Source organism: Bidens hawaiensis, unplaced genomic scaffold, assembly GCF_021521415.1.
Source record: "Bidens hawaiensis isolate Kalapana, Puna unplaced genomic scaffold, B.hawaiensis_p1.1 tig00011868_1, whole genome shotgun sequence".
Lineage (NCBI taxonomy): Eukaryota > Viridiplantae > Streptophyta > Magnoliopsida > Asterales > Asteraceae > Bidens > Bidens hawaiensis.
This window is the reverse complement of record NW_027491949.1, coordinates 119,113-191,201: the sequence shown is the minus strand read 5'-3', so window position 1 is coordinate 191,201 and position 72,089 is coordinate 119,113. Positions and strand designations below refer to the sequence as shown.

Sequence of the window (72,089 nt, the reverse complement as noted above, 5' to 3'; positions counted from 1 at the left end):
ATAGAAGGAAAATCCAGTAATTTTTCTATATATTTGAAAGTTTATGTTCACTCGCTATAATAATCCTAATAGTTTTTGAAATTGGTTGTGAGTATACAGTCCCAAAATTTTTTATTTTTAATAAAAGTAAACCATGTAGGCGAAATGACACCTGACACATTTCAGCTTAGTTTACAAATTTTATTTTTGAAATTGGCACTAACGCCATGGTTATATCGACACCATGTAACTTAGCATTTCTAAACTTAAACAACACCAATATCCCATGTGTGTTCGCTCTTCCGAGACTTGATCTTGATTTAGCACCCATGCCAAACCATCCAACCTAAAAGTATACGCACATTATATTAGCAATAGCTAAGTGAGATTACATCTTAAATATCTAAGTAAAATATTCACAATAAAAAACTTTCGTTCTGAAAACTCAGTTCATCGTATTTTCTGTGGGCACCATATTTTACGATGCGCCTACAATTTGGTTTGCAAACAAGATTGGTCTCATAATCGGTTTTGGTTCCGGTTAAAAGCTGGTTCCGGTTCACAAACCAGTTTGTATGTTCACCTCTAATTAGAGAAAAAATATTTGTTGTTATAAAAACTAAGTTCAAGACTTTAAAAAGTTAAAGAGAGTTGGATTCGGATTTCTGAGTTAAACATTGATGTTGGATTTGGATCATTAAGATACGAGTTTTGGTCGATTGTTATCAACTGTTAATGACTGCCAATACTCAGTCTACTTTCAACAATTGTAGAAAGGGTTCAATCGGCCATTACCATCTTAAGGAGATTTTAGAGACTGTGGTGGTTATAGATGGGAGGTATAGTAACAATTTGTCGTTATATCAAATGTCAAAGCAGTTTGAGAGATTAGGTGGTTAAAAAAAGGGTATAACAGTATGTTGTTATGTAGGGGTGTGCAAATGACGGTTTTGCTCGGTTTTTACCATTAACCATAACCGTATATATAGGAACACAAACACACATGTATATTCATCTCAACTTAAGCATACTTTAATTCTTTTTTGTTCGGTTCGGTTAATGTACGGTTATGAGATGCTGTTAACCATAACTGATTAATCGGTTAATCGAATAACCTTAACCATAACCATCGATTAATCTCGGTTATTGGTTAATTCAGTTATATGGCGATTCAGTTATTAGTTAACCTTTAAGGTTTGCTCATCCCTGTTGTATGGAAAACCAATTTGGTTTATATGGTTAGGCGGTATCATATGAAGAATACTCTTTGCAACAAATGGATATAAAATTGGTCAACACAAATTTCCTTGTGCCGGCATTTCATTCCTTTTTACTTCGAATGCCACATTAGATTCAAAGCAAATTTCCTAGCATTGATGACCGCGTTTAATTCTTAACTTTACAATTTAACATATGCACTCACTGTCACTGACATGCAGGGAGATATTCAAATAAGAACTAAAAAAATATTGAGAATTGCGAGTATCATGTAATACATTGTAGTTGGTATTTTGATTGAGATACATAAGATGGTTATGATACCGCGTTCTCTCTTCCACCATCTTGATTATTTCTAATGCACTATGTACAAGTACATTTATGAGGATTTCACAGTTATCAATATTTTTTGTTTTGAAAATAATGCATTCATATATCACGAACAATTGGTGACTGGTACCAAAGGTCTAACCGGTTCATCAGTTTGTAACCAGTTTTTTATCCGTCTTATATTGGGCTACACTTGCCTGCTTTGGGCTTGACCAGTTTTGGACTTTTGGTTTTCAGCTGTGGCCTGCAAATTGCCTTCCTACCTATTATAAACATGTTATGATATTTTTTTTATGATATGATAAGTGATGGTTTACATAGTTTTAATTATACTCAAACAAAAACTATCATTTTTAGCAATAAATCAGTGTGGATAAATGACGTTTCAGCCTTGACTCACTGAAGAACACCATCAATGAGACACATTCCCATCATTGTGGGAAAACCCTTTGAGTCTGATTTCAAACCGGAGACCATAAAATCCTAAGTCTTAACCATCATCCTATATCACTGGACCAGAAGGTCAACTGCAACTGTAATAGGAAGTGATTTGGACATCTTTTGTCGACTACTCTTAACATGTAAGGTAGGGCATTGACGTAGGCTGTCGCGCTCTACTCAAACAATTAATTTTAAGACTTAAATACCTATAATAAGTACGGGTAAGTAAGGTCGTCTTCTCAGGGACTCAAGGAAAGTGCAAGTTTATTTAATTTATAACTAATTATTTAACCTAAGCGGACAGACGATGTCAAGCGGTTTTTAGGAAAAGATTTAATTAAAACTAATGATTACTTAAAACGATTTGTAAACAATATTAATTAAAAGTATTCATTCTAGGTTCGGGTTATGTGTTCCATACGTTAATCACATATTCTTTAGTCTTTGGTATTATAATAATTGCTAGTCCTATGGTTTGATTTATGATGACAAACGATACCCTAACCGAATTGTTGAAACAAATGCACCCGGCCACCACAATTACCAATTCTATGTCTAAGATGATTAACTCAATGATAAGGTTTGATGATTCTAGTCCAATGACACAAGAGCTTAACCCTAAGTGTTGATGAACAACCAAACAAACGTTACACAAATCAATAATCGCAAACTCAAGCTTTAAGCAACCAAATACTAATTAAGCAAGACAAATCATATAAAATTAATCAAGCTATATTCATGAAGCACAAGAATCTGATCATAACAGTATATTACACAAAACCTTAGCCTAGAACGAACACACACGACTAGCCGGACATCGACATAATCGTTAAAGCACTTATCTTGATGAACATACGATCATAGGATAAACCGGAAGCTTCGGGATGGCTGAAAGTCGCCCTAGAACACCTCTTCTGCCTCTGGAAGTCGTTCTTTCCGAAATAGGGTCGAAAAATCGTTTATATAGTGAAAACCCTAACTTTTGCCGACATTGAGCATCTTCGCGTATCGCGAAGTTGCATGTCCTGTATCTTCGCTATACGCGAAGATGCAACTGACTTCAAATTCAGGTTCCTCTCATTGAGAAACATGAAATTCATATAGTATGGATTCCGTAACTCATTTTCTACGCCGAGATATGCCCGTTTTACTAAAAGACACTTTCCTGGTAACCCATCTTGTTCAGTTTTCACTTCGGCTTCATGTTTCTCATACAATCCTCTCCCGAATCCTTCCTAACCCTCAATACATGTTTCCCCATGCTTCCATCTTCTCGAGGCTTGCTTAATCTTCATCTGGATGGCTCTGAATTAGCTCGTTTAAGCTCCTTAACTTCCAATATCCTGAAAACACATAGCAATGCTTGAAGTACCAATGTTCATTCATTTATTTACCTAAATATAACTAATTAATATATAATAATAACTAAATTTTACTCAACCATCACATCCCCACACTTATCCTTTTTCGTCCCGAAAAAGATTTTTGCAATGGAATCAGAATCAGAGATCATTCTCAAAATATTTCATATATTATCTTAATTAAGCACAAAGAACACAAAAACCGCGATTGCGACCCACGCCTTAATACTTACCGGGAAAAATAAGGTGTGATAGTTTTATTAGTTCATATGATTAAAATGGAACCCACACCTCAAAGCCCTGAAGCCGCCTTACCATGCTTCATTATAGTTTTACCGAACCAGACCACCCCAACCTGACTTAAACCTTAAGATTAGATGATCAAAATTTTGCATATTTGTACAATTTTTCAAGCCCATATGTAATAGCTAAGAAAATCTTGGATATTTTTATCGAAACAAAACCCAAACTTAAGTATTAAAGTCTACCAAAATAGCCACTAGATACGATTAAAGTGCAATTAGGTAACCAACTAGTAAATAGCCCCCACTACATGGCATACCCCCGTTATCAAGCAATACCCCGAAGTCCATCACCATACGTGAGTAGGCACGAATTCATCTGTAGGGCTTACATATGACGTGTCCCGTGTGGTCCGTTTCTTACCGGCAATGAGATGCGAGTGCGTGGACCCCATATGACTAACAGCGTGAATGATCAAGTCAGTAGTGAATTTGAACTTTTAAAGCACTTTTTGTGATCATGTTTAATGACTTATGAATTGGCAGATAAACTGCATGTTTGCTCTTTTTAAGCTTATTCCGTAACTCATTTTCTACGCCGAGATATGCCCGTTTTACTAAAAGACATTTTCCTGGTAACCCATCTTGTTCAGTTTTCACTTCCGCTTCATGTTTCTCATACAATCCTCTCCCGAATCCTTCCTAACCCTCAATACATGTTTCCCCATGCTTCCATCTTCTCGAGGCTTGCTTAATCTTCATCTGGATGGCTCTGAATTAGCTCGTTTAAGCTCCTTAACTTCCAATATCCTGAATACACATAGCAATGCTTGAAGTACCAATGTTCATTCACTTATTTACCTAAATATAACTAATTAATATATAATAGTAACTAAATTTTACCTAACCATCAGGCATTTAATTTTATGTTAACTTTGGTAATGAATTGGTTTAGTTGATTGTAAGAGCATTCCCAGCCCATTCCTTAAAATTGTCAAACCCATATAATTTAGGATAAATTTTGAGAAAACCATCAAAATCAACTCTCCAATCCATTCCCTATTATATGGATGAGTTATATGACAACTAAAGTAAAAACCTAAATATAGGGACTCACTTTTGATCTATACCATATAATATATCAACTATCTCCCTATCACCATCTAACCTCTCTATAATAAAGGAAACCAATATCACCTTAATAATTACCCAGAAATTTATTTTCCCGCTCAAACTTATTAAGGGTTTACACGGGTGATTAATATATATTTACCTAACATTCCTATGCTCCAGCGAAGCTTTTTCACAATTAGGGTTCATCGACTCTGTTCATGTTCATAATTTGATGCGATAACACTTTCTATTCTATTACACGTTATGAATAACGTCCTGTTACCCTCATCTTTATCAGTTCATCGAACATTCAATGCCTGATCTGTTTAAATCCAGCCTATGCCTTCCATCTTTAAGTGTGGTAGCGATTCGATTCCGCTGTTATGATCTCTCAAAGGTTAGTATTTTTCTCTATGGTCACACGATTGTTAACGAATCGCACTACTGGATCGTTGTTAATGATTTTGTTTGTTCATTGTTACTAGAAGTAGTTTATTTAAGTACTATATGAGATGATACAAAAGCATTTTCTAGGCTTTTGTTCGTATGGCAAAAAATAAACGGAAATGATAATTGACGATGTATATATGGTCGTGATGTTGATTGAACAGCCTACATCTTTAATTTTTTGTGTTGCAGCCTCCTAATCATAGTTAATTGCCTCAATCAATTGTTTTGTTAAGGTTTAAGATTTTATTTTATTTTATTTAAACAATTCTGACATTGAATTTAGGAGGTGTTTGGGATTCCTTATTTTGACCTTCTTATGGTAACTTTTTGATAAGTTAAATAATGTTTGGGAGTCCTTATGGTGTGAGCGGAGAAGTTGGATAAGTTACAACTTTGTAACTTATGAATTTTTCATAAGTCATAAGGAGGCTAAAATAAGGAATCCCCAACACCCACTTACAATCTAATTAGTAATTACTAATCATACTACTTTTTCCATATACAGTTTGCAATTGGAAATTGTTAGGTTTGACATTGAACGTGAAGGTGTATCTAGGTGAAGTAATCGCAGACTTAGGAATATTACTTTTTGTATATTTATTTGATGTTATGGTAAATTAGTAACCAACTTATCACTTGAACTCCAATTTTAAATTGGTGCTTATACTTTTGTAGACTTTGGTTGTGGGAAATTAATTAATTTTTTTTTGGGGGGATATTAGTGATAATATGTTTATTGAGTTATAAGAACAAGATAACCAGCTGTTGTGAAACATGTGTGTAGGGGATGGGCTTTGTGTTTGGATTGTAACAATCATTTTTTATCGTGAATAGTGCTTAATGATTTTTGGTTATTTTATGACAGTAGTAGTAGTTAGCTCATCTATAAATCTAAGGCTTAGTAGTCTAAATCATGTTTTATTGTTTTTGTTCTAATGAACTTCTTGAACCATAGATGGGTTGTTGGTCTGCATCAAATTTCATCAAATGGTTCTACCGATATAACAGATATGTGGGAACCATTATAAGAATGCCTCCTCTTGTAAAAACGAAACAAAAATCTCTGGTATGATGTGAATCTTCGTTATCAATTTCATCTAATTTATTAATGCCTGAAAAGTAACTTCTGTTGCTTTTAAGCGGGTTGGGTCAATCGAGTATTAATATTGATCTGATAGTGTCACCTTAAAAATGGTCACTATCATTCGGGTCGTAACGGGTTTTAGTAGGATTGAATACACGTCAAAACGGGTCATTTTAAAAAGCAATTCTTTTTTAAAATTAACAATTTGTTTGATTAGATATTCTGTTCGGTTAAAGCTTAATGAACAAATATAAGCACTCCCATTTTCGTGTTTGGTTGTGTGTGTTTACGTTCCTTTATGCTCCTTTGTTTACGTTCATTTAGATTTTTTAACGAACAAGCATGTTCATTTTCGTGTTCATTTACGTATGTCCACTATTATCCCAACATGGCACCATACTTATTTTCAATTCAATGTTTATTAAAATTGTTAATGTACTTCCACAGTATAAAATATGGATAAATTTTACTAAACTGCAATCAACTTTCACACCTTTGTATTTCAACAAGCTGTTTTTTGGACCTTCAAAATATCAATCAAACTTAAGGAAGAATAAGTACTTCAAATTTCGTGAAATTTAAAATCTTGATTTTGAATCAGTTCTGAGGTCAGCGATATCTCTTTAGTTGTCAGTTTAGATTGGTGATGATTTGACTTTCATTTCATATGGCGATTTATTCTTCTTCGCTTCATTTCGCCGAAGTTGACAGTAAGTATTGTTTCTCTGACCATTTTTATCAAATATGCATGTCTTTGCTTAATAATGTTATAACACAAGGTTGAATTGTGCTTTAGTGTAACTCTCATGATATAAGCACTCATTTACTAAGGGAATTTAGGCTGTATTTTAATGATTAGGGGGGTGATTAAATTGTACAGTTTTTTCGTTCGATATAATGGACTTTAAGTCATTAGCATGTTTGAGGTTTGCGCTTTTCGGGAAATTTTATTGAATTTTAAGAATTTTGCTGTGATGGGTGGTGAACATAGAAGACAATTTATTTCTTTTTGTGGTGTATATTATTCTATTAATTTAACTTCATCTTCATATTTGTAATAGGTTTTAAAATTAGAAGTAAGGGCAACTGCATATTTGGTAATATAGTGTAATACTAATAAAGTTATAGGCATTTTATCACAATTTTTTTTAGTTTCAAACATGTCATCTTACTAAACTTTTAATTTTAGACGCTCTTGACACATTTTATTCAACTCCACCATAAAAGAAACTAAACAATTATAGTGAATTTTATATTTGTGTGTAAAAGTAAAAACAAAAAAGTTGTAAAGAAAACATGTTCCGAACAAAAAAAGTAATATTTTTCTTAAAATAGCCAGTTTAGACCCAAACTTGTACCGACCAAACCATTCTTATGCGTTGCGCCGATTGACACGACTTGTCCGTTTTACCAGTTATAAGAGAACACAAGTAGCAAATTTAACCCATTTACTTAAAGGGTCCAATACAAGCTGAACTTGCCGAAATGTTCCAAGTCATACTAAAAGTGGGTCTGTTTCAAGTGGAACTTGATGTGACCCATTATGTAAATTAGAGTAAAAAACTGTTGGAAATGTTTTATTTACAACAAATAAGTATTTCACTGAAAACCAAACCATCATTCCTCCCAAATATCAACGGCAAAGAAGAATAGGGAATAGAATATGGAAGATTTTTGAAGAATGATAGATAAATTTATGGAATAATGTTTTTTAGCTAAATTATAGGGAAAAATATATAGAATGGGCTGGGGATGCTCTAAGTGTGTAAGGTTGAATTTGATTAGTTTGGGATCATTTATTTTTAAATTTTCTGCTGTGCAAACCCAACATAAGTTACGAATTAGCCCGGTTATTACACTTGGAATCAACCTTCAAAATTGAAAAATTAATAATAATAGAAAAATAATAAAAAGAAGAAGGAAGAAGCTTAATACATACAGTGAGTTGAAAACTGCTTAACTTTAAAAGTAAACTAGTTAGTTTATAAACTTGACAGTTGAATGGCATCAACATACAAAAGAACATGTAGGTCCCAACGTGGGTGGATCTAACAATAATCTTGGATCAACCGAGCTTAGTGCTAGCGGAAATCACACTAAGCCACCTAAGCGGTCTCGGAACTTGAGATGTTATTTTCCGGTGGTTTGAGAGAAAGAGAGAAGGCCGAGAGAATGAGAATTAGCAAAAGGTTTTCTATTGATCAACTATTAACTCCTATCTCTCATGGCATGCTTCCTATTTATAGGGAAGCATGCATGAGAAGTAAGTCACATCAAGTACCCAATAGGCTTTACAACATTATTTCTTTTGGGCCTATTACATATTAAATAACCAAAACGGCCCATTACATAAAAACCAATACAAAAAACTAATATAAACAAAATGAGACCTAACAATCTCCCTCTAGTCTTTAGTATTGGAACCCGTCGGTGTCGTAGACCAAACATTCGTCATCGGTTAGTGGAAGTTCAACAAGCCTACACACAAACTTGTTGAAGGCTTCAACTATCCGGTCTGTATTCTGACGTCCCAAGTCCTCGACGGTTCCCAGTGGCTTGTTGTAGAGCTTCTTCACATCCTCAATGTGTAGACCCATAAGCTCATGCTCGTCAAACACTCGAATCTCGTGCATATCACGGCAGTGGATGACGGCCTCACCAGTTTCATTATCAAACTCCCAATCAATGAAATCTCGGAGAGTGTTGGGAAGATAAGGCTCTTCGTGATAAATCTCGTGACAGTCTTTCGGTGCCCTGTATCTCCACATGGTGCGAGGCTCTCTGGTAGCTGGGTCTATCTCCTTTGGGTTCTTGTACTTGCGACCCTTATTTGGCTCGAAATCTTTGTAGTCAACCCTCGATTGACAATGAAGATAATCGGGGACCCAACTTTCTAGCATACTTCCGAGTCCACCATGACCTAGAGCTTTTCGGAGATAATTGATGTCAAGCTCTGGTAGCGACTTTAGCTCATGGTGGTTGAGATAATAAGGTCTCCGCTATATCTTCTGATGGCCCAAACACTGTTCCTCTTATCATACTTCGCATAAACGATTAGCGAATCGTCATGATAAGGGTAATTGAGCAAGCGGGCACATGCACGACTTGACACAATGTGTGTCTTTCTCTTCTTCTTTGGTGGTGCTTGTGTTAAGTCGGCTGCTTGAGTTGAGAAGGGATCTGTTGCAGGTGCATCTGAAGCTTGAGCAGGAGGAGTATCTGGATTTGGCGAGTAGTTAATATCGTCATCTGGTTCATTCACTGCCTCCTCCGTTCTTGTTATAAAATCTTCAAAACCCATACCCGCCTCAATAAAAGCATCCACCATCCCTGTAACATTACCTGCAGAAAAAACATCTTTATATAAATCGTCAATCTGTGAGTCGTGCTCCCTGACTTTGCTGGTAGAGTCTGGATTAGCAGGGTCCTGAATATCATGTTGAGAATGTGGAGGTGATTGAGTATTATCTCCACCTCCACCTCCTGCTGCCCTGCCCCCTCCATCTCCTCATTCCCGCCATCATCATCACCGTCGTCATCCTCATCAAAACTATCATGAACGTCATCATCGTCATCATCTTCTTCATCGTCATCATCTTCTTCATCATCACCATCATCATCATCATCATCATCACCATCATCATCACCATCATCACCAACATCTTCTTTAGCACCTTCATCACTACCACCAACACCGCTAGACTGGCCGCCCTGTTGTACTAACCGAAACAGTCGCCTCTCCTTCAGACGCCTCAAACCTAACTCCTCGCAAGGCCACACTTGGACCTGCGGTAGGTTGCGAACCACCAGCCTGAGAAGTCTCACCAGACCTTCTCCAACTTCTGAAAACTGTATCAAGTAGATCTCCAGACCATGAAAGTCATCCTCATGAATACCCATAAGGTCTGAGGCCACTTGGTATTTGCTCACCATTTCTTCATTTGTTTTGAGTTGAAGCTCGTTTAGACGGTCCTGTTTCTTGATCTTCTCCTGAACAGCTTCCATCTCGGCTCTGAGTGAATCGAGGGAAGTGGATGAAGCGAGCTGATTCTCTAAGATTGTAACTCTTGAATTTGTGGCCTCACTCTCAACATCCCACTTCCGAGTGGCATCCTCGATCTTCTTGTTGAGACTAGTCCTGAGAGCACTTGCAGACGGCAGGTTTCTTTCTAGAGTGGCCAATCTGTCTCCAAGTCTTGAATTATCTGTTCTCAGGTTTGCGTTTTTCGAGGCCTCTCGGTTCATCAGTACTTGAAGATTCTGGGTTCGGGTGTGGAAAGTGTTGGTCAATAATCTTTGATTTTCAGCAAGTGCGTCACTTGCTTCCTTCTGTTCTTCCAACACCCTTATCCTCTCCCTTAGAGCCGCCTTCTCTTCCTCATCCTCCACTGCCTTCTGCTTCATTTATTTAATAAACTTGAGGAGCACAACTTCTCGCTCCGCCCTTTTAGCGTTTGATTCCTCCAGTGCGACGATCCTATCGAGGATAGGATCGGCGTACACTGGAGGTGTCGAATACATTCCTCGGGCAATGGGTTTGGGTGAGATAATGGTGGATGGTGGGGTGGTGGACATTATGGGTGGTGAGGTTGTTTGCAAAGGTAAGGTGATGGGTTGGGTAAGGATTGGTGAAGTTGTAGTGGTGGGTGGTGTTGGTTGTGTCATAGGTGGAGTTATGGTTTGGATTGGGGAAGTTATAACGATCTGGCTCCATAAGCTTGTTGTTTGGATTGGTGAGCTAAAGACGGATGAAGTGAATATGGAGGTGGTTGTAGGTTCGGTGATAGGTTGAGTGGATGGTGTGGTGGGTTGGTCTTGAGGTGGTGAGGGTAGTATTTGGGGTAGGAAGGTAGAAATTGGTTGGTCTATTGGAGTGGCTTCGGATGAGGTTTCAGATGAGTCGTGGAGAAAGGTTTTGGTTTTCTTGGATTTGGATTTCTTTCTTGTCTTTGGCTTCTTGTGGGTAGGGATTTTGATTTTTGTTACATCTAATGCTTTGAGGGCTTGGGCAAGGGATTCTTTGGAGATTTTGGATTGGTCAGATGGTTTGTCTTGTGAAGGAATCTTAACAAGAATCTTGGATGACTTTTGGGAGTCCCCAAGTTTCCTCAGACGCTTCAAGGGCGGCTGGTTTTCCTCTTCCTCCTCAAGCTCAATGATCTTGCCCTTCTCAACCTTCTTCCTCTTTAAATTGTGCTTGGCCTTTGTGCGGTCCTCAAGAGGCTCATCAAATGAATCTTGTTCTGGCTCGACCTCTGGCTCATCCTCCTCTTCACTTTCAACAGATACCTTATCCCCAGCAGGCTCTGTTTCCTCAAACAATCCAAATTTAGGACCCGGCCTTGGTCCTATATAATGGTGTCCCCTTCCTTTGGTGCTAAGCAACACACCAAAGATTGACGTCTTTATCTCATTCACATGATATGGCTCGGGAAATGACTTCTTGTCCTTAGCTTTCTTTGATCCTGGCCTAGGGACATCTGGAATTAGATCATTAAGAAGTATCTGTACAAATCTTGGGTACATAAGCCATGTCGCCCCACTCCTAATATTCCCCAACATGCTTAGGAATATCCTTCGAGAGTAATTGAACTTCTCTCGAGTCGTCAATGCAAACATAATGCGGACCTAGTCAGTACTCATGCTATCAACTCCTCCACGAATATCAGCAAAGCAATGAGTGACTACGTGGAATAGAAACCTCCAGTATGGTGGAAGATGTTTCTTCTCGAGGCTCTTCCACTCAGTGTCGTATCCCATCTGAGTAACAAAATCAACAAGCTTCTTTCTGTCTCCCTTCTCATATGTATAATCTGGCTGGTCAGCAATCTTCAACACCCGTCTAATATCTGCTTCAGTAATCGTTAACTCCTGTCTTGCAACCTTTGTTGTGAACGATAGGGAATCATCAGCAACCATTGCAAAAGCCCAGAAATCCAGAACCCATTTGTAATAAACAGCTGGGTTGGCTGTGATAGCATGTGCCAGGGGTGATTGCCTGAGCCCCTTGACCATAGATGTGAAAACTTTGTCGTCCTTTGCCTTTGGCAACCCAAGAGCACAAAAGTTATTATGACCCATGGGAGCGTGATCTGGATTCAGCGGCATGATGGATAATGAGTAGGCCGAATCTTGAAGAAGAAAGGGTTTAGGGTTTGAAGGATGAAAGGATGAAAGAGAAGAGAGAGAGTGAAAAGTAAAAGTGTTGGTGAATAGTGAAAGATATTTTAGGTTTCCCACTTATATAGGGTCAGCCTATCTCGTGATAAGGTCAAAACATCGCGAGTATTCACCGAAAATACACTCTCAGTCCTCGGTCTTTAAAAATATTTGCATTTTCAAACCCGAAAAACATTTACCCACCGAAACCAAGCACTTGTTTAATTTTTATAATTTTCTTTTGTCGGTCCGTTACTATTAAACTTTGCACTAACGATCTCTCAAGCATAAGCATAAAAATAAAAATTAAAAATAAAAATAAAAATAAAATTAAAATAAAATTAAAAATAAAACTGAAAATATTAAACTATACAGGTACTTAATATTTTAGAAAACAAAAACAAAACAAAATAAACTAAAAGAAAAGAAAATTTAAAACCTTTTGAAGTTAAAAATAATATTGAATTAATTTACATAGCATTGGTTTAGTTAATTTACAATGAACGATCGCGACATGGAATCATATTGATTTGCAAGGCCCTAGATCGCGTCTCCATTTTGAAGTTATTGAGACACAAAATCATCATTGACTGTAGATATTGTCCACCTTTTTAACTTGACAAGTGTTTTGATGTCAAAGTGATACATCAGAAGTTCAATTAGGCACGGTGCTTATGTGGTCCCCACTTAATCAGACATGTTACTGATTCCATCATATCTCGGGTTTATTTTGTGTTAACATATCACCTCAACTTGACTTAAACCTTTCTTAGTTGATCACAGTACTCTTATTAACACGCTTGACTTATTGTACACCGTACACATGACACTCTGTGCTTTGCACACTTGACTCGATCTAGAAAGATTAAAATAAAGCAGAAGTTCAAGCCATAACAATCAGGTCGTATAATACCATATTATCACACAGAGAAAGTCCAATGCTTGAACAAAAGAAAGAAAATAAAACAAAGCAGAAGACTCAGGGCCTTAAAAATCAGAGAAAGTCCAAGGCTTGAGTCGAAAATAAATGAAGAAATAAAGCAGAAGTTAAAATTCCTAGGACTGACTATTTTTCTGATTTTTTTTTCTAACTCTTTTGTTTTTCTTTTTCTTGCTTTTCTTGATATTTTACTTGACTCTTTTCTTGACTCAATGAAAATTAAAATTGTCACTGACTTTCATAAGACCACTGTGATCAGGTAAAGAGAGACTTGGGTATGACATGTGTAATTTCATTTCATCCTTCATCAATATGACTTAAATGGAATCATGCAACCGCTTCTTAAACGTGTAGTCACTAGCAACGGCAGAAATTTAAATTTATATCGCCCAACACTTACTTGTTTGTCAAGCCTATCTACACATCAATGAATGACTTTGTAGCCTTTTGTTCTATTCTTTTGACTTGCTAGGATCAATACATACCAATGTACTATCACTTTCCACATGGTCAGATCAAGTTCTTAATTGAAAATTTTAAATGTCCGACTCCCTCTATGAAGGAGCTCCCTTTAAGCGGGACAACACTTTTTAGAGTTTTCTTAAGATTTTCTTAAATAGGAGTAAGGATGAAATTAATATTATAAAAAATTAAAATCTTTTTGTTAAGTCAAATGACTTGATTTTTGTTTTACTAAAAGTAAATTTAAAATCTTTTTGGTGAGTTAAGGTTAACTCATTTTCTCCCTCTAAAATTGTGACATATTTGAAAAATATTTACTATTTTAAAACCAAAAAAAAATTACTCAAAAGAGATCATGCCCACTGACTCCACGAGAAACAAAAATCGGGCACGACTAAAGGCTTTAGTAAAGAGATCTGCAAAGTTATAGTCAGTATGGACCCTTTTTATGTTGGCAAGCTTACGATCATAACAATCACGAATAAAGTGTATTCGGATGTCAATGTGCTTAGTCTTCGAGTGCTGGACCGGGTTTTTAACAATAGCAACGGCCGCCTCATTATCATATTTGATCGTGGATCCATAGAAATTCAAACCGTAATCCAGCAGCTGATGCTGGATCCATATCACTTGAGAGCAGCAGCTGGATGCGGCGATGTACTAGGCTTCTGCTATGGAGGTGGACACGGTGACTTGTTTCTCGCACTGCCACGAGATCAACCGATCTCCCAGGAATTGACATCCACCGGATGTTGACTTTCTGTCCAAGTTGCATCCTCCATAATCACTGTCAATGTAAGCATGAAGTTCCAAGGGTGACTCCTTTGGATACCAAAGACCCAAACGTGGTCTACCCTTCAAGTATCTGAAAATACGCTTAACAGCCGTCATGTGGGATTCTCTCGGGTCAGACTGATATCTGGCACACTAACAAACAGGGAACATGATGTCCGGTCTGCTTGCAGTGAGATACATCAGGGAACCAATCATTGACCTGTAAAGGTGTTGATCGACTGGTTTTCCCAATGGATCAGGAGCGAGAATAGGTCGCGTAGCGATTGGAGTCATGGAAGATGTTGAGTCCTTGAAACCAAATTTCTGAACAATGTCGTGAACGTATTTCTCCTGATGTATTAAAGTCCCGTCCTTCTTTTGCTCAACTTGTAAGCCCAGGAAGAAAGTCATCTCCCCTGAGGAACTCATTTCAAATCGCTGTTGCATAACCTCAGAGAACTCCTTGCACAGATTCTCATTCGTGGACCCAAAAATGATGTCATCAACATAAACTTGTACCAGAATCAGATCACCCTTGACCTTCTTGACAAAGAGAGTTTGATCGAAAATTCCTCTCTTGTATCCATTCTTCACTAAATGATTGGTCAGTGTGGCATACCATGCACGAGGTGCTTGGTGAAGACCATAAAGTGCTTTGTCAAGGCGGTAAACGTGATCAGGATGACTTGGATCTTCGAAACCTGGCGGTTGACTGACGTAGATCTCTTCCCTTACTTTCCAGTACAAGAAAGCAGTCTTCACACCCATTTGATACACTTTGAAGTTCATGTACGAGGCGTATACCAGAAAGATGCTAATTGCTTCTAGTCTGGCTACCGGTGCATAGACTTCATCGTAATCAAGACCTTCACGTTGCCAAAAACCTTGCACAACAAGCCGGGCTTTGTTTCTGATGATCACCCCCTTGTGATATTTCTTATTTCGGAACACCCATTTCGTTCCGATCCGCTTCTTATTCTCTGGTTTCTTCACTAGCCTCCAAACATTTAGCTTCTTGAACTGCAACAGCTCTTCTTGCATGGCTTCAACCCAGGAGTTCTCTTTCAATGCAACCTTGTAGTCCTTGGGTTCTACCTGTGAAATAAAACAAGCAAAAAGACATCTATTAATGTTACCGGAAGTACTGCTTGTTTGGATGCCAGCGGACGGATCTCCAATGATGTTCTCAGTCGGATGTCGACGATGAATTGGTAGCTGTGGATTTTGGTCGACGTGCTCGACTGGTGTGGCCTAAAGCTGGATAGTCAGGCTCTCTATGGGATGAGAAACAGCGGTCGCAGGGACAGAAGCACTTGGTTGAGGATCAATTGCACCTTCTTGCGGTTCAACCAAGTGTTCTGGAGCAATGGGACCTTCCCATAGGTTGTCATAGAATGACACAATTACGGCTGGAATAGAGGTAGTGTTGGTGTTATCAGAAGCATCATTCGGACTTGGTTCAACCTGCGCTTTGATGCATTGACCTCCATTGAGGTCCTTGATTGTCTTCTTCTGAGGGAGGTGTGGGGACAGATTCCACCACACTTGGTTCTACAGGAGGTGGCTCTGCTTGATCGACTTGAACATTTTGATTGTTGTCGACTGACACATATGAATCAGAATCTGAATCAGTCATGTCTTCAACAATTGGCATTTCAGTGGTGTTGGCAGAGGGCTGCTCATCATCAACTGGGGTGATTGATTCGCCACAAGTTGTATATTAAGTATGGGTGCAGCAGCAGCTATGTCAACATGTCCAAGATCTTTCAAAACAGCATGCATCAGGATATACTGATCATCAGCAGGTTGAACCGGTGGAGAAACAACGGGGGAAACCATTGGTACAGCGGGTGACATGTACATTCCACAAAACTGCTTAAACAAACTTTCATAATCAAACATCCAGTCAGGACCATTGTGTGCATCAGTAGGGTTTAATTCTTGCCAATCAATGTTGAACGATTCCAAGATTACCCTAGTTTTCTTGTTGTAGACCCAATAAACACATTTGTCAGCAGCATAACCAACAAAATAGCACTCATCCGCCTTTTCAGCAAACTTGGAGGTTGTTCCAGCATTTGTTTGGAGTATGGTACATGGACATCCAAACGTTCTGAAGAAATTTACCCTAGGATTTGTTCCATAGAAGACTTCATATGGAGTCTTGTTCAGTCTTTTGTTCAGAAGCACACGATTCTGGGTAAAGCAAGCAGCGTTGATGGCTTCACCCTAGAAAATCAATGGTAGTTTGGAATCTGAGAGCATTGTTCTAGTTGCTTCAACCAACGTACGGTTCCTTCTTTCAGCCACCCCATTTTGTTCGGGAGTGTAAGGTGCGCTGAGTTGATGAACAATTCCCTTGTTGTGACATAATTCATTCACCACCTTGTTGCAGAACTCTGTGCCATTGTCACTTCTGATACATTTCACCTTCTTGTCAGTTTGATTTTCAACCAACACGATAAACCTGAGCAGAAAATGTGATGTCTCGTCCTTGTGCCCTAACAAAAATGTCCAACTAAAACGCGAAAAGTCATCAGTAATAACCAGACAATAGGCTTTTCGACCTATTTCCATTGGTTGAATAGGACCAAAAAGATCCATGTGCAACAGCTGAAGAGTGGAATTTACAGAATTGACGGTTTTGGGTCTGTGAGGGAGTTTGTGCTGTTTGCATTTAGAACAAGATAAACATTTTTCAGCACAGTGAAACTATTTTACTGGTAAACCCCTCACATGATCACCTTTAACCAACTTGTTCAAGTTTTTAAAGTTGACGTGACCCAACCGTCGATGCCATAAAGATGAATCATTTTCCGAGGCCTTGGACATCAAGCAAGAGGCAGAACGCATGGAATAATTGCTTCTCATGTCCAGAATGTAGGCATCATAATGCCTCGGAGTACGCAACATGATCCACTCTTCAGGGACCTTAAAACCTGGTTTTAGAATGAGACATTCATTTTCTGTAAATAGGGTTGAGAATTTCTTATCGAAGATTTAAGACACACTGAGCAAGTTGTGGTTGAGCTGTTTCACCAGATTAACCTCATCGAATGTCAAGGTACCATTCGAGACCTTCCCTTGTTTGGTTATTTCTTCTCCAATGTCGCCTGCAAAAGAAATGTGTCCACCATCGAATGATTTGATGTCGAACAACAGAGACTCATCTCCTGTCATGTGTCGGGTGCAGCCACTGTCCAAGTACCAAATACTGTTGACAGGCCATTCTGGCTGACCCTACACACACGAAGAACCAGTTAGTGGAGAGTTTCCCGAGACGTACTTGTCTCGGGAAATTTAAACACAAAATCACTAAGTTTAATTTTATGATTTCTGAAAATGTAATCTTTTGGTGAGTCAGAGTCTGAAGAGCAATCCCTCGAGGAACATGAATTTTGATTTCCTCGGTTTTGAAATGGTTTCCTTGATTGCCTTCGTTTTGGTTTAGGCTTAACCACAAAATTTTCTTGATTAGCCTTTGAGAAAACCTTTGAAGGGTTCTTGGGCTTTTCAGCTTCAAATCCCTTAGCTAGCTTCTTCCTTTCTCTTTGGGTTAGCCAGAAAGGTTTCTTGGGTTTTTCGGTTCTTTTGGGTCTGAAATTCGTCTCACTGGCAGAAGTGTAGGTTTGGTGAGGCATTTTCTTATGTTGAGCAGGAAATTTAGAAAATGTCTGACCAAACTTACTGTTTAGATCTCTTTGTTGCTTATGCCAGTTTTTGCAATGTCTTGCAAGATGAGACGGGTTCCCGCAAACAAAGCAACATTTTCTTGGGTTGCATTTATAGATATCATGGTCACTGAGATATGTGTGATAGGGTGATGTAGTTGGGTTAACATTCCTATAACTTGTATCTGCTCTAAAATGATGAACATTTGAAAATTTTGAAGCAAATAGTTTGAATGTCTGGGTTTCTGTTGAGAATAATAATAGTCACTATCAATCTGATCATAATATTGAGCACTATTGTTCAAATTTGTATACTGGGAAAAAGAAGTTTTCTTTGGTGGCACGTATTTACAGAAGTGCTTGGTTTTTCATTTTCAAATTTGGATTTTTCTTTTACTAAGTTCTCAGCATTATGATCAGTTGATGAGCAACTCTAACTAGTCTGTTCATTAACCTTGACTTCAATGGATTCATCAAAAACAGTTTCATATTCTGAATCTGAAGAAAACATTCACTTTCATTACAAATATTTGTACAATAGTCATCACTAGATGATTCATAAAACACAGCTTTTGATCCTGACATCAAGCTTCCTAATATTGATTCACACACTTTATTACAGACAGGATTGTTAATCGTTTTTGTTAGACCCACACAAGATTCAAAACGTGGTTCCAATTCTCCTTTTGGTTTACAACCCTGGTTAACCTTCTCACAATCACCACTTACATCACCTGCTACACAAGACACGTTGACGTTAGACTTATCAGATGATGAAATTTGAGCTTTTGATGAAGAGGCAGCAGGAACAAATTTCACTTGTTTTGGTACCTTACCCATCCCATAGGCCATCTCTTCATCAGGAGAAGTATTATAGCTAAAATGGGGTATGCAAGTGTAATTATCATTCATTGGTGGAGGCACCGTTGAATAATCATAACCTAGTCCCGATTTAACTTTAGTACTTCTCTGAGCTCCAATAAGATCATCTAATTGTTCAGATGATTCTTCAATCTTTCAACTTGTTTTTTCATTTTCTCGTTTATCAGAAATGTCAAGTTTCAACTTTTCAATCTCATCTTTCAAATTATTAATTATGTTCTTATAATAGATGACATTGTGCTCTTCTTGAAAGATTTTAAGTTTAAGATTTGCAACATCATCGTGATGAGTTTTAATCTTTTCAAGATAAATCTTGTCAGCCTTAACATATTCAGCATTTAGTTGACGAAGTTTTGCATTTTCTTTCAAAACTTCGTCCGGAAGATATCTATAATATATAACTTTGTTCACGCAAGCTTGAGAGCAAAGATTTTTATTTACCTCATCAGAGGGTGACGCATTACAACTTGCAGCAGTGGATGAGGATGCTTCATCATTTGTCGTGAAAGCCATGCCAGCCATGTTGAGAGGATTCTGCAGCTCTTGAAATTGATCATCCCAATCCATACCTGTTTGGACCTCCGATTGGGAGACAAGGGCCTTTGAGTTTGTACTTGAATTACCCTTGTGTGGATGATTCCCAACTCTTTGAGCTGAGCTGCTTGGCTTCTGCACTTCATGCCTCTTTCCAGCACCTTTGTTGTTTTCTTCCTCTGTTACTTCAGTCACACGAATATCATTTGCTGGCTTTGAGGGATTCGTGCACTCTCGTGAAAAGTGACCCATCTCACCGCAGTTGTAGCATCATAGCTTCGACTTGTCAAATCCAATTCTTTTCCTATCAGAGTAGTTGAAGCTATCCTTTCCATACGTCTTCATGAAGTTTGTGGCTCTTTGCACAGCCATTGCCATTTGGTACTTGATATCCATCTTTTCAAGATCCTTCTGATTGATCTTTCAAAACCCCAGTCTCAAAGTGTGGTGGCAATAGATTTCCTTGCAATAATTCTTCATGACATGACAGAAAGGCATGAACTATTGAGACATTTGAGTCATTCAACAACGGAAGATCCTCACAGTAACTTGAAGGTTTGCTTGGTTGAGGTTTTGAAGATGAGGAAATCCCTTGAGCTTTCAATGCTTGGGCAACCACACTTTCAACTGCCTTTTGAAATGAACTTGTACTTGAAGAGTCTGATGGATTGTTGGTTGAGATGAAAGCAGTTGGTTGTGAAGGCATATTTGGGGAGTACTTAGGAGTGGTCACAGGATACACATTCTGTTGAGTCTTGCTAATAAAAGCAGTTGGCATTGAGGAAGCAGTACTCACTTCAGCTTGATTCAGAGAACTTAGATGATTGTTCATTCTCATCTGTTCATCCATTTCAAATGACTTGATAGTAGAAATCAAATCACTGTTTGTCATGGCATTCAGATTGGTTGTTCTCTTGATCGTGATTGTGTTTGTACTCCAACTGTAGGGCAACGAATTCATCAACTTGTGATTGACCTCAGAGTTGGTTATGTTGACACTGGCAGCTCTGACTCTAACCATCAGCTTCTCAAATCTCTTTACCAAATCCAACACAGCTTCACCTTGTCGATGGTTGAGCATGTTGAACTCTTCCTTCAATAGGGCCTTCTTGTTTTCCCTAATTTCAGCATTTCCCTCAATCTTCTCAACAAGTGCTTCCCACAAACCCTTGGCACTGTGTGTTCATGAAAAGTCTCAGTGATCTCATTTGAAAGACAGACAGTTAAGATGAGATATGCTTTCTTGTCTTATGCTAATAAGTCTCTGTCTGCTTGATCATAGTTTTCAATAGTCTTAAGTTGTTTCCCAGCATCAGTGCGAGTCACAGGAATATGAGGACCTTGTTCAAAACATCTCATTAGATCAGTTTCAGTCAATGAGATGTAGTTCATGAACCTCCATTTGAAGTCGGCAAAGTTGTCATCTAAGGTCATAAACTTAGGAGGCTTCTGAGGGGTTCCTACTTGATTTTCCAACAACAAATATCCCTTCAACAGCTCAGAATCAGTGCTCGTCATGATTTCAGTAGTTTCAGTAATAGTTTTAAATTTTGAAAACAGTCAACTTTTTCGCAAGAAACACTTTTTCAAACGAAGCGAAAAAATGGTTCAAGCGAAGCGAAACGGTTAAGCAAGCTAAGCAAAAAAATGAACAGTGATGCGAAGCGAAGAAGTTCCAAGCGAAGCGAAAAAATTTTAAGCGAAGCGAAAAATTTCAAGCAAAGCGAAAAAGTTCCAAGCGAAGCGAATAAGTGAACAGTGATGCGAAACGAAAAAAGATTTTATGCGAAGCGAAAAATGTTCAAGCGAAGCGAAAAAGTTTTAAGCTTCCAGAAGCAATCTTTCTCGGGATCTGTTCCACCTAACCCGTAATTTAAGCCTGAAAACCTTTTAGATCTAGAACTTGAACACTTGTTATCTTCACCAAGAATACTTTCTAAGACATTTTTTTTATGAAGTTTTTGGAGCCGAATCTTTTTGTAGTTTTCTTAATTTTTGTGATTTTTGTGAACTTTCTTGTCAAGAACACTTGTTTTCTTCTACTCAAGATCAAAACCCAAGGTTGTGATCCAAAACCCTCAACTAGTGAGTCGAAGCTCTGATACCAATTGTAGGTCCCAACGCGGGTGGATCTAACAATAATCTTGGATCAACCGAGCTTAGTGCTAGCGGAAATCACACTAAGCCACCTAAACGGTCTCGGATCTTGAGATGTTATTTTTGGGTGGTTTGAGAGAAAGAGAGAAGGCGAGAGAATGAGAATTAGCAAAAGGTTTTCTATTGATCAACTATTAACTATTAACTCCTATCTCTCATGACATGCTTCCTATTTATAGGGAAGCATGCATGAGAAGTAAGTCACATCAAGTGCCCAATAGGCTTTACAACATTATTTCTCTTAGACCTATTACATATTAAATAACCAAAACAGCCCATTACATAAAAACCAATACAAAAGACTAATATAAATAAAATGGGACCTAAGAGAAGCCTCTACAGACTTTTTACACGACTTTTGAAAACTTAAAAAACAACTGTTTGCAGCAGTAGTTTCAACAACCATGGATTGGCTATCCAATTAAAAGTCTACAAAGATGCAAAAAAAAATCTTCCACATACTAGATAGGAAATGGAAGAAGCACCAAACTTGGAAAATATTCTAAGTCGTAACATTTGTTTTTTATTGCGGTATTATACTACACGAGTACTAATTTTTAATAAAAATGGCGATAATGAAATATTCTTGTGATTTGTTATTGTCGTTCTTACAATTATATATGTGTTTTAATCGGAACCAGATTTAACATCTGATTAATTATAGCGTTGATAATAATACTTGTATACAAAGTAGTACATAACGTTTGTAGATATTGCTTCATGGATAAACTTTAAACCATTTTGTTATTATGAAATCATTCAGTATATTTTGTTTAATGACTTATTAGTGTATAAACTAAACTTATTAATATTTATATTAAGTATAGGGGTCTGCTTGTAATTATTGTATTTACTAAGGTTAATGTGTAATTATTTAATCTATAAATAGGAAATGATGTCAGACAAATCATGTTAGCGTATTCAATTATATTCATTCGATGTTCAGTTTTGTTATTCAAGATTTGTGTTTGTGTATCATCATCTTATTCTTATTCAATCAATTGTGTGAATTGATCTCTTATTTCCAACATGATTGACTAAAGATTTTATCAAGTATACGCTGTGTATACATGTATAATGCATGGTCCGATGTTAATATTAGTGCTCATTCGTAGTGGGCTAACATATTCCACGCAAGTAACTAATTCTAAATAAACATGATTACATGAAGGCCAACCTTTAAAATTCTACTAATAATTTTTTAAAAAAGAATTCTATAGCGTCTTAATTGGGCCTATATAAACCAGGTTTAGTCTCACTAAGTTCTCACCCAAAACCACAATATGACCACCTTCACCATATCCACTTTCCTTCTATATGCTCTTCTTCTTCCTTTCACCAATGCAGCTGTTTTCACTATTCGAAACAACTGTCCGTATACCGTTTGGGCAGGTGCAGTGCCTGGTGGCGGCCGACGTCTTATTTTAAATAATATTTTAAATAATATGACCGCCATTACACAACCAAACCCCATGAACTCCTCCTCTATATATATATCATCATCATCATCACCCTGCAGCTTAAGTAATTCATTCACCGATCGACTGTTTGTTCATCGATTTCTCTTCACGTACACGTACATTCTACGCAACTCTTGTCTCAGTTTCTGCGCCATGGCCTACGAGATAATTAACAATCAGTAAGTATTTCGATTAATTAATTCTCTCTAACCTTAACCTAGGGTTCATGATAGAGACGTTGTTAACCGTCTTATTTTCTTGATATTTTAGGTATTCCGGTGACCTCGATCAAAACAATAACAATCATCATCAACACGGCCTCCTCCATGACAACGAGCAGCAGTCTCCAATGCCGGTATCCGTAATGCCTCGTAAAAGGTTATTGATCATAAAGAAGAACACCGGTTCGGATAGTGGCGGTGGAAAGAGGAAAAGGTCATCTGCTGGTGACGCTGGGAGTGGTAAGAAGAGGCCGGAGAAGAACGGCAAAGGCAGGTCCAAGAGGAATAATAATAAAAGGAGTGGCGATACTGCCGAAGTGAAGGAGATGTGGGATGCTGTTCTTGGAGGCAATTTAGTGGTATAAATATATATAACATTACATTCATCAGATTAATTTATTTTGTATAAATATATTAGGTTGTTATTTTATGATGATAACATTGTAACTTTTTGATGCAGGAGGGTACCGAAACGGCGGATGATGATAACTTCATAGACGACAGTGGTGTCGATCCAGCAGAGCGTTACGCAGAAGAAGATAACGAAATCAATGATCTTTTCAGCATGTGCAAGAAAAAGAAGAAAGTTGAGAAAAGTGCTGTGGAGATTGCACTGCTTGTTGAGAAGGTCATGGCTGAACTTGAACTTGTAGCAGAAGAAGATGCAAATCTGAATAGGCAGTCAAAGCCTGCAATTAATAAACTCATAAAGCTTCCTTTTCTAGTTGAAGTGCTATCCAAGTAAGTTATATATATGTTTTATTTGCATAATTAAGTCTTAAATGTTTCATAATGTGCTCATTTAATTTGGTATTTAATGCAGGAAACCACTTCAACTTGAGTTCTTGGATCATGGAATCCTAACACTTTTAAGAAAATGGCTTGAATTCCTCCCTGATAGAAGCTTGCCCAATATTAACATTCGCACAGCAATATTAAAGATCTTAACCGAGGTATGTATATATAAATATATAACCATGATTTATCTAATCAACGGTTAATTATATATGTTCGCGTAATCGAATACTTTTTTTTATCATGCAGTTCCCAATTGATTTAGAGCAGTATGATAGAAGAGACCAGTTGAAGAACAGTGGAATAGGAAAGGTTAGTCCTGTTATTATTATTATTATTTCTTTCATGGTAATAATTATCTTTTCCTTTTTGGTGGTATGACTAATGATAACTAAAATATCATTATTGTCTTTATGCAGGCTGTTATGTTCTTGTCAAAATTTGATGAAGAGACCCCATCCAACAGAAAGCTTGCTAGAGAGTTGATTTACAAATGGGTAAGAACAAAATTTCTCTTTTAATGTTTTTGATTGACACTAACATTCACATGTAAATAATACAGAGTCGACCAATATTTAATATAAGCACAAGATTTGAAGACATGAAGCACCTTGAAGGTGACAAGATCCCCATTCGCCCGCGGCCATCAATGAAAAAGTATGCATAAAAATATTGTTAACTAAATCAAATCAATTTATGTTCATTGTTCAAGTTTCCTGATCTGTTTTTTGATACTCACCAGTCCTGTGAATAGAGCTATAGGGTTGCAGTTTACAGATTTTGACTTGGATTTAGCTGAACATTATCAGTAAGTCATTTTATTTCTAAAGCATGCTATAGTTGCTGCATATGGACTGCAGTTGTTCCCTGTTTCTAATGATTTGGATGTAACTGCAGAAAAACAAAGGCTGGAAATTCATTTCATGCACCAAGGCTTGAAGCCGCGACACTAGATTATACGGTGCATCCTCAATCTAAGATTGATCCAGATCAAGTTGGAGCCCAGGCTAAACAGGCTGTGCACAACCAGCAGCATCGACTCAAGGTTTGCACTTTATACTGATTCAATTACTTACATCATTACTAATGACTGTAATATATATTATGTGCATAGTATAATAATATCTTTGTCTGTGATGACAGCTGAACAAGAAGCTGCAACAGTTAAAAGCACAAAAAGGAAGCAACTTCAAGCCACTAAGCTTAGTGTGGAGGGTCGAGGAATGGTCAAATACCTGTAAACCGAAATCGAGGAGCACGTGTTTCTAGTGTTGGTGCCAAACCGAAGGTTTGTTGCTGTTGACACGAAGAGAAGACCTATGCATATTATCAGTCAATCTATGTTGATCTCCAATTTTGTATTATGATGAATTGCATTATTTTCTAGTTTTTTGAAGTTACAGTGAAGATTTTTTTTGTAACATGCATATTGACACAATATATGAAGCATATATTAATTCTTGCACTATCGTTATTGTCTCATAATACATGAAGCTTTAGATCTCTAAATCAGTGCCTTGATTTTGGCTCCTTGGACTGCCACCACAACCGACACAATCAACTTCATCTACTTTCTTATTTTAGTGGCTAAATTAGAGCCTTAATTTATGTACTCATCCCTTTATATTCTGATTGTATTGGCTATTATTATGTCACATAAGAAAAAAAAGGCATTCTCTAAATTTAATATGGTATCAGAGCAGGTCTTAATACTGCTCGAAAAATCAATCACAAACCGTAATCCCTACTAGCCATCAGTCATGACAAGCTATTCATCTACCGGATATCGCTGCGGTGCTCACAACAGTAAGGAAAAGGCTGAAGTTGCTGCCTTTCAAGCTTACATTTCGAAACGAGACGGCGGCTACAGTTTCGATCCCCAAAACAGCAAGCACAAATCAATTAGTGTTGAATCCAACTCCGCAAGCCCAATTCCAGGTTTAAATACCGAACAATACTATACTCTTTTAAACCATCTCGGAGAGAAAGCAAACCAAGGTGATTACTGGATTATCGATTCCGGTTGCACCAAACACATAACACATCAAGCCAAATGGTTAGAAGGTAAAGTGGTATCCAAACACGAATACCCAGTTATCATACCAAATGGAGATTCGATACCCGTAGAGGGTAGAGGAACTTGCCAACTACCAAACGGAACTGTCATAAAAGGGGTTTTACATGTCCCGAAATTCAAATGCAACCTCTTATCTGTTAGTCGTTTGTCAAAAGACCCTCAAAGTTCTATAACTTTTTACCCGGAGTTCTGTTTCATGCAAGATTTACGGATGAGGGAATTGACTGGAGTGGGTAAATGTAAGCAAGGGCTTTATCAGATTGAAATGGTAAAGAATAAAAGAAGGGCCATGATGTCAATAGTGGAGGTATGGCACAAAAGATTAGGTCATACTTCTAGTAACAAACTTTCTCGTTTTGATTTCGTTAAGAATATTTCGTTTAAACTGTGGACTGTGATTCATGTGCCAAGGCTAAACACATCCGAGTACCTTTTGCGATTAGTTCCATAAAAACCCAAGAGTGTTTTGAATTATTGCATTGTGATATATGGGGAAGGTATTGAGAACCTTCACTATCGGGGGTTAGTTATTTTTTAACAATCGTGGACGACTATAGTCGTTCCGTATGGGTTTTCCTACTAAAACACAAATTTGAAGCGTCAGACCGTTTGATTTATTTTCAAAAAATGGTCAAAACGCAATTTGGCAAATCAATTAGAAGAATTCGTTGTGACAACGAAGGGGAATTCGTCTCTAACCGAATGAACGATTTTTACAACGAACAAGGGGTAATTCTTGAAACCACTTGCCCACACACGCCACAACAAAACGGTGTCATTGAGCGCAAGCATAGACACCTTCTCGAAACCGCACGAGCCCTCCGTTTTGAGGCAAATTTGCCAAAAAGGTTTTGGGGCGAGTGTGTCATGACGGCCGCCTACATAATTAATCGCCTACCACCAAAAACCATCAGTAACAAAACACCATTTGAAATTCTTTTTGGACGAAAGCCCGAGTACAACCACATGAAAGTTTTTGGGTGCTTGGCTTATTACCGGAATACCGATACAAAGGGAGATAAATCCGAATTAAGGGGGAAGCTCGGTGTATTTTTGGGTTACCCACAGGGAACAAAGGGGTATAAACTCTATGACACAGGACAAAACAAAATTGTGTTATCAAGAGACGTTAAATTTGTTGAAAATATTTTTCCATATGGTAGTGGCAAACCCATAGACAAACAAGAAAACAAAAACCTTTTTAGTTTTCCACCATGGTATTATAAACAAGTTGAAAACACCCCACAAATAGTGGACCAAAACGAAGTACCAGAACATCATACCTCCACCAAACACTAGTCCTATTGCCACTGAAGCCCAAGCAGAAATGCACAATGAAACCCAACCTCAACCTAGTAACAACAATGAGCCCAAAGATGACGGGCCTGCTGTTTCCACTGAGCCCAATAGTAAACAGCCCCAGAAACTGAAGTCTACTTGAACCATCATGAAACTGAGCCCAATGAAACCGAAACAGTCCATGAAACTGAACCCAATGATGTAATAGCCCATGAAACCCCCGAACCCATCAGGCAAGAAATAAAAGTCGGCCTAAGAGACGATGACTTTATCACCGATCTACCACCATCTATTGATCATACGTTACCCACGTCTGATCAAGCTCCCTCATCGAGCACAGTACACCCCATATCTCATTATGTTTCTTATGAAAAATTCACTGAAACTCATAAAGCATTTTTAGCGGCTATCAGTTTGAAAGATGAGCCAAAATTTTTTAAACAAGCCGTACAGGATGAACATTGGAGGAAGGCGATGGAAAAAGAAATATGAGCCTTGGAAGAAAATGGAACATGGACTCTCGAAGAATTACCGAAAGGAAAACGAGCTATCGACTCAAAGTGGGTTTATAAAGTCAAATACAAGCCTAATGGTGAGATTGAACGATATAAGGCAACGCTCGTAGCAAAAGGATTCACCCAAATGGAAGGGATCGATTTCCATGACACATTCACTCCGGTCACTAAACTCGTGACAGTTCGGACTCTTCTCGCAGTCGCTGTTAAGAAAGATTGGGTCATCCATCAACTAGATGTTAACGCCTTTTTACATGGAGACCTTCATGAAGAAGTATACATGAAAATTCCACAAGGGTTTGATAAAGGAAGCGGCAACAAAGTTTGCAAGTTAAGAAAATCCTTGTATGGCTTGAAACAAGCCTCCCGAAATTGGTACCAAAAATTTACTTCGACTCTGTTGGCACTTAGTTACACACAATCCAAGGCGGACCATTCCCTTTTCATTTGCAAAGAGGAAACTCTTTTGTTGCCGCCCTAATTTACGTTGACGACGTCATCATTGTTGGCAATAACTCCTCAAAAATTCATGCAACAAAGAGTTTCCTCAACAAAAAGTTTAGCATTAAAGATCTAGGAAACTTAAAATATTTTCTAGGCATTGAGGTTGCTCGAATAAAAGAGGGGTTAGTTCTTAGCCAACAGAAATACACCCTTGACATTCTATAGGATTGTGGCGTTCTTGGGTCTCGACCCAGTGCCTTTCCCATGGAACAAAATCTAAAATTAAGTAAAGATGATGAAGGAACTAGCGTGGATGCCAATCAATATCGGCGCCTCGTGGGTAGACTACTTTATTTACAAGCGACACGTCCGGATATTGTTTACTCCGTTAACGTTTTGAGCCAATTTGTCTCGGATCCCCGTCAAAGTCACATGGAGGCGGCCATTAGAATCCTAAGATACTTAAAGACAACTGCGAGACAAGGAATATTGTTGCCAAAGGAAGGTGGAGTCAACCTCACCACATATAGCGATTCTGATTGGCTTGGATGTCCCTACTCAAGAAGATCGAATACCGGTTACTTCCTTCTTTTCGGAGGAGCCCCCATCTCATGGAAGTCAAAAAAAAGTCTGTCGTGTCGCGTTCCTCAGCGGAGGCAGAATATCGTGCCATGGCCACTACGGTTAGTGAAGTTTTGTGGACGCGTTGGCTTTTAAAAGAGCTCGGGGTATCACAAGATCAACCGACCCCTCTCTTCTGTGACAATCAAGCTGCAAGACACATCGCCAACAATCCGGTTTATCACGAGCACACAAAACATGTCGAAATGGACTGTTTCTTCGTATGTGAACGGGTAGACTCTAAAGAGATTCAGCCAAGGGCCATTGCTACAAAACACCAAATCCCTGATCTATTCACCAAAGCCCTGGGTTCTCAACAGTTGCAATATCTTCTTGCCAAGTTGGGCGTTCGTGACCTACACGCTCCAACTTGAGGGGGAATCTAAATTAGTGCCTTGATTTTGGCTCCTTTGACTGCCACCACAACCGACACAATCAACTTTCATCTACTTTCTTATTTTAGTGGCTAAATTAGAGCCTTGATTTATGTACTCATTCCTTTATATTCTGATTGTATTGGCTATTATTATGTCACATAAGAAAAAAAAGGCATTCTCTAAATTTAATAAGATCTAGCTTCTAAAAAGAAATGAATTTGGATCATTAATGCGGAACAAAGAATTGTATGATGCATGAAGTTACATACTTTCATTGATAAAAAGTTGTTTTTGGTGTTAGTTAATCATCTTTTCACATAAAGTAAAAGTTGTGGGGAAGAAATTATGTTGGGGATCATTAATGGAAAATAGAATCCATATATAATATGATAAGTTACATAAGTTTATTTTTAGCTGTATTATCAACATAAAGTTGTTTTAAATGTAAGTTAAAATATTAACTCACAAGAAATATATGGACGTAAAAGGTTCTTCTTGTCATCATTTTAACATTTTATCAGAGTTTGGCTTTGAGGGGGTGGGGAGGACCATGGCTCCCAGCCTGATAACCTCGGTAGGCTTGAAATATTTTTAAAAATATGTATTTTTAATGCTTGTACTTAAATACCCAATTCTTTTAAGCTTGTTTCAATAAAAACAAAACAAAAAAATGTTCGCACAATAACTTTCACAATTTTTTTAACAATTTAAACTTCTAAAACACATCACATTATTCCAACAACCGTTTTGAAAGATTAGTTGTTGAGACACCAACTTAACCTCTTTTATTTGATTTGACAAGCCTAATCTTAAACTCCAGCAAGTCGACAACTCAACATACAAACATCTAACATTGTCTTATTATTTACCTAATGCACATAAACGAAATGACTACTCTAGGGGCCGCGTTTAAAGGTACATCACTATCACACACTACAGATGTTTCATACGGGCCATGGAAAAAAAGATCATATAAACTCACAAACCGCATAATTATTTATTTTATTTTATTATTATTTAAAAAAAAAAAAAGAAAAAAGGAAGAAAAGGATTGAAGTGTTAGCTTGAAAACAAACACTAGCCTTTGCACACAACACACAGCCTGAAAGCAACGACGGGAAGACTGCAATACAGTAATCGCCGGTATGTAATTCTTTCTTTCTTTCTTTCTTTCTTTCGTACTTCTTATCATTATCACTCACTTTTGCCTTTTGTTTGCCCTAATATCTTCGCTATACATAAAAACCCTTTCTTTGTCTTATCAATTAGGGCACCAGCACAAAATTAATAACTTTATGTGATTCCAGTTTCCAAATTCACTGTCACAGCGTTTAATTTGACCGAAATCGATGCTGCAAATCATATTATTATTTTCAATTTTACGAATGCGTCCTCTAATTAGAGAACTAGGGTTTGCTACAATTCTTGAAATAAATAGTAATTGCAGTAGATGTATTGTTTGTAAATTGATTGATTGTATCAATTGGTCGATTTCGAAGGGGGTATAATATAACTATAATCACAGACCCTCAAAGGTTTCTCTTTAATGGAGCAAAAAGTTATAATTTTTGTAGGTCATTGCCTTAAATTGATAACATAATTATCCTTTTCTTAATGGCCGAGGCTCGTTAACTTTTTGTCAGTTGAAGATTAGAAGTACATTTAGTTGCATTATAGCCGATTATAGTTATATCAGGTTTTTAAAGGTTTTTGTAATTATGCTTAATACAAAATAGTGAGTTTTGGATACCACTTGGATTAATCTTAGGGACCGAGTTTCGATGATTCGATCTTATTTTGTTATTAGTTCAATGCATCATCTACAATCTGTATGTGCTGATTATTCTGTTTTAAGTGTAATGAAATATTCTTGATTGTGGATGCTTAAGTGTATTTGTATTTACATGCACCGTTGCCATTCTGTACTTCAATTCCACTGTTACTACACCCTGTGCTTGCTCTAAACCTAGTGCATTGGTTATGCTTTGTTTTCAAACCTGTTTTATTTATGCAATTTTCATGCATTGATGATCTTCAATGTGTGTGTTTTGCATCTCATGTCCGGTCTATTGGAGTCTGTAGGAAGTTACAGTCTTACAGATGTCTGTTTTAGAGCTTGGATGCTATGCAGGCTTAGAATCTATTTTGGTCTGGCTATTTAAGTTAATAGATACTGAAACTCTGAAAGATTTTTGACTTCTTGTAACCATTCTGTTTTGCTTTTACTTTTCTCATTCTTGTTAAAACGCTTATGTTAAGCTCGTCTAAACTAGGGAGAATTATGTGTATTTGAGAAATTGTCTGTTGTATTCTTTCTTGCTTACTGAAATATGCTAGTAACTTGGTGTATATACAATGCAGATATCGGATATCAGTTTCACGTGTCCTGTGAACCAGCCAATTAGAGGAGCATTAGGGGAACTGGCCATTTATTTATAGGAAGTAATAGAGAGGGCAGAAGCTAGCAATGAATGCTTTGTTGTCAAGTGACCCAATGCATTTTGGTATGTACGATGGCGGGCCATACAGGCATTCTGATGATAAATTGGAAGAACATGGTGGTCGGTGGTACTTTTCACGAAAAGAAATTGAAGAAAACTCACCATCTAGACCAGATGGCATTGATTTGAAGAAGGAAACGTATCTACGCAAATCATATTGCAGGTTCTTGCAAGACTTGGGTATGAGGCTCAAAGTGTAAGCTTCTTTATTCTTAGTTTTGTTCTCTCAAGTTATTATTCTTATTCATGTGCTTTTCTTTATTTGTTGGTAATCAATGAAAAATGCAATTTAGTGCTATAGGGTTTATTATATGTATGCCCGAAAATATACAAAAACAGATCGTCGTACAAAAAACACAGTTTAATTTCAAATCCAAGCAATCATAAACACCAACGTAATCTATTTCTTTGCCATTTTAAAATTTATAAATAATCATAGAAATTAAAAATCTAAATTCTGAAACTGCATATGCAAGCTCAAAAGGGAAATTGTTGGGTTGACTCGATTACCCTCCCACCCACTTTGCTACCTCGCGTATTTGTGCTCTATGATTGAAGTTCTTGATGTGAAACAACACCAGTTGGATCGTGAAGATTTGGAGATTGCATTTGATTGTTAAGAGTTGGCTAAAATATGTAATGTGAAGGCAAGCAGACGACAGCTTTATTATATTTTTGGTTACGGGCTATATCTGTTATTCTGTACCATCCACCTAAGTTTCATTCTTGTAGTATGGTGGTCATTTGTTTTCTATAGCCATATCTGTCTCTGTTAATAGGATGAGATCTTTATGCGTGCTGAAGCTTATGTATATCGGCCATATTTAGGAGTTTGGTCGGTTTTAGAAGTTTGCAGCTTTCAAGTATTCTTGGATCGTCATATTGGCGGCTGTAGTTCTGCTTTCTCGTATTCTTACCTTCGTACTTGTTATCTGATCTTGCAATAACTTTGGACTCTTCATTATTCATTACACAGTATTTTGATACGGGTTTGACGTCTTAGTGTCTTAAAATGTCATCTTCAGTCAACTGAAACTAGCAGTTTAAATGCTGTTGCTTGTAATTTTTGTGTGATGCATTGACATTGATTGCTATCATCTAGTTTACAATGGGCAAATGCTAACTAGACTCCAATATTAATGTTTTGCTTTCTTGAGACGGAAAATTTTCTGTTGAATGAGGATATCGAGAACCATGAAATTTAAACCTTATTATCTAATGTCTATATTCTTTCTGAAATCCAAAGTAATAGTATTTTTTATGAAGACTCTGTAAATACAAGCTTCACCTGATAATTGCTATGTTTGCAGCCTAGGAGGTTGCGATTTTAATTTAGTATATACTGCTTTTGATATATACACCTGTTGTGCTTTCCTATTGAAAATAATAGTAATACACGGATTGTGTTGGATATTTTGATGCAGGCCTCAAGTAACCATTGCTACAGCTATAATCTTTTGTCACCGTTTCTTTCTTCGTCAATCACATGCAAAGAATGACAGGAGGGTGAGTTGTACCAGTGCTTCATCTAATATTTTGCTTTTATTTTGCTTCTGTTATTGAATATGATAACATATTTGGCATACAAGTTGAGGACAATAACAGAATACAGTTACTGATTATTTCACATTTTTGGACTGCAGACAATTGCAACTGTCTGCATGTTTCTTGCAGGCAAGGTTGAAGAAACTCCTCGTCCATTGAAAGATGTAATCCTTGTTTCATATGAAATCAATAACAAAAAGGATCCCGAGGCTATACAAAGAATCAAACAGAAGGTATCATTAACTCTACTAAAGTAACTCACTTATTAACTCTTTAAGGTTCTTTATATGTATAAACTCACACATAAACACACACTGTTATTTTTCAGTTGGTTCTTATTATACTTTTGTGAAGCAGGAGGTGTACGAACAACAAAAGGAACTAATATTAATTGGGGAGCGAGTCGTTCTTGCAACTCTTGGGTTTGATTTTAATGTGCACCATCCATATAAACCACTAGTAGAAGCGATAAAGAAGTTCAAAGTTGCCCAAAATGCCCTTGCTCAAGTTGCTTGGAATTTTGTCAATGATGGGTATGCATGCTGATGTAATTTCTTAATTTGTGGTTTCTCTCTCTGTGCCTATTTTGACATGCAAAAGAGGCATGCAGGCTTCGGACATCTCTCTGCTTGCAATTTAAACCCCACCACATTGCGGCCGGTGCCATTTTTCTTGCAGCCAAGTTCCTCAAAGTTAAACTCCCTTCCGATGGTGAAAAAGTTTGGTGGCAGGAATTTGATGTCACTCCCCGCCAATTAGAGGGTCCGTGTTTCTTTTTCCTTTTTAATTAAAAAGTTCTCACATATATTTAGCATTTCTTTTAGAACGTCATATTCTTTTGGAGTTCTGAAGAGACCCATACCCATATATCCAATCAGGATCATTTCAGAACTTTCAAATAGTTTAAGCACTTTAAGAACTCTCAAGAACCAATCATTTTAGTAATTTACTTTATATATTTAATATTATTTGAGGATAGTTATGTCATCTGTTATAGGGGTATTGGTTTTTAAAATTTAATACTTCCAACTTTCACTCATTGGATGTAAGCACTCCCAACTAATGATTTGTCTCCCACCACTCCAAACTTGTAACATATTTTCTTCTGTCACTCCCGAACCTAGCGAACCCTAACCCTGTTAGTTTTTTTTTGCTGATGTGGCATGTTTTTACTGATTTGGCATTCATATGTGGCATTTTTACACACATGGCATGATAATATTAATAATATATATTATATAATATGTAGTATATATATCGCCCACTCATCACCTAAGCCGGCCACCACCACCTCAACTGCCTACCACCACCAAATAACACCAGTGCCACCACTCTCCCATCCCTAATCCACCACGGTTCTCAACCCTCCAAAAAATCAGTTGTTCACAAACAAGAAAAAACCCTAGAACCAAATCGGAAGAACACGCCAACGAATTTAGGAGACACTACTCGTTGATTGAAACGACAAAATCGATTTTCTGGCGAATTTTGGTGGGTTCCTGTTTGAAATCGATGGTGGGTTTCCATTTAAATGAAATTAGGGCATGTAATTACCACCCCAAATCCAAGTTGTACACTGCTGGACTGGTACAATTAAAGGGAGGTAGAGATCCGCTAGGGTTTGGTAGAGACGGTCGGAGGCTGAAGCGATTTGGTAGCAAGGGATGCCGGTGAAGTTTTGTTGGGTTAAAGAGAGAGATTGGGTGTAGACTGTGGTGCTCGCTGAGGTGAAATCTGGTGAGGATTGCAGGTTTCCGGTGACCTGTTTTTGGTGGGGATAAGGATAACCCCATTTTGTTTGATGAAGTTGGGGGATTGGGTTTCGGAGTGTTAAAATATAGATTACTTTTTTTAAAAATAAAATGCCACATCAGTAAAAACTAAAAACTAAAAACATGCCATGTCAGCAAAAAAACTAACGGAGTTAGGGTTCGTTAAGTTTGGGAGTGACAGAAGAAAAGAAGTTATAAGTTGGGAGTGGTGGGAGACAAATCGTTAGCTGGGAGTGTTATTGACCAATGAGTGAAAGTTGGGACTATTAAAAACAAACAGTAATGTTATAAGTACACAACTACACATATGTAAACTTGTGATAACATATATGTAATCATATAATAAATGATAAAATTACACTCCAATGATATTAAATATATAAAATAAATACAAATGATTGGTGGTTAAGAGTTCTTAAATTATTTGGAAGTTTTTAAATGAACCTGATCATATATGCATTATCTTTTTAGATGATTTTCTTTTCTGAAATTATTATTATTTTTTGCAGAGGTCAGTAACCAAATGTTGGAACTGTATGAACAAAACCGAGTGGCACCTTCTCAAACCAGTGAAGTTGTTGACGGGAGTACAGGTGGCGGGGTTACACAAAAAGGTCCAACCCGATCACTTCCAGTTGACGACGATGGCCCAAACAACAGCAATTCCAGGCCCGGTACCTCATCAAGGCCTACTTCTGATCAACCGAGCCAGAACACAAACAGAGACATTGAAGCCAATGAAAGTCAACAAGAGCATTACGTGGCGGAAGATGGTAACAGGCCGGACGGGCCCAAGGAACCTCGAGAAAGAAGGGAAGCAATGGAACCATCAAAGGAGAAATACCCAGGACGGAATCTGGATTACAAAGGGCAGTCACCGCAAGATGCTATTAAAAGACTTGATAAAGATAAAGTTAAAGCAGCTCTTGAGAAAAGAAGAAAATCCCGTGTCGGTGACATGGCCAGGAAAACTGATTTCATGGATGAAGATGATTTAATCGAGAGAGCATTAGAAGACGGTATAGAGTTGGCTGCTGCTGAGTCCGAGAAAAGCAAACAAGACAGGAATCACAGTTGGTCAAAATCTGTGAATCAGGTGGATGATGATGTGGAAGACGGTCAATATCATTCTTCAGTCAAGGGACAGTCATTGAGAAGTCAAGATTTTGAGCCGGTGGAAGAAGGGGAAGTTGGGATGATGGATGATGAATACAGGTCAAGGTCACCTAAGTCTGGCAACAGGAAAAGGAAAGGCGGTGGGCCCGGGACCCCACCGGATAAAAGGAGAAACTGAAACTGAAACCAGTCAGCAGATCTTATTTATTATTGAATCTTGGGTGGGTATTATCTATATAATGGTTCTTGTTTTTAAGAGAACATGTGTTTAAAACTAAATTTTGGTTTCTTTGTGTTTTTGGTCTTTAAAATCAGACCATTTTACCAACATTGCTATGAGCTTCTCCTTCCTATTAGTTACAATTGTTGTATACTTGTCCATCTCATAAACTTAATACAAAGTTGTAACAAGATCTACATATTAATATGTAACATATGAAATAAGTTTAAAGTATCCTCTTATTGAAACAAATTTTAGAGAAAGCCATCATCTGAAAATACATGTTAATGTTATGAATCTACAATTTAACTCAAAAGTGACAGGGAGATCTCTACCATGAAAATATTACTCAAACTAACTACATCACATTAATTGGCATCATCAAAATTTAGATGGATTATTGCAGAAAATATGAATCATGCTATTAATATTATTATGCTTACTATTATCATCGTCGTCTCTAGTTTTGTCTGGCAAACCCGAGTGCAAGTAAATCTTGATTCGTGCCTATGAAGTCATAGTTACCTCCCGTGTTCAAATCAAAACTGATGGTCCCACCGCCACCGCCCTCGGTTTTGATCTTCATTTCTTCTTTTACTGTAACCGGTCCGTTCTTACCAAGAATGTTTTCTTCCCTGTTTTGTTCTCCATTAAGATTCTGCATGAGATCCGAGAGGGCCAAGTTGAAGTTGGTTAACTCGGCTCGTGTTGCTTCAAGATTACCAGATGAATTCATGTCAAGTGACAGGCTTTTTTGAGCATTTTCTAATATTCCTTGCAAGTATTTCCCCTGAGTCTCTATTCTCATTTGGAGCTTCTTTTGTACCTGGACGCACATTTGTGAAATGACTAAAATACCCTCCACAAAGGTGGTTTGATGGGACATAGGTAGTAAAAGTTATATACCTCATACTGTTCTTGTAACCTCTTTTGTGCTTCAATTTGGCATATCAGAGCATCTGCAATGGGGATATCTCTGCATGCAAATAATAAATATAAATAATATAATTAAATAAAATACGGGTTACTTCGCATTGAGATTATATTAAGATTGTATTGTATGTAACCGAACAAATGAGATCAATGTGTACCTGGCTGGTTCATGGTTAGTTCTTAAGGAATTAGAGCTCGTGCCCGTTGAATGCATATTGAACGGTTCGTACGAATCACCTAAATTATATGAATAATAATAAGAAATTCAGTAAAAGAAGTTGTGAAAATGTAGTGAAATTGATGACAATCAAAATATGGTTTAATTCTCACCACTGTTTTCATTATTCAGATCGCCATTGTTTTGCTTCTTCGCCTGCTGCCCGAGTCTATATTTCTATATACATCAAGAACAAAACATGAAAGATTAGTAAAGATTTTGACTTTTGAGTTCACATGAGCTACTTTTTAACTTCAAAATCGACAAGATTCGGTTTGTTTCGTGTAGGAAAGATGATAAACTACATTTCATTATGTAAAAAGAATGTTAGAATTGAATCATGCTAATTTTCAACAGAAGGAATTCATGTCAAATTTGAATTTGTAAAGTCATAGAATTGAATTTAGAAAAGTCAAACTTAAAACTCTTACCTGCAAATGGCTCTTCAAATGGTACAATGTCAACCCCTTCAAGCCCATTAATCTCAACACTGATTTTGGTGTAGCTTCTGTAAAACCAAACCCATATTAGCTTGAATCAGATGGAAATTACAAGCAGAAGTCAAACAAAAAGTCAACATCCCATATTAGTAGGTTAGATTTATAGGGCTTTCTTTTTGCAGATCACTTTTACATGTCTTAATTGGTAGATTAGCACTTATAAAGCCACTTTTAACATCAAACATCTTGTTGAGTTTAAGGTTTATTATGCAATTTAAATGAGACTTTTGCATATAAAGATTCTTGAACACATGTATCAAGATTCTTTTAACAAAGAAATCAAGATTCATCAAGATCAAAACGTTAACAAAGAAATCAAGATTTTTATCAAGATCAAAACTTTATATTATTTCTTTGTTAACAAAGAAATCAAGATTTTTAACAAAGAAACAATCTTGGATTGTGGGCATTGGGAAACTTGTGATCAAGATCAAGAATCTCATCAAAGTCATCAAATTCAAGATTTTGACCATTTGTCACTTTTTGGTACAAAAAACATGAAGAAACACATTAATTATGTTCAATGATGAATAAAAGAAAAGCAAAGAAACTAACTGTCAGGGCCACCAAGTTTAGTAACAGCATCAACAAATCTATCATGAAGATCAGCAGTCCATCTGAGTCTTGGCTTGGGGTCTCTAGTCATCACCACACCACCAGTCTCAAACTCGTAGCAACCGGCACCACCACCCATGCCTCCAGCATACCTCCCATCCATTTCAAAATTTTTTGAATGCAACAACTATCACTATACCACAACTTTGTGTTCACCAGTGCCCACTAGACAGAACCTTGATTATGATTATGATTATGCTCTTTTCCCAAAAATTCAACTTCTCCCACTAACTATTTTCTTTATTTATTTTTTTTTTCCTTGTCCTCTTTGGGAATTTTGTTTATTTATGGATGGGTTCTTTCTTTTGTACAACAAAGACAGAGAGAAAGAAGCAACCATAGAATGAATTCCCCACACTCAAAAGCCAAAAGTGCTAAAGGCTTCAAACATATATATATGTATATATATATATATATATATATATCTATATCTATATAAATTCTTTGAGAACCAATTCAAGTTAACTTGGTTTTGTTAAATACAAATGAGAATCTTAGAAAACAATGGTTTTGAACTAAACTAAGAAGTTGTTACATTACATGTGCCATGTGCAATTAATGTAAGTCAAGGTTTGTTAACTACATAATCATCCATTAGTTTTTATGAGTTTGCTAAAAGTACCCTTAAGTTCTAAAAAGAATATAGGCAGCCCCTACTTTAGCTACCTTGAAGTCACACACTCACACCCTCCACTGAATGTTGTGTGAGTGTTAAATGACCGTTATACCCTTTTGGTCCCGACTAGGTGATCAAACTAATATCTTACTGCTGTTACCACTTTGATGGGATGGGCAGGAGGTTTTCCTTAGAGTTTTCTTATGAGGGGGTCCCAGATTTGAATTTCAACTCATGTGCCCACTTAAAAATATTGGCAGCACCACTCGCTGTAAGGGAGATTCAAAACTTAGGTAATGGGGTATGACAAGTGTTATAATTCTTAGAAAAGACACCGTTGACAAATACCTTTAAAAAAAACTAATGTCTTACTTTGTTGGTGTTGGTGTTGGTGTTGGTGTTGATTTTGATCATTTGAAATGCCACATGCTGTGGTTTTTCCAACTATAGTTTTGTATTATTCACTAAAACCTACCTATATATACCTTAAATAGATGATTGACTAATAAAGAAAATATAGCACTCAAATTTTTATAAGCTTTTACGTGTAGTTTTGAAATATGATAACACTTTAAAGTTTAATCGTAAAGTAAATACTTGTGGAACCAAGGGATATGAAAGCGTTATATTAGCAGGCAGTTGAGTTACATTGATTCATAAAGTGTTCTCGAATAATGAAATAAGTAAAAATATAAGAGACTTTTATAAACGTAAATTATCAACATTTACACTATTATGATACAACCAAAAGTTGTTTTGGGCGTTCACACGAACTCGAGGGTACGATTTTTTTTTCACACCAATTCATGGTATTACTTTATAAAAATCAGTTACAATGCAAGTTAGTCATTTCATTTTAATCAAGGCCTACACGAGGCATGTCTAAAGTGGGTTTTCTATTATGATTCACAAAAGTTAAGGGTGACTTATATTAATATGATAAACTTGTGGGCTATTACTGTATTTTACATAACTCAGGGAACAAGGCACGTCACGGTTGGTTTATTAAAATTAGAAATAGGTTATATTTTATTCTCTTGGTAAACTTTCAATTTTAAGTCATAGAAACTCATCATTTTCAACTAAATAACTGTAAATGATTTATTAACAACTTATTTCACTTCAAAAAAATTAAATCATAGACTTCTTTTTAATAAAAACTTACTATTTACTTTTCAAACACAAAAAAGATCATTTATTCTAAGAATATTTATTCCCAAAAAAACTCTAAATTGACTAAGAGACATTAAAATAAGACAATTATAACATATATACCACTAATATGATGATGCATATATAATATTGAATCTTAAACAAAGGGTGTAAGTGGAATTTTTGCCAAATATTATCACCTTGGATGGTCCCTATACTTTGGTCTGATTCACTTTTCCCCATATTTCAAAAGTATGGTATATCAACAATAGACATCTAAGTGTCATCCTAAGTGAACCAATCGATTGTGACTCCATTGCAAAAGTCACTAGAACTTGATTCTCTTGGAACATTATCTTTCTTTCTAGTTTAATTCGAGCTAGCCTCTTATCATTTCTCTCACTATCACATTATATGACCATATAGTGTTGAGTAAATAATTTTAGGCATTTAGAATTGGATTGAGTTACTTGACCGGTAATAATAATACATTTTATCTTACAATTTTTTTTATTATTACTTATTAAGTTTGTTCTTCTTTTGTACTCCATTCTAGTTCCTTAAGAGAAAGAATTTTTTTTTATTTTCATTTGTTTTATATTTTATCTTTCATTTCTTTTTTTCTCCTTTCATTCCAAATTGGAAAGAAAATATTTTCTTTTAACTCTTTATTTCTTCATATTTTTCTTTCATTTGTTTTCTTTTTCTCCATTTAATAAACCCCATGAATACAATTTTCATTTATTTCCTTTCTTTTCTTTTCTTAAAGAAAATCTCTGGAGCACAATAACTTTTTTTCTTTTCTGTCATTTCACTTCTTTTTCATCTTTAAATATACTCGGGAACAGAGTCTAATGACATTTTAATGTTTTAGTGCATTGTCTTTACTTTTCAACAAAGATTTAACTTATAAAACCATTTATAATAATAAAGAGATCATATTCAATCTTAATCACACGAAAAGAATCTTAGCAAACTGAAAGAATCAAATGATGGAATTGATTCTCTTTTACAAAATTTTATTTGTTTTTACTATCGCTTAAAACAAAGTTGTTTTAAGTGAATTTTCATTTTATTATTAGGCTATGTATAATAGTTTAACTTAAAAAAAGGTGACGGTCGCGTTATTAACCTGTAAAACGAGAGGTTTCGCTAACTTTTCCTTAAAATATGTAATGGTTTCACCAAAACAAATTAAGCAAAGAAAATAATAAGGTGGGTGATGTGGCTATTGGTAATTGGCTTAGAAAAGTAAATCAAGATTTTTCACCCCTCTCTTTCTAGCGCTCGTTATTGTGGCTGCACCCTCTTCAAAGCTGCGTTCCCGAGAATAAGGGAAAGAATAAAGGAAAATTGCAAATAAATAATTTCACTTTTTATGTATTGGTTGATAATAATCTCACTTTTAAAAATCACTATCAATGGTCCAACCTTTCAACTATTTTTGTCCCAATGGTCCTCCGTTAAAAAACACTTAACGTCGTTACGTTTTTTCCGAGTTTTAAACCGATGTTTTATGGCTTTTGAACGGAATAAGGATACGAGTTAACTGATGTAAAACTTTTCTCGAAACGATGTATCAAATGGATTGATTTTTATTAATTTGAAATTCAAACACTCGAATTGAAACACTGTTTCGTTGTTTGGATCAACGTTTCGAAATAAGTTTTACATCAGCCGGCTCGTATCCTTCTTCCGATCAAAAGCCCTAAAATATCGGTTTGAAACCCGGAAAAAAACGTAACGGCGTTAAGTGATTTTTAACGGATGACCATTAAGACAAAAATAGTTGAAAGATTGGACTGTTGGTAGTGATTTTTAAAGGTTGAATTATTATCGGCCAATACACAAAAGGTGAGATTATTTATTTCCAATTTTCCAAGAATAAAATAAGTGTGCTCCTAAGTTTTTTTATGAAAAGAAAGGAAAAGAAAGATAATTTTGATGTGTTTTTAAGTTTCATTTAAGAGAAGAAAAGAAAAGTGGTTGCTTTACAGAGTAAAATAAGATGGATATATTTCCTTTCAATTTGAAAAGAATTGAAAAGGAAAGGAAAAAAAAGAGAAGAGAGGAAAGAAAAAGAAAAGAAAGGAAAAGGGAAAAAAAAGAAAATGAACTCCAAAACACAAATACCCCTTAACACAGTACACCATCATAGAAATGATGTTTGGTGACAATCCACTACGCATAGTGTTAAACGAAAATATATAATACACAACCTTGAAAGCATTATACATATAAAAAAATGAGGTAAAACGAAAATCCCAATACACAACCTTGAAAGCATTATACATATAAAAAAACGTAAAAAAAAAAGGTGTTTTAAAAGACATCAAATTTAGTACCACTTTTTATAGGGTGCGATCCATGTAAAAAAAGGAATGTAAGTTTCCTTTCCATTTTATTAAAAGCATAACTTCTCTCTTTTACTTTAGTAAATGAGTAACTCCTGGGAAACTTTTCAAGAAGTATCAAGTGCTAATTCGATAACTACTTATAAAAAATGATTTTTGTTGAATACAAATTTTATTTTAATAGATGATAAAATAAATCATGCTTATAACGTTAGAAAGTTAAAAGATAAGTTCAACGTTCAAGCACTAAACATGCCTTGACCAGTGCATGCATGACTTGAAGGTTCTAACCAACACAAATAATCTATACGGGTTGACACAACATTCATACTTGGATTCAGAATTCCCGGCTCACTACACCATGTGAAATACTTGTTTAAATCCAGTCTACACTTGTGTTTCTTCAAAAACTTTACTATAAGTTTACAAACAAAAAAACAAATGTATATAAAACAATTAATGTAAATTAAAGGCCCGGCCCAAGGGGAGGGCGAGGAGGGCGACGAACCCGGGCTCACTATCTCAAGTGGCCCATAATTGTTAAAAAAAATAAATTTTATATTTTATATATAGTTTTGTTTTAACACAAAAGCCTACAAAATAATTATTTGGTTGAATGGAAAGTTCACTTGATTATAGAAATAAAAGTCATGGGTTCAATTCCCATAATTATGTTATTTGTTCAATAGAAAATCATGAATTCAATTCCGACAATTATATTTTTTTTAATAGAAAAAATCTTCCATTTGTTTTGTATGATTCATTTTAGTAACATACTTATTATTATTTATTTGTTTGGGGTTTTTTAAAGCCAATCTTATTGGTAAAAATTGTCAAATTATTTATAATATAATTGAGAAGTCAATTTTAGATGCCCATTTTTTTCACTCGTCCCAAGCCCAAAATTTTAAGAAGTTTTTGAATACGGCCCTTGTTAATTGTATAGTCTTATTTTAAATTTTAGCTTAAAATACCTGGTCAATTTAATTTATAGCATAAAACACATGTAACAAAAATAAAATTAAATCGGTTAAACGGGTATATTCCCACAAATCAGACGGGTTAATACGACCACGTCCCATTTAGCAATGATGTTTTGGCAGTTTTAAGATGTGTAGGACATTTTGAGAGAAGACAAGTATGATGTAGACAAGGAACATCGGGAGGAAAGATCAGCGAGGAATCTAAAACATATATTATACGTTTGAAAAATAATAATATAAAGGGAAAATTTTCAAAATAGCCCTTTTTAGAGAGAAGATTCTCAAAATAGCCATTTTTACCTCAAAATAATTTAAGATTTGGACAGGAAAGACGCATTGGGAAAAGATAATAATAATGAGGGACCAATCCAAATTCTGAAGGAAAGTAACGTAGCAGACGGGATATTGGAAAATAATGAAGTTAAAGTTCAAATTATTTTGTAATCTTGGAGCAAAAGTCCAAATTTTTTCAAAATTTTTTCTTTTAAAAAACCGTCTTGAAAGACTGTTTTTATATGTTTCTTACCTTTCCCGTCCATATTTTTAAATTATAGGAAAAAGAGATTTTGAAATCTCGTCTTGAGAGACGCATTTAGGATGAATTTTTTCTTAACAGACTGGATTCTTTCTTTCTTCCAACCTTCATGCTACACACACACACACACTTATACATACATACATACATATACGTACATATATATATATATATAAACATATATATGTATATATAAATTCCGTATATATGTATGTATGTATGCATGGGTGTGTGTATATATTCCGTATATATATATATATGAGAGATTTCAAATAAGAACCCCTTTGAGTTTTAAGAACTCGAAAGAACTCAGTGTAACGATTTTTTTTTTCGAATTTTTTTTATACATGCGTAATATATGTAAGTTACATACACGTAAAAAAATTACAGAATTTTTTACGCACCAAGTCGACTTTTTACACATGTGTAACGGACGTAAAAGTTAGTGTAACCACTTATATCTTTATTCTCTCTCCTACTTTGATTTTTTTTGCCAGATTTAATATCACCCACATATTCCAATCCATTTAATTAAATGTGTGGCCAAGAATTGAGTTCTTAAGTTCTTAAAACTCAACATGGTTCTCAAAATATCCCTCTCCTATATATATATATGTATGTATATACATACATATGTATATGTATGTATATACATACATGTATATATGTATATATATACATATATTTATACATACATACATATACACTATACATATATACATACATATATATACGTATATATCAAATCGTATGCATATACATACATATACATGAATTTGATAGATTAATGTACATATATATACATACATACATATACATACATAAGTGTGTGTGTGTGTGTAGAATGAAGGTTGGAAGAAAGAAAGAATTTTGTCTGTTAAAAACAAATTCATCCTAAATGCGTCTCTCAAGACGAGATTTCAAAATCTATTTTTCCTAGAATTTAAAAATATGGACGGGAAAGGTAGGAAACATAAAAAAACAGTCTCTCAAGACGGTTTTTTAAAATAAAAAGTTTTGAAAAAATTTGGACTTTTGCTCCAAGATTACAAAATAATTTGAACTTTAACTTTATTATTTTCCAATATCCCGTCTGCTACGTTACTTTCCTTCATAATTTGGATTGCTCCCTCATTATTATTATTATCTTTTCTCAATTCGTTTTTCTAGTTAAAATATTAAATTAGTTTGAGAATTTTTTCTCTAAAAAAAAGACTATTTTGGGAATTTTTCCAAATATAAAGTATCCAAAGTTAGGAATAAAGGGAGAGGACACGTGGCAATGACGCCGGAAAAGACGGATAGCAGCAGAATATTCGACCATCGGACCCCACTTTGGACGACAAAATGGGAGGACCAGAGATATTCACGCCATCTTAACACATTAATCATTAAACTTCCTTAGCTGTATCTATGCTATGCATACAAACACAACACATATTTTTTTAATGTTCCTTCGAGACGTGTTAAGGTAAGGTGCCATGCCATGTGCAATTAATGTAACTTAAGGTGTGTTAGTTACAAGTAAGATGTTCTTTGATTCTATTTGATATTTTTAAACCAACATCCTTTGGTAAATAATTCTTAATTAAAAAAAATCGAAATTTCTTTCTCTAGGTTATAAACTTATAATAAAATTTGACATTACATCTCATTCCATTAAAAGGTATCAACTTTATTAACTCACCATCATATCTATGCTTCATATTCTTTGTGTGTGAAAGATAAAGAAAAACTAATAAAGGTAATTTTAACTAAACAAAGGTAGATATGTAAAATGTGATGTGTATTATGTTTTTTTTTTTTTGTTTTCTAAAAGATACGCTTGTGACTTTGCTAAAAGTCTAAGTGACTTTGTGAAGATTCAAGACTTAATGGACTGTTCGGAGAAGTTACAGGTTTCTAAGGAGAAGATTCAGGCTATCAAATCAATTGTTTATATTGCGTGTTGGCTTATTTAGAGTGCAACGAACGTCATAACTTTCTACATTTAAACAACCTTGATGGCAAGATTAATGGGGGAGATTAAGGCGTGTTCATTCTTATTCTTATGAATAAAAAACAAACTTTCTAAAACTTGGTAAAGAAGAAATGATGTACTTTTCATTTTGTGCTCCCATTTATTTCTAACTTGTACTTGGTTTCTTTAACATGGTAAAAAAGAACTTGGTTTCTTTACCTCTAGGAAAGAATATAGGCACCCCTACTATTGCTACCTTGAGGTCACACCCTCCACTGAATTTTGTGTGATTCACAAATGACCACTATACCCTTTGGTCTTAGCCAGTTGGATCAAACTAATATTCTACCTGGTTGGTGTTTATTTGGTCACTTGAAAAGGCACATGCTGTGGTTTCTCCAACCCCCCACCGCTCTCTCTCTCACATACGTATTTTGTTGAACATTTTAAAGATCATTTCCACATTTTATGTTTATACCATTGATTTTATATCCTTAGGCATAGCTAAAACATAAAGCCTAATCATATGGATTCAATCATGAATAATAAATTAGACATCAAGCTTAAAATGTTTGTGGGAACCGTAATCTTTGATGAGGAATGGTACCTCAATCTGATGGATGATTAAACGAGAATTGTCAACGGTGTTCGTGAGGAGTTTGCTACTCTTAAGATCAATACTAGTGATCAATGATGATTCGTTATGAAAACTCTGTATTTTATAATAAAAATACGAATATTAATTGCCCCTTAAAGTAATTAATATTTACAATTACTACCATCAATGCATGTGACATTTGTCAATTTCGGGTTATTTCATACTTGTATTCTTAATGTAACCCGACCCGTTTTGTATCCCGAACCTTTCGATATTATCAAAATGATGAATTGTATGTTAAATATTTGTTTTATAGTTGTTGGATAAAAAAAACACCCTTTTCGGTTCTTAAAATTCCCCGAAAACGCTCAAAACGAACTCAAGGGACTAAAACTACCAAAATGGAGACTTGAAGGACCCATTTGTAGTTTGTGCTTCTTGGGTCTATAACCAACCCATTTTCATGAAACACCCTTTATGAAAGACCCATTCAACTTACTCTATATATACACACCCATCTTCTTCATTTGTGCTTGCTCATTTCTTCATTTCTCTCTCAAATTCTTGAATTCTAAGGTTGTTCTTCATAAGCTAATCTTTCATTTTAACTAACTTCTCAACACTTAAAGCTTGATGTTACAACATATATATAATATACACTCCTTGTTTACCTTCGGTCTTTCATTTCTCCGGTCTCGGCCGGTTGAAATGTCGGGCTAGTAAGGCAAGGTTACATGGAGGACTTTGTATTCCTTGTTTATATATTTAACAAATCTAACCATATAACTTGTTATACTTGCTTAACTTCTACATATTTAAGTTTATTGTTCATATTTTTTAAGTTCCATGGTATTGGGTATGTGGTGACTAGCCTCGGTTTCATCTCGAGTTGAGAACCGAACCAAAAACCGAACTTTTGTTAAAAAGCATTATTGTTAACTTTTTGAATGTAAAACTTGAGTATTATTATTTATAAGTTATTTTACAAGTTCCATGGTAATTGGGTATGTGGTAACCATCCTCGGTCTTATTCCGAGTCAAGGACCGAACCAAAAACCGAACTTTTGTTTAAAAGCTTTATTGTTAACTTTTTTAATGTAAAACTTGAGTATTATTATTTATATGTTATTTTACAAGTTCCATGGTAATTGGGTATGTGGTAACCATCCTCGGTCTTATTCCGAGTCAAGGACCGAACCAAAAACCGAACTTTTGTTTAAAAGCTTTATTGTTAACTTTTTGAATGTAAAACTTGAGTATTATTATTTATAAGTTATTTTACAAGTTCCATCGTAATTGGGTATGTGGTAACCATCCTCGGTCTTATTCCGAGTTAAGGACCGAAAACCGAACTAAACCGAGTTCACTCGCTTAAGACACACAAGTGTGTTTTTAGCCACCAAAACTCATATTTTTCTTCAAGATTATATTTTAAATCAATTTTAGTTAATTTCTAAACATACTTGGCATGTCGGTAACCAAGTTGATCTTATAACAAGTTCGAACCGATAACGTCGTATACTCGCTTAACAAACGTTAAGGTTCTTCACAATAGAACTACATACTTGGTTAAGTCTATTTTGATTTTATTGAGTTATCTTATAACATTTATTATTTTGGGAAGTTAACTGTGAGCTTGGTCAATTATCAAGTCTCGAACCGACAAACCCGAACACTCGTTTAAACCTCGTTTTGGTATTCTTATAACCAAGGGTTTTGCAATATCGCATTTTAACCCACATTATTACTTAACATAGGTTGAGTAAAAAAAGAAAAAAAACTAATGAATAGAATACCGAGACCCGGTTTCGAGTAAACTTATTTTACAAAACTCGTTTCTTTAATTTCTCAAATAGTTACATTTTAAATCCTAAACTTTATTTATTTACTTTATTTGTCATGTATTTTATTTTAAACCCTTCCAAGACTACCTACTAACACAAGACCCGTTTAATATAGGTCTTGCTCGTTAAACCGATCTCTCCGATTATTCACGACACTATTTTTCAAGTTACTTGTTAATGTGAGTACTTTTTCATCCCCCGTTTTTCATCTTTCGTTTTGGGGGTGACATTGCATACTTATTCAAATTCAAATGATTTATACTTGAGTCTTAAACCACAACACGTTTGTATATGTTTACTTAAATAAATGCTCGATTTGGTGTTATATGCTTTACATGATTATATGCAAATTCTTGAATGCTAAGGTGGGTAGCCTCTTGAATGCTAAGGCGGGTAGCCTCATCAAAGTATGATCATACATTAATTCCGAGTATATATGGTATCCTCATATAGAAAGGTGTCGTCAATGTATTCTTATTGACGATTTCATTATTGTCGTCAATGCATTCTTATTGACGGTTTGTCAATGTATTCTTATTGACGGTTTTATTATCTAAATTGTCGCTATTATTTATTGTTTTCATATACTAGTTGTGGATTTGATACTATATACTTATTGTCCAAAACTATGAAAATTGCTCACCAACCTCCGTGTTGACAAACTCTATTTTATGCAATGTTACAGGTTTGATGTTAGCTTGATTGGATTACTTGAAGAAACTTATTATCTTGGCTTTAGGATATTAGAAAATAAAAGAACAAGTTATTTGTTTATCTATCTATTTGACATTTTGTATGAACAATTGTTGTGTTGTTTATGATGATATGGATTTAAATGAGTTGTTTAAATATTGTAACTTTATAGTGTCATTGTGCAACGAGCAATCATGTCGCGCCTCGATGTTTCCGCCTTCATTGGTCGGGGTGTGACAATGCAAGTAATTGTCGGTGATTAGTTATGTCATCTTGGTAAAGCTAGCCAAATGATCCGTAAGTCCATGTTAAAGGGTTATTTTTAATCAAATGAATATGACTTTATAGAGAAACACACTTGATCTCTCGTGATGCATTATCTTTCCAGCTTAAATATTCGGGTTAAAGTACTACCAATTTTCTTAAGTAACACCATAATATACATAACCGACATATTCAGAGATTTGGCAAGCAACCCACATAAAAACAACTCAAAATATGAACAATGAACATGTAGAGCATTAGAGATTTAGAGTTAATTATTTTAGAGGTTGTGATCTGATTTACACTGATTAATTTTGTAATTATCATTATTAAATTTTATAAGTTGTTAAATCAATAATACATTATCTAGTACAAGCTTTTGTATTATTATCTATTAAGGTTATTTTTGTTTTGTTCTCTTCTGGCTTCTCACTAATATCGTAGTGTTTTTAGTGTATCGCCTTTAACTTTTAACAAATAAACAAAATAAATAAATTATGATTATACTAATGGAGATGTCATACATAATTTTAATCATAGGAAAAGAATCTTAGCAAACCGAAAGAATCAAATGATGGAATTGATTCTCTTTAACATGAATTATTTGTTTTATTGTCTTTTCAAACTGTTTCAATGAGAATTTTTATCTTATTACTAGACAGAAATATATATATAAAAAAAAATCTTTATATTTCAAAATCATAACTGGAAACTATAAATATTTGATGAGGTGAAAATAAAATCCCAACACATATAATATTACAAAAATAATTTAAAATATTAAAAATTTTAAGGGCGCAATATGTGGGACTTAATCGGGTTTGTTCATGTGTGAAAAGTGAAACAAACGGATTGATTATGTGGAATTTGAGTTTGTTTAAGTTTAGTTATTTAATTAATTATTTGGGTTATGCAGTTATGCTTGTCTAATTTGGGTCATATAAATATGGTATTTATCTTATAGTTTAATTTTTCTAGTTGACTAGGCCACCCGTAGTGGGGCGTCATGGAGGTGCAAAAAGCCCCCATAGTGTTAGAAGCACCGCCCACCGGGGCACTTTGAGCTTCAAAATCTCTCCTAACGTTTTGTACAAAATGCGTCAAAATTTTAAGAGTGGGACCATTATTCAAGAGAACCAATGAAATTAAAGGAGAGAGCGCTTTCCCCTTCACCCACTACGTTCGATATAGGATTTAGAAGAGGGTAAGGTGTTAATTAAAATAAGTGTCAATGATCAATGGTTTTTTTACGTCAATATAAATATTAATGATTAAAATAGGTGTCAATGAGTAGGTGTTAATTTACTTAATCGGTGATAGGGATGACAAAATAACCTAAGTATGACGGGTGTACTCAAAACCCGAAGCATCTCGGGACGGGTATACCTGAAGTCTAACAGGTATTGGGCTGAGTATGGGATTAGTTTTAAAAAATTTTCGCGGGTACAATTCAGGTATGTGATTTAATGATACTCGGCCCGATTACCCGAAAACATATACCCGTTTACCCAAACTATATAACTATATATCGAATTATAAACCCAAAAGTTTTTAATTATTAATTTTATTTTCCTTAACATTTGTAATTTTAATTATAACATTTCATTTTTGTAAGTTCATTACGGAAAAAAAAATAAGTTTGTATTTAAGATATGTATTTTAAAAGGGGGCAATTTCATATATACCCTTATAAATGTTGAAAATATCATATATATACTCACACAAAACTTAAAATATCATATATACCCTTACAAAGTTCTTAATATATCATATATACCCAATTCATTAAAAATAACTTAATAAATGACCATATTACCAAGGTTCAATTAGATGCTAGTGTAGACCATTTGATGCGATAAACCTTCGAAGAGTTTGCATTTTTTTAAGAAGTAGCAAGAGACGATTTGGTTGTCGTCAAAGTTGAGAAACATTGATCAAGGGTTATGCAATAAAAGGGTAGAATAGTGTGTTCGTTAAATAATGGGCATACTGGAAAATTAAATTTTTTAAAAATTAAGGGTAAAATGGTTATTTATTAAATGAATGAGGGTATATATATATATATATGATATTTTAATTGTTTTGTAATATGTGTGTGTGTATGTATATATATATAAATGATATTTTAGCTATTTTTAAGGACACGTGATATTTTAAGTTTTACCTGGGTTTATATATTTATAATGTTTGTAAGGGTATATTTAAAATTAATCATTTAAAAAATATTATTTATATTTATTGTGTTATCAAATTTATACATAAAGCTATATAAAAATTAAAGTAATATTATTTATTTGTGATAACGTTTATATGCATGTAATGTGTTAGATTTTAATTTGTAGTGGTTCTTATATAAATTAAAAATATATACCATAATTATAATTGTAAAAAAATGTACTTGAAAATCCTAAAGGGAATTTTTTTAACAAACTAACGGGTGTACTTGATACCTGACGGGTAATTACCCAACACATACTCGACGAGTAATGGGCCGAGTATGTGTATGGTATTAGCAATGTCTTGCCCGAACCCGATCCATTGTCAACCCTAATCGGTGAAGTCCTGTTTAAGGTTTTTTGGTTTTATGTGAAGGCTCTTGGAAATTATTTTCACTTGGCAATTAGAGGGATTAGTGTGGAGTTGGTTTACTATTGTTTTGTTTTGAGGGAGCACATGACTGTTTTTCGTGGCTTCTTTTGAAGCATTATTTTTGCTTTCATATTTTTCTTGTTCTATATTTTTTTAAGCTTCTAGTTGATGGCTTATTGAAATTTGTCGTTCAATATTTTATTTTACCTAATAGGTGAATAGAAGTATAGAAGTATATATACTTTAGATCGGAATCTGAGAAGTACTCCTTAATCATTGCTATCAATTTAAAGCCCCTAAATTTTTTATACACAAAATACACTTACATAATCTCTATTATGGTTTTGGGTCATATACATACATTTTTTTCTATGTCAAGCTTACTCCTAAGTAGTTTTTAAATCACATATATCTAAACAATACAGGATTTGAACCATAAATCTCTAAAATAAAAGCCATCTTAATGCACACAAGTTAAATAAACTATTTTCATTCGCTTTTATTAAAAGAGAATATTTTCTCTTTTCCTTAGCATTGCATTCTCGAGTTTTTTATTTAAGGGATTGGAAAAGAAAAGATAAGAAAATTTTCCTTTTCTCGTTCTTGAGTTTTTTCATTAAAAGAAAAGAAAGAGAATGAAAAGAAAAGTTAGGGCTTTTTTTTTCCAAAACTTTCCAGCGAAATATGGTCTGATTTAGAATGAAAGTTTATAGGCATGTATAATATTACTAATTTACCCTATTTTTTCCTTCCCATCTAACTCAATAATAAGGACATGATTGTAAATTTACAATTTTTTTTCCTATCTTTTCCTTTCTATCTAACTAAAGAATAATTAACATTTTCTTTTCTATTCTTTTATTTTAACTCGAGAATGTCTTTTAAATATATAATTTCTTTTCCTTTCTTCTCCTATCTAATCTTATCATTTCTTTTCTTTGTATTTTAAACCCGAGAATGCAGTGTTAAAGTGTAACTCTACATAGAAAACTAAATAGTTTATAAGAACTAAATGTAAATTTAATAATTACGTATATTTAAATAAGTGATGCTATTTAATAACCTTTTGTTTTAACAACTGAATAATGCTTATAGTATTGCTACATAAAAGTAGAAATAATTTCATCACTTTGCTCAACATGTATCAATTAGTGTATGAATGATGAGTCCTTGCTTTATGTCGTAGTTTACCTTAGCCTTATAAATTTAGATTGACCTGAAAGAAGCCGAAGTCTCAAACTAAACTTTTAGTAGCCAAAGACTACTTTTGGTTTTATAACACAAAGAATAAAAATTTAATAATCTCTCATTGATCATTAAAGAAATGAAAAATTAATTAAGATGCATACGCTCTAATACTAGCCGTTGTAGAGCAAGGAGGGTGCCACCCTCCCGCCATTACAGTAAGGTGGGCACTAAACATCACCATCTTCGAACCTGGTGGCACCCCTACCTCATGTAGCAGCCCACCTATCGCTGCATCATAAGACTGTCTGCTTTGGCTGGGACGTATCACCATCGCCTCACAGATCTACTTTTGGTTGCCCAAGTGGAGACTTCCCAGGATGCCACCTATCCTGATACTACTTTCACCTGAGCACGCTTAACTATGGAGTTCTACTCTAATCCACTACCATTATACGCCCAAAACGCGTTATAATGGGGAAAGTATCCACCTCTTTATAAAGAAGTGAAGTGAAGTGTAGGGCCAGTCATTTCTTAACCAATAAGATTAGTTTTCATACTTTTATGTATAAAAGGAAATATTAAATAATAGTTTAGGTGCTTGTTTGTTAAACCTCATCCATAACACAGCTGATAAATTAGTTAGTTAATGTCTCGGTGCATATGTGACAATGATGTAATTTTTGACTAGTTAAAGCTCATCCGCAAAAACCACAACATATGGTCTAAGCAACCACAACATATTGTCTAAGCAAATTTAGAGAAGATTTAATCATGGTAAAGATATTCTCAATGCTTGAAAAGTGATCTAAAGTCAAGATTTGAATATTTAGATTTTAGCCATGTATTTAGACTCCTCCAATGATAAGCCATGTTGGGTGTGCGTCAACTATATACAACAAATCTACATACAATAATCGTAACGTTAGAAACGACTATCAAATAACTGATTTGTCAAATAGATGCATGGAATTCGTGTATAAAAGCTAATTATGCTTCCCATTGACATCTATGTGACTTTACCCTCATGTGATACAATATCATGGGTAACTTCTTTGCGAATTTTAGATTATGAAATTTATGTGTTTACTATTGAATTAAAAATTCACCCCTCCAGATGATCTTAGCTTATCAAAAAAAAAAAAAAAAAAAAAAATTGAACGGCAAGAATTTATAAAATTCGTGGAGCCGGTTAGAAAAAAGCTAACCAAGCAATCAAAAAACAAAATTACATGAAAACAAGAGGCTTTTTGATTCACTTGGTCCAACTTATTTTTGTCCTTTTGGTCCTAGTTACAATCCAAATAAATAAAAATTGTAAAATAAAATCGAAAATAAGCTTCGTTTTCAAGTTGTCTGCTTAAAAAAACATCTTTATTTCTAGACTTACAAATAACCCACACATAGTAAAAAGAATTCCTTCAAGCAATAATTTTGTTATTTGATAAATGAATTTGATCCAACCAAGAATAATCATTCTTAGGTTCTATAGTGTTCATTGACTAAGTGAAGCCAAGATAGCACCAACTATCAAGCTTTAGAAGCTATCTCACAACATGTAAAAAAGTCGAAGAACTGTTTCAATGTCTCTAGAACAAAACAAACATAAAAAAAAAAAAAAAAAAAAAAAAACGACACGTCTAGCCCTTTATTTGAAAGATTTGTTTTAGTCGGTAATTTATCAAGGAAAAGTCGCTGAGCAAAAATATTTACTTTTTTTTTGAGACACTTTTATTTCATCTAGTTTGTCATGAAATTTATGAGAATTTGAGGTAAAATATTTTAATCATTATTTCAATTATAGGATCGGCAATATCAAATCATTGAAGTCCTATAACATTAATGAACTATTCACCATAAGATACACCACCATTAATTCTCATTTCATATGTTCACTACATGATCATATCATACACTATAATATTTTATCAAAGCAATAAAATATTACATAATACTTCGAAGTAAGCCAAAGAAAAACATACGAAAGAATAATGATGAGAATGATATAAATTACCGGGTCAACTTAACCAATAGTATAAAACAGGAAGCAAGGGTAAAATGGTAATTTGAGGTGTTTAGGAAAGTGAAATGTGGGAGAAACGACAATGAGTTATGATGTGGACGGGGAACATCGAGAGGAAAGATCGGCGACGAATTTGAAACAACATGACATTTGTTTGCCGACTTATATTCTTTTTTTATTTTATAAAAAAAATAATCATAAAAAGGATAATCTATTGTCATTTAGTGGACACTAGGTGCAATCTTGATCGTTGGATTATGAAGAAAGAAGAACACAAGTGGGTGTATAGGTGTTGGGGAGTAGGTGATTACGGTGCCAGCGTGGATTATTCTCTCCGGCATACAAGCGGAGTGGAATATTCGTGCGGTCACGTGTCACCACCCTCCTTATATTCACACATTACATCAAATTCGGTGCACCATTTTTAATCATTATAAAATTCCAACCTAGAGACTTTTAATCTTATTGTTATGTTATAGTAAGACCATAATGCAAAGCATCTATCTTGCATTCATTCAGGTGATGTGGCACGTGCGCTTGAAAGACTTGCGTTAGAGATGAGGTGCATTTAAGGTTGGTGTTTGTTGTGAAATGCATTGCGTTTAGAGTATTGCGAGTGAAAATGAAAGAGAAAATGGAAGGGAGAGAATGAGTGGAGGATAGAGAAGTATGTTGGGTTTTAACAAGATTATTAAAGTGATAAAATCTTACTTTTATAAAAAATGCAGCGGATATATGTTTTAAATCTTGTTAATTTTAGGTGTATAAAACCAACTTTATACATGCAAACTCAATCCCAGATCCATATACGAAATATATACTAACAAACACATGCATGTCACTATAAGTCCATGCATATTAAGGCTACCTTTCAAAACCAAAGAAAAGTGAATGAGATGATGAATGGTAGGCTAGAACTTCAAAATAGGAGTTCCTCAAGCTTATATACCCTTCAAGCCTTGAAACAAACACCTTGTAGCTAGGATTTGAACACTTGATAATCCTTTTTCCCTTTCCTTTCCTTTTGGCCGAATTCAAGAAGAAAGAAAAGATGGAGAGAAAAATTTTGTATCTTGTAAAATTGTTAGGAGAGAAAGAGTGTGTTTTTGGTCTTTCAAAATGGCACCTCACAAGTCCACCAATGAAATCCATTGCATGCACCCACTAACATGAAAATAATAATAAAATAATACAAAGAGAGACAGAGAGAGAAGGAGGGGGGGGGGGGGGGGGGGCTTCCTTCTTTGTTATTATTATTATTTTAATAACTTTCCATTAATATAGTTATAAAACTTGTTACATTGCGTTATAAATATAACACAATATTTGCAACATGCTAGGTAACATTATTCACATATTGTTACTTAACCATCTTAAATAACACTATGGAATGCTCTCTCTCAAAGTATAAATCATCCATATGATTTATTCATTTCACAAGTACATTGTATTTAAAAACCCTTTTCAAATAACATACGTGTTAATATTTATTTACTTATGATCATATCATATATAAACAAATATTATCGGTGTTTGTCTAGCTTGTTATTGGGTATGACCCGACTTGGATCATAACGTACTAGCCACATCAATAATAACATGTGTCTTGGGCAGACCGAGTCCAACAAAATGGAGAAAAGATGAGGGACATGGTGATTTGGCACGGGCACGATAAAATGCATATTGACTTTACACCTTTGCATTGGCCATGGTCTAGCATATGTATGTAAATTTAGATAGAAAGTTAACAAAATAATCATGTAAATTATGGAAACTTGATCTATAAACTATAGTTTTGACATTCATCATTTAGATCATCATTCACGATCATCACGGTGATTGAATTTTCTTTTACATGTAAGAGTGTATATTAGTTTACCGTTGGATGTTTTGAGAATCATACTTTAGGGATCAGGTTGTTGTAATCATCTCGCTATCATCATTAGTGGTTGTAGAGTGACGAAGGTAGTGTAGGTGGTGGCGACGGTAACGACAACATTTAGGTGATGACGACAAACAAAAAATAAACTCTTTTAGGTTTTTTTTTATATGCCACTCAATTTCTTCACAAATAAATACATCTCTTTTTGTTACGTGTAGAACAGAAAGATATGCTTAATTAGCAACTCATCTCATCATTCTTTACCAAATCATTATCATTACTTCAATAAATTTAGTCTTTTCAAGACATCTTAACGAGGTCTTTGTTTCCAATTGAACCTTTTTAAGTAAAAAAGTTTTATAATAGTTGTCTTTGTTCACCCGTTGACCGATTGGAATAAACCCAAATTAACCAATTAACAAAGTTGAGGTGACCCAAGTAAATAAATCAAACTATAGTTTAGTTTTGTATAGATCAACCATTTATATATATATATATATACAATTTTCAACCTTAGCGTGCATCATTAGTTATACATCAAGCTTTCTTTTTTTACATCAAGTTTGAATGCAAGCTAAGTTTCTCTTCCCATGTCTTTTTCTACATATTTAAAGAAGTAAACAAATGAATCCCACAGACTCTCACTTCAAGTGGCACCCAACAACCATGTACTTCCGAGTACAAGTGTACAACCACAAACAAAAAAATGTCCCAAAGGTTTTTCCTGTTTTATCTTCGTTTTCTATTTGGTATTTTTTTTAGTTTATGGTTTTTACGGTTTAACACCTCTGAAAATGACAATCGTGTCTGATTGAAGGAATGCAAGTTTCAAATTTACGTCTTTAGTTGTCTAAATCACAACTCATATTTATTCATTATACAACAATTGTTTCAAAAAAACGTTTTTACACCCCACCACAACACAGGGTGTTAATACTAGTTCTTTAAATAAAAATAGACAATGGTTACACCTTTAATGTAAATCTTAAAAATTTAAACTCACAATATAAAATGAAATTTACTTGGGTTTACAAAAAATCGTTTTGACGTTGATACTACTCCAATACTCTTTTCATACAATGAGTAGATTATATCGAGACAGTCAAAGTAACAAACATGCTACGTGTGAATCATTAACGTCCACTAGCCATCATTTTATTTTATTAAAAAGTTATTAAAAAATTATAAATTTAAATATTTACGTTGACAAGTATATATTAGTTAACTTTTTGATAATCATGTTTTTCTAATAAAATACAAAAAGATCTAAGTGTTGATGAAATTTTATACTTATAGAAATGCTATAACTAATTATTATAAAAAAAAAAAAAAAGAAGAAGAAGAAGAAGAAAGAAAGAAAGAGGCAAGAGAGAATTACACCAAACAACCTTTGAAGCCTTTTCTTAAGGCAGATTCATCCAAATTCCTTCCAATAAATACAAGTTTGTTAACTCTCTTCTCATCTGGACCCCATGCTTTGCCTGGGCACCCATCTAGAGTGGAATGCACACCCTAACACATCAACATTTATGTTTTATTTACTTCTAGTTAAACGATACAAATAATCATAGTTAGTTAGAAATGAAGATCGAACCTGAAAGACATAGCGCGCATCGGAATCACTGACTGACAAGACTCCTTTCATCCTATAAAGATCGTCCCCTTTTTCCTCGACCAGCCTTTCAAGCCAATCATCAAGCTGGATGGATCATGTGCATTTAAGTTTATTTAAATAAAGAAAAAAAAAACGATTTTGAAGCGTGTGTGTATTAAATATTAATTACCTCGTCAAGGTCCAAAGTTCCTTCAGAAACAATGCTCACACTGGATACAGCAGAATCATGCTTGTGATCATGATGATGCCCTTGGTGACATTCTGTTTAAAAACCAGATTATATTTATATAATTAACTATTAAAATAAACCTGAACGAAGCATGCATAAAAATGAAAAGGGGATAAATACCGTGACCATGTTCGTGAGTGTGATTCTCACAGTGAGAACCATCTGATGGAACTTCAGAATCAATTCTGCATAACCAAAAAGCTAGATATATATAAGCAACACATGTTATGTTTTTAATAACCAACAAGCTTTATTGCATATGTGGGAATTATATCTCCATAAGGGCATATAAGAAACAAATAATATGGTGTGAATGTGTGTGCAGACACGTATGCATAAGAGAATAATAGTTGAGTGTGTTTGCGTACATATGAAAGAAATATTATATAAGCATCACCTGTCAAGATCGTAGCCTCCCACACCCAACACAAAATCCATATCAACATCGCCAAACTTAGCTTGTTTCATCTGTGCCATTCCATTTATGTGCTGCAAATTGCACAGAATCCAAATTAAAATTTAAATAATACATTTAAAAGATTTCTTCATGTCAGAGCATGAGCTGAAGGCCTGAAGCAATAAATAATGAGATTCAGTTGTTCTATATAAGTATGTTACGGACTTACGGTACGTTTAGGAGTGCGTAACTAATAGTGTCATCGTTGTTAGTGTAGGGATTGTTGTTTAAATATGGACCAGCCAACTTAACTAAAGTGGATAAGTTGGTAATTTATTGTGCACGTAACTGAACAAGAATAGAAACCGCATATTGAAATGACTCTTCTCTCAGATTTATCTTGTTCTATATGCACTAAAAGTAGATCTATCAAAGATCTAAAGTAATGAAATACATCTCAAAGAAACCCATGTGGAGTTTGGCATGTTTTTCCATGTCCCACATTGGTGAGATTGAACAGATATAATGAGTGCCATAGAAAAAAAAAAGTGGGGGTTCAAATGGCATTTTGTTGCCTCGCATACCCTCCTTACCCCCACCATCTGTTTTCAACGCCAAGATTAGTGGTGTGTGTATGTGTATAACTATATATAAAGCAGAAGGTTCATCAGAGAACCACAAATAACTAGACAAGACAAGAACCCTTTCCATTTACATATATGCACGCCCACAAACACTCACTATTGGTTCAATCACTTTACAGCGAAGGGTATGTAAAATATTTCTGACCTACTTTGTCTGTTGGTGATACCAAAAGCGTGATAGGAGTATAGAACTCTTAATGATATATCTGAAGTGATGGCCTGCTTATCATCAAACTTTAAGAAAAGATCTTGGAGAATGGAGAGCTAGATACATTTTCAAGGAGTTAAAAGTGAGAACTTTGAATTATCAAATCTCTACAAGTCAGACTGATTAGTTCATAGAAGATCCTGATTCTTGAATAAGGGGGCGTTTGGTTCACAGATTTTTCGAAAGAACTAGAATTTCAAAGATTTGGATTTGGAATTAAAATTGTCCAAATGTCAAAAAGAATGGAATTTTGAAGAAATTGGAATCTATAGAAGGATTTCAAATTGAGTGACAAATCAATCATAAATGAAGTGGAATATCCGAATATATTACTACAGTCACCACCGAGTTGTTGCACTTGATTCCAGTCACTGTCTAGGTTTACATTCCTGAAGCGGCCAGATTGTTGATTCCGGTAACTTTACAGGGTTATCACTGCCTTGCTGGTAGGCACTTAAAAGGCACAGGCGTGCTCTCCCATACAGGTTTTTTTCCTCACTTGTTTGCTGTAATCCTTCCATCTTGGAGTTAGTTAAAGATGTTCATGCTCATTTTTGTTGCACCTGATTCAAGTTCCTACTCTCCAGGTTACCTACTGATGCCATTTGGTTATACTCTTAAACAACACCTCATAGGTGACCTCCTAATGAAAACAAACTATATGATAAAACGATTCCTGTATTTATTTAGTTTCAGTTCCACATCAAGTCATTTACAAGTAATGACTATAAAGAAAACTAATCTAGTATTCATCTACTGTGAAGTGAAAAAACAGAACTTCTTGGCACTGACATGCAAAACTCAAAAACCGTTTTACTACATCAACTAATCATTACATATCCCTTGCTTAATCAATTTGAAACCTTAGACTGCTATATAGAAATTAAATCCATACACTCTCAAGTTTCAATTATGCCAACAATTAAACCATTACACTACAAGGGAGTTCAATGACTTAAACCAAACTTTTTTAAAAGTTGACTGAGCTCCAGTGCAAGTGACACCTCAACCCAATCCTACCAGACTATATTCTACTGAAATCCATCAGTGTTGTCAGATGTGACAGTAATTAACAAGTTAGAAGGGTGTTAGGGTCTTTCACTTTTGTAATTGGTATGTTCTTTTTATATGGTGGTTAAAGACTTTTAGTGTTGGCACAAAGAGGAGTCTGTGAGAATTGGGATTTAGTTTACTGGGAAGAAAGCATGTAATCAGTTTGCAGTTTCTTGTGTTCAGTTCTGAACTTCCTATTCAATAAGATATCTGTTCTACTTCTAGAGACATAAAAAAACTCAACCTTTATTTTCTTTGTCAAAGCCTCCAAGTCAGCATCGCTTACCAAATCTACCTGCAATATTATTAAACACAAATTAATAACAGTCTGGATAAAAATAATTAAGCAAAAGTATAACTGATCAACAGAACAAAGTAAAAGAAGTACCTTGTTGAGAATAATGCGATCTGCATATGCAACTTGTTCCACTGCTTCGTTTACCACAAATCTCGGTTTCACCTCATTCAGATGCTGCATAGCATGCTTAGAGTCGACCAGAGTAACAACTCCATCAAGTTTCACATAACGAGAAACTTGCTCGTCCGTGCAAAATGTTTCAATCACCGGTCCAGGTTTTGCAAGGCCTGCAAATGTATGAAACAAAGTGTATACTTTCATTTGACTACCACAAGAGATAAGACTAACACATTTATAAGTTCAAAATGAAATTAAAACAGTTGAACAAACAATAATAAAAATTCATATTGGTCATCAGACATGTAACAAATTGCATAGTGCATACCTGTGGTTTCAATCACTATATGATCAAACTTATCTCGCCTCTTTTTAACCAACTCCAAAAGCATTGTGACAAGCTCACCATGCACAGTACAACATAAACAGCCATTATTGACCATCACAATATCCTCTTTGGCAGATGAATGGCTAGCCACCAAAGAACCATCAATATCCACCTCCCCAAACTGCAACACCATACATAATTAAGCATATATATATATCATAGAATAAAAACTGGAACACTAAAACAAGTGGTGCAAACTAGCCAAGCTACTCGAGATCGGATCGATAAAATGCTCAAAACAAGCCAAACCTTTTCGAGCTCTAGCAAAGCCCGAGCCTCAAATAAAGCTTGTTTAGTCATCAAGCCCAGGCTAGAGTCTTGTATAGGAAGCTCGTTTAGGCCTTGTGTGTTATGAAATTGTACCAATTATAGACTTCTATGTATTAATTTCACAATGCACAACCGAGCTCGAATCAAGCTTTGGCTCATATTTATGTTCTTCTCAGTATATAAAAATATAATTAAAAGCATATATAAATTATAAACGAGCCGAGCCGAGCCTGAGCTTGAAAAAACGACTCAAGAGCCGAGTTCGAGGCTTAGAAAAAGAGCTCGAAAATAGCTGGCTCGTTTATAACCTTTACTAAAACACAGAATAGTTCTGAATTAACAAGTAATGCACAAATAACATCAAGTGAATGAAGTGCACTTGTATTGTATACCTCATTTTCGATGACAGCAATCCGCTTACCATGCTGAGCTGTGAGAATATGATTCAACAGAGTTGTCTGCAATTCAATTGAAGTAAGCACCAAACAAAATGATCAAATTAATAGCCAGGAATTGAATAATTACGGACCTTTCCAGAACCTAGAAAGCCAGTGATGATGGTGGCGGGAACGCGATTGTCCAAATTCAACGCCGAAACGGAGCACAAGGTTCGAAGATACGGATGCCGGAGGCTTCTGGTGGTGAAATAGGACGTGCTAGTAGTAGGATGATAAGTGAATCCGATCGCCTTCAGCGAAAGGCGCCGTAACACGCTGGCCATTTGATTTGTTGCCACCGCCAAATTCCAACGACTGTACTCCAGGTATGTTTAAACCCTAGTCGAGGGTTTTAGTTATAACTTATAAGTTAACTAGTTAGTTGTAACTAGAAATAGAAAACTTTACATGTAATCCCCTTAATTTTTTTTTCTAACCAACGGCGTTTGCAGTTAGTGACATCTTTGCGGTATATAAACAACATTAACTACAACAAAAGTTAAAAACTTATGTTTGACTGGAGGTAATGAAATGAAGGGGAAATGAAATGGGCATTTGAATGAAATTGACAAGAGAATTAAATAATAGCCTATTACAATTCATTTGTAGTGTTTGGTTAGCCTTTGAAATTAAATGAATTATTACTTTATGTTGTTAGGTATCCAAAAAATTATAAGAATTCAATAGAAATAATAAAAACACATATATCTCAAAATAAATTTTTTGTTGCCAAAAATAAAACTACAATGGCGACGGTGGTAGTGGTGGCGGTCAGGCGACAGGGTGATGGTTGTGGCGATGGTGGTGGGGGGTGGCGATGGTCAAGCGGTGGTAGCATTGGTAGTGATGGTGATGTTGGGGTGGCGGCAACGGTGGTTACGACAACGATGGTTATGGCCAGGCGGAGGTGGTGACAATGGTTGCGGTAGTTACGACAACAATGGTGGAGGTGTGGTGGTGGCGGCGGTGGTTAGGCTGCGATAGTGGTGGTGGTGGTTATGGCCAGGCAGATGTGGTGACAATGGTTGCGATGGTTACGACAACGATGGTGGAGGTGTGGTGGCGGCGGTGGTAGTGTTGGTGGTAAGGTGGTGGAGGTGGCGGTGGGGGTCAGGTTGTGGCAGGGGAGATGGTAGTGGTGGTTGTTGTTTAGTGATGGTGTTGTTGAGAAAGTGGGATGAAAGAAAAATGAAATGAAAAAAAGAAAAAAACAGGTATGGAAATGAGTTGTTTTGATGAAATAAGATTCAATGTGTAATGGTTGATTCCATTTTATTGAGCAACCAAACATAATTTTTTTCATTCTCACGCAATGAACCATTTTATTTCCAATATGATTAGTTTTTTTTACCATTGGGGAACATGGTAAAATGCAACTTGGCTATTGATAGTTATAATCTATTAAAAAGGTCGGTTTAGTACAGTACGCTAGTTTGAAATGAAATTTGGACTTGCTAAGATTCACACATCTTTCATCATAAAATTAGTTATTAAGGTATTAATCAGTAACTAGACGCTTCCCTTGCGTGTTATGTTGTGAGAGGTCCGTTTTAAACTCAGTTCGTTATCATACCAATATTCACTATATAATATACAAATATACAATCAGTATGTGTGGACTTAATTCTTGAACAACTATAATATACAATCAATGTAAAATTTTCATGAGAGAATAATGGGAGAAAGGAAAGGAAAGGAAAGGAAAGGAAAATAAATACTTTTCCTTTCCTTCCATTCTTCACTTTTTCTTTCTTTATTTTTCTTTTCTTTCCATTCTTCTCTTTTCCTTTCTTTCCTCAGTTCCTTCCATTTTAAAAGGAAAGATATCCTTCACCTCTTACTTTTTATTTCTCTTATCTTTTCTTTCCTTTCTTTTCTTTAATGAAACTCGGGAATACACATTTTGTTATTTCATTCCTTTAATAAAACTCAGGAATACAACAAATCCTTTCCACCCATTCCTTTCCTTTCCATCTGTAAATGAAACTCGGAAACAGAGCGTAGGCTATATGTGTAGTGAGCTAACTAAAGACCTCTAGTTAAAACGTCATGTCAAAGCCACGTAAGCAGGAGTCAATTAACTAGCTAACCAATCCTTTAACTAGCTATTCTAGCATTGGCTAGGTGGTAAAGGTTCCTACTTTGTGAGTGAAGACCAAGGCTCAAACATTAGCGTCAGAGTAGATTATTTTGTAGTAGTTTAGGTTTAGGAGTAAGGATAGATCGATGGTGGTTTATGTGTGTGTAGTCGTTCAGAAAAAAAAAGGCCCTTTAACTATGTGATGTGAACTTATGGGAGTTAAGTAGAGATTAAATGAAAAGAGAAAAAAAAAGTTTGATTGATGCATGGGGGTCAACCTACCTAATCTAGCCCTCTTGGACGTTAAACACGCTAATGAATTCAGGGGAAAATAAAGGTGCCCCCGCTTTGACGCCCATGTTTCTTGGAGCGGCATGGGTTAACGCGTCTTTGTTTTTTATTTTTCTTTTTATTTTTTTCTGTTTAACAAGGTGTTGAGGTGGGGTGGTCATTAGTCACAATGCCCGACCTAAAAACAAATTGTTTAGCCATCACCTTATTTTCCTATGTGTATGCGCCTATCTCTTATTTTTAGAATCATATGAACCATCGAGTTTTTGAACACAAATTGCACCCGAAGCATTCAGGCTAAAGGCTTATAGCGTCACATATGTTGCTGATCCCATCAACAACAATAAAAAAAAATCTTATTCGCATATGTTATTATAATATTATGTATTATTATTTTATAGCAAGTGATAGCACCCTAAGACTCATCGACTTGATATCTTGTGAAATGTTAATATGATATATTAAACAAGTTATACATATATTATTTTCTTTAATTAAATATATATTTATGCTTTCATTCAACATCACTACACGTTATAAAGTACACCTATCAAACAAATGAGGGAAAAAAAAAAACAAGAAAAAAAAATCGATGCTGTTATACCACCTATGAAATTGAACATTACAAAGCCAAATCAAAACTCTCGATAGTTCCCCTCCCACAGCTGTTCATTTCATACACCAATTTTTAAACCCCATCCCACCACCTAACATTTCATATTTGTTCTCAAATAACAAAAATGTCCGAAGAGACAAATGTAGTAGCCACCACACCACCACGGTCCATTGAGCACGATGAAAACGGGCACTCGGTCGACGTAAATACATTGGACGACGATGATAGCGAACACTCAATGGATGTAAAAGCCATGGAGACGGTGGAGGTGAAGAGTGAAACTGAGATTGAAGATTATGAGGAATATGAAGATAAACCCACAAAGGGGGAGGTTATAAGTTGGTGCCTTTATGAACTTTGTTCGTATTTTACGCACACAGTTCTTCTTACTGTCATATTTCCGCTCATCATCAGTCAAAGCTTTAGTAACCCGCCACCAGAACCGACTCGGGGGTGGTACAAGAATGATAAAGGTTTTTTTTGCACAAAAAAGGAAACCATGTTGTAAGTCTCGTATCCTTTTGAATTTAATACGTATTCAAATGCTCATTTTAAAACAAAGCATCCCAATTTAGTATAAGTTTGTTAAATCTTGCAAATTAGGAATCCAATCTTGCAACTTATGATTTTCATAGTTAATTGCAGTTGACAATTTACAAAGATCAACACAACATAGGATCTAACGATCCTAATATAAGATTTATGTCTTTTTTTTTCTTTTTCTTTTGTCAAAAATGAGAAAATTACGGAAATATAATATATTCGGTGCTTCGTTGGTTATGTCAAAAGAATATCCCACATAGAATTATGACTTATGTGATATTTGCCTATTTGGTTAGTGCTGCTTTGGTTATGTCAAAAGAATATCCCACATATAAAACTACATTATTTTTGTGATTATCTAAAAAAACTAGTATTATACAATAGATATAAAATTTTGACTAGATCATCTAAATTCTGAACAACACATGTTTGATTAATTTCAGGTTTGAAGCATTAACATACGGCAGAATAAGCAATTTGAAATTCTCTCCATTAGAATGGACTTCAATCTCTTGGTTCTGTGGCCTAATCCTCGCCGGACCGCTACTCGCTTACATCTCCATCCACCTCGACCACCGTCCAAACTCCCAACTCATAACCGCCATCGCCACCGCCATCGGCGCTAGCTTCTGCCTCCCAGCCGGCGCCATCAAAACCGTGTGGATCATGCCACCCTACGTCGCCGCCATTGTCGCCTCCAATGCCGTCGGCTCAGCCTTCCACAACCGCCACCTCGGCCTCATGGTCCGCGGCTTTGTGGGCGCCACTATCCGAAAACTCCAATTCCCTAACCGCCAAGCCGTCTCCAGCTGGCTCTCACTTTATGCGACGGCTGGCGGCTGCCTTGGAGCCGCCGCCATCGCGTCATTTACTTACTACATGCTACGTAACTCTGAAGGCTTTATTAGCCTATGGGTTGTTTCTATATTTAGTGGTATATTATGGTTTGCGGGAATTGCACATATTATAACAGCAGCCAGATCAAACGGTAAAGAATCATTAATTAATAGTAACACTAGAGTGTCCTCTAGGTATTTCATTTCAATTTTTAATTACCCACATGCGGCTGGAAGTCTTGTTGGTGTTTTTCTTTCCTCGTTTTCTACAATGAGTATATTTGCTGGCGGCGTACTTTACATTGTCGGACAACTTTGTACACCTCCAAAAGACATATTATTCCTTTGGCTAACTTATTTCTTTTTTTCAGTATTAGCCCTTCCATTATTACACCCTTTACAAAAACTTATTAAATCTGACGCCGTTAAAATGCAAATATTCGGTTTCTTGTTATCCACGTTAACTTCTGGGATGGGGTTTTACTACCGGAATGAGAATTGGCATAATAATCACGTGTTGTTTCTTGCGGCTGCGCAAAGTGTGGCTTCAGGTGTGTTACACGCGCATAGTCGGATATTGTTAATGGATTGTGCGCCTTCGGGTAAAGAAGGTGTGTTCGCGGCCTGGTTTTCGTGGGTACGGATGCTTGGGGCGTTTGTCGGGTTTGCTATTGGTACGAGTGGTGTAGGGAATATTAATCGGTCGTTTGGGGCGGCGTTTGTGGCGGCGGTTGTTGGTATTGTGGCATTGATTTTTAGTAATGTTAGTAGTTATGGTGGAGCTGTGGCGGCTGGTCATGTACGGAGGCGGTTTGAGGTGGAGTCGCCGGTTCGGAGATCAAGTGATGTGGTTAAGGTTGGAGGGAAAGGGGATTTGGAGGGAAGACAAGATAGAAGCATGGAAGTTTGATTTATGTGTTTGGTTTTTGCTGTATGGAAATATATGTGGTATGTTGGATATTGGGTTCTGTTTGTTCTTGCATTTCTCATTCTTTGTTAACAAATAATCCACGGATGCGTCATCATATATATGCTTTTGTTGCATGACCATTTTGTACTTTTATGTAATTCAATTAATTTTGTTTGGTGGTAACGTTTTCAATTAATTGAAGGGTGTCCAAACTCAATGGAACAAAAAATAAAAATAAAAATAAATAAATAACAGTGCTACTGTGGACACTCAATGGAACAAACATTTAAAAATAAAAATAAATAAATAAATAACAATGCTACTTTTATAGTGTTTTAGAACCGATAATACTTGTTGGTGTGACAAACTCAACGTCTAATTCTACTCATGATAAGTATCAATGCATCGAGGATACGAACATAATCATAAAAAAAGAGAAGACTATTCACCTTCAAGCCCTTCACGGGCCGGTCCACCTATTGCCACCACCAATTGCAATATCAAACTCACCAAAAGACCTAATCCACCCCTCTAGTTTGCCATGTGTCACGTCATGCGCGCCTAACACGTGCGATTAAGTTTTCTTCTTGGTTATTTTGCTCCAACCAGCCTTTGATAACGCCTTTACACACCTTTGATTTCTTAACTGATAATATATTCTTCATTGGAAGTCCAAGCCCATGTAATGCAACGTCAGCCCACCGATCCCCGTGACGCAAGGGGGATTAGTTCGTTATAAGTGTGACATGAGGGGTGATAGGGGAAATCAGTTTGTTATAAAAAGGTTCTGAATATAATCGTGTTTTCTTACAGCAACACAAAAGTAGTTAACGAATAAATGATTTAGTGTCAGCGTGTTCACCAGCAATTGTCTCTGATGTATTTTATAAAACTGTTTTACATGTAATTAATAGAAAAATGTAGTAGAAGATGGAGGATATAGCCATTAGACGCATCTGATGGCTCATTTTGGTTTTAATTATATATAAGATGTAAATTAACGTTTTTTCACTTTTAATGTTTTGTAAAACAATACCAGGTGTTTAATTCCTGATTTTTCTATAAATTAGTATTTTAATCAAAAAAAGACTTCCGCTACGCAACACATGCTTTGATGTATTTTCAAAACATATACCAACTATGGTCACACGCCTAGGCTCATGGAGCCGGGTGTGGCATATTGTGTCCCACACCCTCTTTGGATCTAGAGGAGCATTTTCATAGTAATGTATGGGGTCGGAGTTGTGGCAGGTTTGCAGTGAACCGCTCCCAAGCCGTTTTCTTTTGTACATCTCTACTTCCGAGTTTAACCTATTTGAAATAAGGCCTATACCATAATCAGGCTAAATAAATTCACCACATAAACATGCATATAATCAAAGAATGAAAGACCTTAGGGGTTGTTTGGCTGTCTCTTACTGATTTCATTAAGAGACTACCTTTTAATTGGTTAGAGTTAGAGTGTGTTTGGTTCACTAAAAAGACGCATCTTAGCAGCTAATGGAGCATGTTACTGCGTAATTATAAACATGCACGTTAATTGATTCAAATGTTACCTCTTAATTGGTTAGACATCTTAATTGCTCGGTAAAAGGTTGCCAAATTGCTCTTAAATAACACAACTAAAGTAAATGAACTAATTGCACATCATTTTTAGCTAAAACTAAGGTATGATTTTGGTTCAAACATAAATTTGTCCAAATGTTGAGATAAATTGAACGTTTTCTCTCAACACAAAGCAGACTTGTACCAAAAATTAAAGTAACAGAATATGTCTCATTATCAAACCTGAAAAGGGAAAACATAACACAAATTGGGGTTTAACTCAATACTTTTAAGAATTTCATATTGTAAAAATAGCAATCTAAAAAGTTGTTTTTTGATTTTGGTAGATTGTGAGTTTCAATGTAGAAATGGATCGAGGAAGCGGCGATTTAGGGTTACGTGGGCGGGAAAATAGGAAGTGGCGGTGGTTGAAGGGGAAGTGCCGACCGATGAGAAGAGAGCGCATTATAGAGGATGAAGAAACAAATCCCAATACATAGGGAATCAGTTGAAATGTTTTTCGATAATGAAGGATAAATCGACCATAACTCGTCTCCATCTTGACCTCCCAATATGTTTAGGGGGGAGTCTATTTATAGAAGTTTTTCGATTTAAACCTGATGGGCTCACTTGGGGCTGCCAAGATTGTATTTATTTGGATTGGGCAAACACATTCATCTTTCGTATATTTGGGAGGACATCTCTACAAGTACCCATAGTTCGGTAAACTGTAGCTCTAGTTGCAGTGTGTTGGACCAATCATTTTTTTATTATGTTTCTTTTATTTTTTTATTTTTAAAGTAAATCATTGGAGATCGTCTTTGTTAGCTCATGAGGTTTAAAGTTGGATTCACCTTATTACAAGTAATTTAGGTGCACGCAAGCATATCTGATTTTGTAATTTTAACAAGTTTTATATTACTTTTTTTAATTATTGCACAGCGAATGTGTGTAGAATGGACGATATTCTTGACAATCAAGTGTTTATCTACATAGCATTTTGTAATCCGTATTTTTGATTTAAGCATATAGTCTGAACTTTTGCATGATCGTTTAAATATACTATGCTTTTTGTGTGGGCATGCAGTATGGAAGGCATTTGGTCCCATGGATATTTTTATACCAAGACTTAGACGTGTATGGTTCACCTTTAATGAAAAAAATTTCTCGATACACAGGAATCAGTGTAAACATTCTTCAGTAATGATGGAAAAATCGACCGCAACTCGTCTTCTTCTCCTAGAATATTTCCATCATGACCTCCTGATATGTTGAGAAGGAGTCTATTTATAGGAGTTTGTCAACATAACCCTAGTGGGCTCACTTAGACATGTTAAGATTGTAATTATTTGGATTGAGCCAACACATTGGTCTTTGTGATATTTGGAAGGATATATGTAGTTCTCTTCATAGGACATATCATACAAAATGGTTTTGCTTAATTAGAGAGCGAGTATATATGTGATTTAAATATAGGATATGATATATAATGGTGGTCGGCTTCCTTGAATTGTTTACATTACATCTTTAATGTTTACTATTATGTAAAAGTTCGTAATTGTCAAGTCTAGGAAGTACAGGGGTTGTTTAGTCATTATTACATAGTACTAAGTTTTGGGTCAAATATGACAATTTTGGAAGATGAAGGGGTGTAAGTGCCAAATTCTCTTCAAGGTTAGACGGCTATTAACTAACAGATTGGGGATTAGAGATTATAAGTTCGTAGACTCAATTTGTTCAATTCAGTCATTGTAATTGATATTTTCTCAATTCTGTAATCTTTCATATCTTAGTATGATTGTAATTAGTCTTTTTTGATAATCAATTGTATGATTCGTTGGTGTTATTCGTAGCAATTGGTATCATAGCCACACTGACTTGATTAAATGATTTTGGTCGATCAATTCCG

The 72,089-nt window shown here is 35.4% G+C and overlaps 4 protein-coding genes and 1 pseudogene across 4 annotated transcripts; 3 read left to right on the top strand and 2 right to left on the bottom strand.

Annotated features, from left to right (window-relative positions):
* Positions 1-23,410: 23,410 nt before the first annotated feature.
* Positions 23,411-25,514, top strand: LOC143539397 (protein IWS1 homolog 1-like; annotated as a pseudogene).
* A 6,547-nt stretch (positions 25,515-32,061) lies between these two features.
* Positions 32,062-36,875, top strand: LOC143539376 (cyclin-T1-3-like). The gene is made up of 6 exons (XM_077032712.1): positions 32,062-32,303; positions 33,532-33,613; positions 33,751-33,885; positions 34,010-34,185; positions 34,263-34,414; positions 35,934-36,875. The coding sequence occupies exons 1-6, from the start codon at positions 32,074-32,076 to the stop codon at positions 36,716-36,718; spliced, it is 1,560 nt and encodes a 519-aa protein (XP_076888827.1). The 5' UTR covers positions 32,062-32,073; the 3' UTR covers positions 36,719-36,875.
* A 153-nt stretch (positions 36,876-37,028) lies between these two features.
* On the bottom strand, positions 37,029-39,153 carry LOC143539375 (myb family transcription factor PHL11-like). The gene is made up of 6 exons (XM_077032710.1): positions 38,966-39,153; positions 38,342-38,418; positions 38,024-38,087; positions 37,852-37,930; positions 37,667-37,736; positions 37,029-37,586 (listed from the first exon to the last, which is right to left on the bottom strand). Exons 1-6 carry the CDS (start codon positions 39,126-39,128, stop codon positions 37,221-37,223), a joined length of 819 nt encoding a protein of 272 aa, XP_076888825.1. The 5' UTR covers positions 39,129-39,153; the 3' UTR covers positions 37,029-37,220.
* A 19,917-nt stretch (positions 39,154-59,070) lies between these two features.
* Positions 59,071-63,643, bottom strand: LOC143539396 (uncharacterized). Its single transcript, XM_077032732.1, has 10 exons — positions 63,452-63,643; positions 63,315-63,380; positions 62,593-62,773; positions 62,238-62,434; positions 62,094-62,144; positions 59,945-60,036; positions 59,668-59,732; positions 59,488-59,579; positions 59,298-59,402; positions 59,071-59,215 (listed from the first exon to the last, which is right to left on the bottom strand). The coding sequence occupies exons 1-10, from the start codon at positions 63,641-63,643 to the stop codon at positions 59,078-59,080; spliced, it is 1,179 nt and encodes a 392-aa protein (XP_076888847.1). The 3' UTR covers positions 59,071-59,077.
* A 2,738-nt stretch (positions 63,644-66,381) lies between these two features.
* LOC143539374 (uncharacterized) lies at positions 66,382-68,647 on the top strand. The gene is made up of 2 exons (XM_077032709.1): positions 66,382-66,850; positions 67,333-68,647. The coding sequence occupies exons 1-2, from the start codon at positions 66,471-66,473 to the stop codon at positions 68,633-68,635; spliced, it is 1,683 nt and encodes a 560-aa protein (XP_076888824.1). The 5' UTR covers positions 66,382-66,470; the 3' UTR covers positions 68,636-68,647.
* The last annotated feature ends 3,442 nt before the right edge of the window (positions 68,648-72,089 follow it).

Coding starts and splice junctions, on each gene's coding strand:
- LOC143539376 (XM_077032712.1), top strand. CDS start 32,074: ATGAATGCTTTGTTGTCAAGTGACCCAATGCATTTTGGTATGTACGAT. Junction 33,614..33,750: donor ATGCAAAGAATGACAGGAGG/GTGAGTTGTACC, acceptor TTTGGACTGCAG/ACAATTGCAACTGTCTGCAT. Junction 34,186..34,262: donor TGGAATTTTGTCAATGATGG/GTATGCATGCTG, acceptor AGAGGCATGCAG/GCTTCGGACATCTCTCTGCT.
- LOC143539375 (XM_077032710.1), bottom strand. CDS start 39,128: ATGGATGGGAGGTATGCTGGAGGCATGGGTGGTGGTGCCGGTTGCTAC. Junction 37,737..37,851: donor ACTAACCATGAACCAGCCAG/GTACACATTGAT, acceptor ATTTGCATGCAG/AGATATCCCCATTGCAGATG. Junction 37,587..37,666: donor GGTTACAAGAACAGTATGAG/GTATATAACTTT, acceptor ATGTGCGTCCAG/GTACAAAAGAAGCTCCAAAT.
- LOC143539374 (XM_077032709.1), top strand. CDS start 66,471: ATGTCCGAAGAGACAAATGTAGTAGCCACCACACCACCACGGTCCATT. Junction 66,851..67,332: donor ACAAAAAAGGAAACCATGTT/GTAAGTCTCGTA, acceptor GATTAATTTCAG/GTTTGAAGCATTAACATACG.
- LOC143539396 (XM_077032732.1), bottom strand. CDS start 63,643: ATGGCCAGCGTGTTACGGCGCCTTTCGCTGAAGGCGATCGGATTCACT. Junction 62,435..62,592: donor TATAGTGATTGAAACCACAG/GTATGCACTATG, acceptor ATACATTTGCAG/GCCTTGCAAAACCTGGACCG. Junction 59,733..59,944: donor GGAGGCTACGATCTTGACAG/GTGATGCTTATA, acceptor TTGGTTATGCAG/AATTGATTCTGAAGTTCCAT.